Source organism: Bufo gargarizans, chromosome 4 (genome assembly GCF_014858855.1).
Source record: "Bufo gargarizans isolate SCDJY-AF-19 chromosome 4, ASM1485885v1, whole genome shotgun sequence".
NCBI lineage: Eukaryota > Metazoa > Chordata > Amphibia > Anura > Bufonidae > Bufo > Bufo gargarizans.
This window is the reverse complement of record NC_058083.1, coordinates 255,840,165-255,912,253: the sequence shown is the minus strand read 5'-3', so window position 1 is coordinate 255,912,253 and position 72,089 is coordinate 255,840,165. Positions and strand designations below refer to the sequence as shown.

At 43.2% G+C, this 72,089-nt stretch overlaps 1 protein-coding gene across 1 annotated transcript; it reads left to right on the top strand.

Annotated features, from left to right (window-relative positions):
- Positions 1 to 37,834: 37,834 nt before the first annotated feature.
- LOC122935926 (troponin C, slow skeletal and cardiac muscles-like) lies at positions 37,835 to 46,950 on the top strand. The gene is made up of 6 exons (XM_044291874.1): positions 37,835 to 37,964; positions 42,443 to 42,473; positions 42,585 to 42,731; positions 42,899 to 43,013; positions 44,521 to 44,657; positions 45,735 to 46,950. The coding sequence occupies exons 1-6, from the start codon at positions 37,941 to 37,943 to the stop codon at positions 45,764 to 45,766; spliced, it is 486 nt and encodes a 161-aa protein (XP_044147809.1). The 5' UTR covers positions 37,835 to 37,940; the 3' UTR covers positions 45,767 to 46,950.
- The last annotated feature ends 25,139 nt before the right edge of the window (positions 46,951 to 72,089 follow it).

Here is a 72,089-nt window from a genome sequence, read left to right as displayed (position 1 = left end):
AAGGCGCTCTATTGGATAGGAAGGGCAAAAGTGCAGAGGAATGCTACTCCTAAGATAAAATAGGTGCGCATTCACACTCGAAGATGTCACTCCCTCAAGGTTGCATCTACTTTATTAAGTGCATTATTACTTTATTTCTGTGATTTTTTTTTTGACCATGATACAGCTCCACAGATTGTTTCCATCTGCATCTTTCTAAGCAATCTTTAGCCTCAGTCTTTTATCCAGACTCTGTCATTGTGCCACTATGTGGCCTCCTTATGCTGCCATCTCCTCACCATGTCACCTTGCCACTAATTTTTATCACCATGCTGCTTCTGATGCAGCTTAAAAGGGCTTAAAGGGATCACCAGGCCCACAATCTAATTAAGGTTTTACGCACAAAGCCAAAGTAAAAAATCGATATTATAGCAAAAATGTATTGAAAACATTCTTTCCTGTATATTTACTTGTATATAAAGTGCAAGTCCTGCCAGAAATTACAATGAAGAGGCATTCTGATACAACCTGTATATCACATAAAGGAGGGCCTCATTCACATGGAGTGGCGGGCCTGCAGGTGAGCTGAGAAAGTAAAAGATTTTAGGTGTGAGCCTGCTGGTGAGCTGACCCTGTAAAATATTAGGGGCGAGGGCCTGCTGCTGAGCTGACCATGTAAAATATTAGGGGCGAGGGCCTGCTGCTGAGCTGACCCTCTAAAACATTATGGGCGAGGGCCTGCTGCTGAGCTGATCGTCTAAAACATTAGGGGCAAGGGCCTGCTGCTGAGCTGACGCTCTAAAACATTATATGCGAGGGCCTGCTGCTGAGATGACCCTCTAAAACATTAGGGGTGAGGGCGTGCTGCTGAACTGACCCTCTAAAACATTAGGGGTGAGGGCCTGCTGCTGAACTGACCCTCTAAAACATTAGGGGCAGGGGCCTGCTGTTGAGCTGACCCTCTAAAACATTAGGAGCGAGGGCCTGCTGCTTAGCTGACCCTCTAAAACATTAGGGGCGAGGGCCTACTGCTGAATTGACCCTCTAAAACATTAGGGGCGAGGGCCTGCTGGTGAGCTGACCCTGTAAAACATTATATTTAAGGGCTTGCTGCTGAGCTGACCCTCTAAAATATTAGGGGTGAGGGCCTGCTGGTGAGCTGACCTGTAAAAAATTATATGCAATGGCGTGCTGCTGAGCTGACCCTCTAAAACATTATGGGCGAGGGCCTGCTGCTGAGCTGACCCTGTAAAAAATTATATGCAATAGCCTGCTGATGAGCTGACCCTATAAAACATTATATGCAATGGCCTGCTGCTGAGCTGACCCTCTAAAACATTATGGGCGAGGGCCTGCTGTTGAGCTGACCCTCTAAAACATTAGGGGCAAGGGCATGCTGCTGAGCTGACGCTCTAAAACATTATATGCAATGGCCTGCTGCTTAGCTGACGTCCTAAAACATTAGGGGCGATGGCCTGCTGCTGAGATGACCCTCTAAAACATTAGGCGCTTGGGCCTGCTGCTGAGCCGACCCTCTAAAACATTAGGGGCAAGGGCCTGCTGCTGAACTGACCCTCTAAAACATTAGGGGCAAGGGCCTGCTGCTGAACTGACCCTCTAAAACATTAGGGGTGAGGGCCTGCTGGTGAGCTGACCCTTGAAAACATTATATTCGAGGGTTTGCTGCTGAGCTGACCCTCTAAAACATTATGGGCAAGGGCCTGCTGCTGAGCTGACGCTGTAAAACATTTTATGCGATGGCCTGCTGCTGAGCTGACGTCCTAAAACATTAGGGGCGAGGGCCTGCTGCTGAGATGGCCCTCTAAATCATTAGGCGCTTGGGTTTGCTGCTGAGCTGACCCTCTAAAACATTAGGGGCGAGGGCCTGCTGGTGAGCTGACCCTGTAAAACATTATATGAGATGGCCTGCTGCTGAGCTGACCCTCTAAAACATTAGGGGAGAGGGCCTGCTGCTGAGCTGATGCTCTAAAACATTATATGCGAGAGCCTGCTGCTGAGCTGACCTTCTAAAACATTTGGAGCGAGGACCTGCTGCTGAGCTGACCCTCTAAAACATTAGGGGCGAGGGCCTGCTACTGAGCTGACCATCTAAAACATTAGGGGCGAGGGCCTGCTGCTGAGCTGATGCTCTAAAACATTATATGCGAGAGCCTGCTGCTGAGCTGACCCTCTAAAACATTTGGAGTGAGGACCTGCTGCTGAGCTGACCCTCTAAAACATTAGGGGCGAGGGCCTGCTGGTGACCTGACCCTATAAAAAAATGTTAGTTGAGGGCCCGCAGTTGAGCTGACCCTATTAAAAAAAAATTGAGTTAGAATTAGAGTGGAGGAGGAGGAGGAGGAGGAGGAGAAAACAAGATTCAACCATATACTCTTTTTTTGTGGTGAGAAAGGTGCATGGGAATACACTACAGTAGATTGTGTGCATTATAAATGATAGATTGAAATTGCCTTTATGTTCATCATTAGCTCAGCTCTCCTCTGGTGGAGTTGAGAAGTCAGAGGCAATCCAGGCCTTATTCATTTTTTATCTGAGTCAACCTGTCAGCATTGCTAGTGGATAAGCAGATACGCTTATCTGTTATAATGCCACCAGCAGCACTAAATACACGCTCAGACAAAACGCTGGCGGCAGGGCAGGCCAACAGTGCCAAGGCGTAGAGCGCAAGTTCGTGCCACGTGTCCAGCTTGGGCACCTAGTAGTTGTAAGGCACTGAGGGATCATTTAGGACGCTGACACGGTCTGCTATGTATTCCTTCACCATCTTCCAAAACGTTTCCCTCCTTGTACCACTAGGCCGCGCTTCAGGGTGAGATTGCTGGCGGGGTGTCATGAAAGTATGGAATTTGCCCTAAAAAAAAAACGTTTTCGGATGCAGAACAGTATATGTCACAGAAACAAACAAAATATGTACACTAGGGCAAATCTCAAAAATCTGGGCCTAATCTAGTGTCCATATTCTGTGTGTTTCTGTGACATATACTGTCCTGCATCAGAAAACTGTTTCTGTAGGGTAAATTCCAAAAATCTGGGCCTAATCTAGTGTCCATATTCTGTGTGTTTCTGTGACATATACTGTCCTGCATCAGAAAACTGTGTCTTTAGGGCATGTACCCTGAGACATCGACATGGCACATTAATAAAAGAAACTATAATCTTTATTAATCCCAAAGGGATAGTAAACCAAAAACACAATGGTCCTCTCACTTCAGCAAATGGCATTTATCATGTAGAGAAAGTTATGTCAAAGTATTTACTAATGTATTATTATTATCCATATTGCATCCTTTGCTGTCTCGATTCACTTTTCCATCACATTATACACTGTCTGCTCATATCCAGGGGTTACGACCACCCTGCAATCCAGCAGCTTGCACACTATAGGAAAAGACGCTGGCCTTTCTAGTGGCTGGGACTGTGGAAGCACACGTAGGCCGGTGCTTTTTCCAATTGTGTGCAAGCATGGCCACCATGGCTAGATACGAGCAGAGTATAGTGCCATGGAAAAAATGAATCAAGCCAGTAAAGGAAGCAATATGAACAATCACAGTACATTAGTTAAGTATCAACTTTCTGTACATGATAAATGCCATTTGCTGAAGTGAGACAACCCCTTTAACTTTTAATATATTATCTATGTAGTCCTAAAACGTATATTTCAAGAAAAGCCTCTAGGCCCCTTTTGAACTATTTTATCAAGTTAACTAGTGCAACATCCTAATACAATTATGAAGAGTATTAAAACACAACAGGGGCGGACTGACCATTTGGGCACTCGGGCAAAGACCGCGGGCCTGCAGCCACTAGGGGGCCCTTCAGGAGCGTCTTCTGCACTCACATGTAATGGAGCACTCTGACGGGGCCTGGCATGAGGTACAGTGACCATGCCGGGCCCCGTCAAAGCACTCCTCAAACATGTATAATATGAGGCAAGAAAGGGGGGGAAGGGTGTTGGCGCATAGGCAAGGGGGGGGCGCGGGGGGCGCACTCATACACCGGCAGTTTTTGTCACTGCCGGGCTGTTGTTTCCATAGCGAAGCAGGAAGCGCTCTCCGTTCTCTGCTTCACTGTTCTTCTCTGCGCTCCGCCTGCTGGCCACACATCGCGCTGCTGGCTGTGCAATGTGAGTGTGGGAGCGCGATGTGGCACATTTCTGGCCATAACCACTGTGAGGTGGCGCATAATCTGGCATAACCACTGTGAGGTGGCACATATCTGGGCATATATACTGTGAGGGGCACATATCTGGGTATAACTACTGTAAGGGGGCACATAATCTGGCATAACCACGGTGAGGCGGTACATATCTGGGCATATCTACTGCGAGAGGCACATAATCTATCATATCTACTGTGAGGTGGCGCATATCTGGGCATAACTACTGTGAGGGGCACATATCTGGGCATATATACTGTGAGGGGCACATATCTGGGTATAACTACTGTAAGGGGGAACATAATCTGGCATAACCACTGTGAGGGGGCACATATCTGGGCATATCTACTGCAAGCGGCACATAATCTAGCATAACTAATGTGAAGAGGCACATAATTTGGCAGAACTACTGTGAGGGGCACATATTTTGGCATATCTACTGTGAGGGGCACATATCTGGGCATATCTATTGTGAGGGGCGCATATCTTGAATAACTACAGTGAGGGAGGCACATATCTGGGCATAACTACTGCGAGGGGCACATAATCTGGCATAACTACTGTGAGGAGGCACATAATCTGACATAACTACTGTGAGGGGGCACATATCTGGGCATATCTGCAGTGTCCCAGGGGGTCAGTAGTGTATGCTGGGCTTGGTAGTGCAGATTGACTCACTAACCTGGGATCCACTGTCGTCTTCAATTGGGGCAAATACTGGAACAGGCAGGTATTTAAAAGTTCGTGACGCCAGTGTCAATTAAACGGTGACACGCCGTGTAAAGTAGTGTAGAATAACGGAAGCAACCACAGGATAGCCAACACAAACTGGAACTTTACTGAATATCAGTGAGCATAGTACATGGACGCAGTTGGAAGCGCAGTTCCATGAAAGACAGTTGGTTTTCCATCAGAATACAGGTGGTTCTTGGGAGCACAGAGTAGCCGGTCTTAGCAATGTATAATACAGAGTGTTGATTACAGGAGATGCAGTACAGGCGGCTTGCACACTATTCCTGACTGGTCCTGCTACATGTGACTTTCTCTCCAAGGTCTAATGCCCTTTATCTGGCGTACCCTTGAAGCTGTCCTTATCTAGTACCTCCTCTGTTATCTTGAGTACCTCTTGCTTTATCTGATCGGCCTCTGTGGTATTCTGTGTCTTGGGTGGTGACTTGCTTATGCTGCTTCAGCTAAACGGATGATGACTCAGGAGGGGAACCTTTTCCTTGGATCCGGAACCCGGTTACAGGGCCTTTACTACCCTCTCCTAGTCGGCAGGCTTGGGGCCTGCTCTGTTCTCACAGGCCCATAGCCTGGCTTTCGCTCAGACACAGGATCATTTCTGACCTCTGCTCCCACTGTCTGTCTCCTGCTACTACTTCCTGACTGGGCCTTATATAACCTAGGGTTCCCTAGCTCCCTCTAGTGACTCAGAGCTGGAATGACACCCTAGCCGGCCTGCATATGCACGTTTCACAGTAACAGGAAAATACATAGCATGACATTATAAGATGTTTTATACCAACCTCCCCATAAATACAGGGGGAAACGACAATACCCAAGTGACCCTTCTGTAGTGACGGGGTATTACTCTCCCGTACACTACATACCCCGCTGCTTTAAGCTGAGTACGACCTCGTACTCCATCAGGGCCCGCCCAACTGGAATCATGACCTGAAATAGAGAAAGACACATGCATGCATACATATATGTCATTTACACTCTTATCAGACCCAATTGGCAAAGGTGCAGTCTGGTGACAAGGGGCGTCGTTCTCTTTTTCACAGGATAGTGAGTGGAACGGGGGCGCTGACCTGGCACAGCGGATGTTTAAAGAACCAGGATAGTCCATGACAATAAATAAGTCCATAATAAAATTAACCTCTCAGAGGCTTGCACATAGGAAGTCCATCTCTGGGCACATAGACATGAATAAAAACAAACCGGTTACTAAATACTGTCAGCAGCACATATATAAAATGACAATACAGGACTCTGACAATACCAGGGCCTTGTTATCCTGGCAAGTCCTGCTTACCCTTTAAAATAGTGCTGACATAAAAATGTCTTTTCAACCTGAAATGGGAGTAAAAAGGGGTAAAATGGTGCAACACTTTAAGGCACAACTGGGATTGTAGCAGCAAACCGGATGTCCCAAACATAACAAGGGCAGCTGGAAGCAGTGGTATACAGTGGCACATTATTCAACTAGGATGCCACCGGCCGTGTGTAACTGGCAGCGAGCTTCACCAGCTCTGCCAACTGGAGGGACGAAACGGCCATTAAGGAGACGGACATGAGGCAAGGATTACTCACAGGCGAGTGTCATATTCTTCCTCGGATGATGAGTCGACGTAGGGAACCTGCAGCAATTGTTCTGGCAAGGCCGGCCACATTTGGAAACCGTCTCCTCTTACAATCTTTAGAGGGGGAGGCTTGTCTTTCACGGCCTCCATTTCGGCCTCCGTCCTAGGAAACGGGAACCACCGCACGCCTCCAGCGCAGCCGAGGTCCGCCACCCAATACACCCTCTTACGTTGGGCCTCTAGTTCAGCTTTAGTGCAGGTGGTCGGAGCTACCGGAGGTTCAGGGACTGTGGCCGCTGGGGTAACGGTGGCAGCTGCTGCTTGACGCCGGGCCTCAGCACATTCCTCTGCCCGCCGGCAGCTGTCCTGCCGCTCCTTCTCTTCCTCACGTCTCACCGCATCCGGAGGGGGATATCGCTCCTCCAGCCCCTGCAGCACGATGGGCTCCCAGAAAACGTCGGGACTGAGGTACGCCTGGCTATGCAGATGGGTGGTTCGGGCCGGTTCCACTTGCACTCCCTCTGTCTCAACCGGATCTGTCCTCTCTTTCTCAGAGTCCCAGGTCTCAGCCGGCGCCTTCGGGCGAGTGACTGCGGTAGCGTAGGGGCCCCGTAGACTTTCGGCGGGGGTGTACTCCACGATCTCTCCCACAGTCAAATTATGGAGATGCTCCGGGAGGTAGTGCCGCTTCACCGACCGCCGGTTTACATAAAAGTCCCGGCCAGTCCCCAACTCCTGGATAAACCCGTAGCCTTTTTCTTTATCAAAGGACACCACGATCCCGCGGCGCCTTTCTAGCTGGGGCTTACCCGGAAAGGAGTCTCCTTGTATGGACTTGGCCATTTCTTCAAAGCGCTTTTTCCGGCTGGTGTTCTTTTTAGCCACCGCGGCTCTCAATTCTTCCATAATAGCCGGCCATTCTGCGTGCCGGCGACGGATCGGTGGGGACTGAGGACGAGTGATACTCAAGTCCATGGCCTGGGCCCAGGGGGTGGCCGTCCAGGCTAGAGGGTCCCACGGCCCCAACTCAGGAAAGTCCGGTGGAGTGGCGCCCCACTCGCACGAGGCATCGGCGCACGTGGTATCGAACTCCGGCTCTTCCGCGTACGACATCTCTTCACTCTCTGGGTGCAGAGTCGACACTGGCTCCTCCCACACACTGGGCCAGTCTATCTCCATCTGAGGCCCGCCTCCCAGGCGTGACTCTTCAGGGTAGTCAGTCGCGTCATCACTCCTCAAGGTGGGTGGCGCTCCAGGGCAATCGTCTCCTCCTTCTTCTTGGAAGGTTTCGGCGCCAAATATTCGCGCCTCTGCACATCCTGATGGCGCCGTAAAAAGCCTCATGGCGTCGGCGGCCATTTTAAGTGTCTTGATGCCGCAATTCACTGACAGCAAGCAGGATGATGAAAAGTCCAATAAAACACAGTCCACAAATGCGATTTTCTCTCTGGGGGTAGCGCAACACAGTACAGCGTCTCTGATTCCTCCCAGGCACAATTGTAATCCACAGATTTTAGAAATAAAGGTTACAGTCTTTGCAATATGGTGGTGGAATAGTTAAAGCACACAGTTCACACTTCTCTGCACTTCAGAAGTATGCGGATCCTGTTCGTGACGCCAAAAAGAGCGATGCAGTGTCCCAGGGGGTCAGTAGTGTATGCTGGGCTTGGTAGTGCAGATTGACTCACTAACCTGGGATCCACTGTCGTCTTCAATTGGGGCAAATACTGGAACAGGCAGGTATTTAAAAGTTCGTGACGCCAGTGTCAATTAAACGGTGACACGCCGTGTAAAGTAGTGTAGAATAACGGAAGCAACCACAGGATAGCCAACACAAACTGGAACTTTACTGAATATCAGTGAGCATAGTACATGGACGCAGTTGGAAGCGCAGTTCCATGAAAGACAGTTGGTTTTCCATCAGAATACAGGTGGTTCTTGGGAGCACAGAGTAGCCGGTCTTAGCAATGTATAATACAGAGTGTTGATTACAGGAGATGCAGTACAGGCGGCTTGCACACTATTCCTGACTGGTCCTGCTACATGTGACTTTCTCTCCAAGGTCTAATGCCCTTTATCTGGCGTACCCTTGAAGCTGTCCTTATCTAGTACCTCCTCTGTTATCTTGAGTACCTCTTGCTTTATCTGATCGGCCTCTGTGGTATTCTGTGTCTTGGGTGGTGACTTGCTTATGCTGCTTCAGCTAAACGGATGATGACTCAGGAGGGGAACCTTTTCCTTGGATCCGGAACCCGGTTACAGGGCCTTTACTACCCTCTCCTAGTCGGCAGGCTTGGGGCCTGCTCTGTTCTCACAGGCCCATAGCCTGGCTTTCGCTCAGACACAGGATCATTTCTGACCTCTGCTCCCACTGTCTGTCTCCTGCTACTACTTCCTGACTGGGCCTTATATAACCTAGGGTTCCCTAGCTCCCTCTAGTGACTCAGAGCTGGAATGACACCCTAGCCGGCCTGCATATGCACGTTTCACAGTAACAGGAAAATACATAGCATGACATTATAAGATGTTTTATACCAACCTCCCCATAAATACAGGGGGAAACGACAATACCCAAGTGACCCTTCTGTAGTGACGGGGTATTACTCTCCCGTACACTACATATCTACTGTGAGAGGCACATATCTGGCATAACTACTGTGAGGTAAGCACATATCTGGGCATAACTACTGTTAGGGGCACATAATCTGGCATACCTACTGTTAGTGGGCACATATCTGGGCATATCTACTGTGAGGGGCATATAATCTGGGCACTGAGAGGCATAATGGTGGCCTTGCTGAGAGGCATAATGGGGGCTAGGAGGCATAATGGGGGCTGAGAGGCACATAATGGGGCTGATAGGCATAATGGGGGCTGGTGAGAGGCATGGGGGTCTCATCTGTGGTCTGTTTGGGGGTAATTTACATTGGGGTCTAAGCTGAGATCTGATTTGAGGTCGTATTGGGGGTCTTATTTACATTGGGGGTCTGATTGGGGCTGTCAGCTGATGTCTGATTAACATTGGGGGTCTGATTGGTGGTCTGACTTGAGGTGTAATGAAAAATATATATTTTTTTATTCTCCCCCTCTAAAACCTCTTATAGGTCTCCTGAACTGCAGAGCGGTGCCCACTTCCAGCCCTGAGCCCAGCTGCCCCATGCCCAGAGCACTGATCCTGAGCCTGCTTGAGTCTTCAGAACTGTAAGTATTTAGAGTAATTCACTTTAAGCTATATTATTTATATGTATTATGTGAGTAAGAGTGGTAGGTGGTTGGAGAAGGTGGGGGGATGGTAAAGAGAAATTCTGCACAAGTGTAGGTGATGTGGGCGGTGCAATATGTGGGTGGGCCTGTGTGTGGGTGTGACTTGAGGGTGGGCAGGACACAGGGGCCCCATAATCTCCTATTGCCCGGGGGCCCCATGAGTTGTCAGTCTGCCCCTGAAACACAATGAGTTAGATTTCCAAATCCTATAGATGGTGTAAATTTAGACAGACTGCTAGACGTGCACCAAACTCACAGTGGCTCAGGCAGGATGATTAATTATGCTGCATGGCTAACTTTATGGCAACTATTGGCTGGCCTAGTTTGCTTCAGAATTTTACTCTAGAACTGTGGCCAATTTTGGTGCAACAGGTTTCATCTTAAGCCATGTCCCTTTTCCTGTGGCTCCACACCCTTTTCCTGCTAAACCATACCCCTTGTTAGGCTAGGCACAGTGGAGATGTCTAAACCTAGATGTATCAGTGTGCCACATATCAGCACAATTAACAACAAAGCTTAAATTCATTCACATTAGTAAATGTGGGCCAATGTGCCTCAGTTGGCAGGCAAGAGATTGGCTCATTCCTCTTTAATCCCTTCCTATCATTTGGCATTACTTACAAGTTTTAAGTGGGAGCCCCTTCCTGCTAAATGTTGTACATGTACACCACAGTGATCGTGAGGACACAGGAGATCTGCACGTAGGATTACCATGGGAGCCTGGATATGAAGACAGCTGGGCTTCTGCTGTAACAGCTGGGATCATAGATAACTCCGTTCCTGGCAGATTAACTCCTTAGATACTGTTGTCAATGGTGACCACAACATATAAGTAATTTATACAGGGAAGGGATTCTCTCCATCACTCCATTAACCTTCAACCAAAATGCATTTGTACAGTGTCCATGGTGGCTATATCAGATGGAGGCCTAACAATGGTCACTTGGTCCATTATCTTAGCACAACAATAGCTTATACTAAGCATTATGTTGACAGATACCGAAGTACTACATTTTGTATACAAACACTCTACCAATTGCATATTAAAGTCCCCTAATGGGAAAAGGGAAAAATAATTTTAACTAGAAAAGCTACAATTTCTGGGGAAATTGTGTGAAGTGTTCTTGCCTCCACCAGTAGCTTACAACTGGAGTGGGCGGAGTAACTGGGTGGAGTGGCTTGAGTAACTGTTGTGTGGTTGGATTGGCTGGAGTAACTGTGGAAAGGTTGCACCTAAAAGTCGGGGTGGTTGCACCTAAGGGTCGGGGTGGGTGCACCTAATCGTTGGAGTGGTTGCACCTAAGGGTCGGGGTGGGTGCACCTAAGGGTCGGGGTGGTTGCACCTAAAAGTCGGGGTGGTTGCACCTAAGGGTCGGGGTGGGTGCACCTAATCGTTGGAGTGGTTGCACCTAAGGGTCGGGGTGGGTGCACCTAAGGGTCGGGGTGGTTGCACCTAAAAGTCGGGGTGGTTGCACCTAAGGGTCGGGGTGGTTGCACCTAATCGTTGGGGTGGTTGCACCTAAGGGTCGGAGTGGGTGCACCTAAGGGTCGGGTGGGTGCACCTAATCGTTGGGGTGGGTGCACCTAATCGTTGGGGTGGGTGCACCTAATCGTTGGGGTGGGTGCACCTAATCATTGGGGTGGGTGCACCTAATCGTTGGGGTGGTTGCACCTAAGGGTCAGAGTGGGTGCACCTAAGGGGCGGGGTGGTTGCACCTAACAGTCGGGGTGGGTGCACCTAATCGTTGGGGTGGGTGCACCTAATGACTAGGGTGAGTGCACCTAAGGGTCGGAGTGGGTGCACCTAAGGGTCGGACCCCATGACTAAGTGACCCAAGTTTGGTGACTTTAGTTTCAAATCTGTGCGACTGGGAGCAATTTGAAAATTTTCCCTGTCAAAGTCAATGGGAAAAACTTGGATTGCTTAGCTGTGGACATTTTTAGTGGCAGCAGGGATAGCTGAGCATTTTGATATAAGATTTGTGTAGGTGGGCCTGAAAATGAGGGAGTGGTGGCAGTTTAGAAATCATGTCCTGATTTTTCAGCTTTTGCCAGCTCCCACTCTAGCTTTGCCATTCATTCCTATGGGACAACTTTCGCCACAAGAACCACGATATTCCGTGAACCATTCGGCGAAACGTTCCACAAAGTAATAGCAATCCGATCGGGAACAATCTGCACGTTTTGGTAAATTTTTGTCTATGTAGTGTAAAAACTGTGGGAGGAGTTAGGGTGGCAAATTTGGCTATAATAAGAATAATATATATGTGAGATAACAGTAAGTGGTTTTGCTATGCAAGAACACTTAATAAAATGAAAAAAACTTTCTGCCAGCTGTAATCTGGGCACATTTTAGCATGTATATGACATCTGCAAACAGAATCATAGGGATCTATAATGCTGTTAGCTTTGTACATTAGGCTCATGCTGGTATCCATTTTATTGTGCAAATGTTGAAGTAAGTGATAAAGTAATTTGTCACAAAGCAAATGTTTTTGTAAAATTTGGCGAAGCAGCTGAATCAAATTTGTGTTACGAAACTCTTTTACCCCGCTACAACCTGTTAAGAGCTTTAACTTTGTCATCTAATGTAATTTTACATAACATCCTCACAAATGTGCATTGAAAGCCTTGTTAGATGTATATTGCTGTAATTTCTATGTTCACCAGCAGGTGGCAGCAATGTGTTAGCAAGGAGTTAGAGTCAGTTTAGTGTTTCTGAGCTGGAATAGTTCATTCCAGTTTAGCTCCCCCATCTGTGAGCAAAGTGGGCTGTGCCCATATCCTGCCTCATGGGGAGGGAAGGAAGTTAAGTGAGTGTGCCAGCCACCCCGGCTAGGGGAAGGCTGTGCGAGTAGGAGCTCCCAGATATAGGGATCCAAAGCCAGGATCTTGTCTCAGCTAGTCAGTCCCCAGACAGCAGAAGATAGATCGCAGAAGCCAAATTCCTGCCACATTACAGAGCTATTAAGCAGACGTCCTTTCCTGCAAAGCTCCAGGTACATGATAGAGCAGAAGATAAATTCCTGCCACACATTGCCAATAACTGCTGGGACCAAAGACTATTGCTGTACCTTGCTTGGATGAAAGCTACAACCAGTAAAGACAAGTTTGAACTTTATCCAAGGTCTGGATCTCAATTACTGCTGCAAATTCCTCTATTACTCCTACTAGCACCACACTCAATTTATTGCAAGTGAGACAGGATCCAAGAGTCCAGATGTACCCAGGTAGGAGACACCATTGACACCATTACTACTACTATACAGAGACATTACACCACTCTGGCATTCCTAACCTGGGGCATAAATTATAACATCTTAGAGGGCCCTGTGACAGTACCCTGCGCACACTGCAATTGGCGTCACTAACAAAACTATAGGTTCCTTTTAATCCGCAACATGTGTAGGTGGCCTAATGCAGTAAAATCAGTCATTTATGTTAGCTCCCAACCCAACTGAGCACTTCTGACTAATAAAGTGAATGTCATACACACTCAAGAAACACACTAAATGGGTTTTCTGAGATTCAGATGTTGATCTATCCTCAGGATAGGTCATCAGTAACAGATCAGCTGGATAGTGACATTATGGCGTAGGAAGAGGTTGTGGTGCTCACTTCAGTGCCATGGTCTCTTCAGGCAGCTGATCTGTGTTGGGTGTTGGGTAGGCCATCCATATCAAAATATTGGACTACCCCTTTGACAAGTGCAATAAATCCACACAAATTATAATTAGCTAAGATGATTATGATTATATATCATATATATGATTAGAAAACACTTCTAGCAATTTGTATAAAATCTGTTTAAGGCCTCATGCGCGCAAACGTATTTTCATTCTGTGTCTGTTCAGGTTTTTTTGCGGACCATATGCGGAATCATTCACTGCAATGGGTCCACATAAAAAACGGAAGTTGCTCCGTTTTGCATTCAATTTCCATATGTCTATATTTCCATTCCGCAAAAAAATAGAACATGTCCTATTATTGTCCTCATTACAGACAAGACCACAAAATACATATAGTCATGTGCATGAGGCCTAACGCTGGCTTCACGTCACATTTTTGCCCTAAGTTTAACACATATGCTTGAGGGGGAAAATTAAACAATACCATAGTATACTTTTGTTTATAATGGAACTCTATGATGACAGGTGACACTGTATGGCATCCGTCAGAGGCATCCGTTTAACCGCCTCCGGACCGCCTAACGCAGATGTGCGGTCCGGAGGCGGCAGCCCTGTGCACGACGACGCATATACGCGTCATCTCGCGAGGGCCGGGATTTCCTGTGAACACGCGCACACAGGCGCGCGCGCTCACAGGAACGGAAGGTAAGCGAGTGGATCTCCAGCCTGCCAGCGGCGATCGCTCGCTGGCAGGCTGGAGATCCGAATTTTTTAACCCCTAACAGGTATATTAGACGCTGTTTTCATAACAGCGTCTAATATACCTCCTACCTGGTCCTCTGGTGGTCCCTTTTGTTAGGATCGACCACCAGAGGACTCAGGTAGCTCAGTACAGTCGCACCAAACACCACACTACACTACACCCCCCCCGTCACTTATTAACCCCTTATAAACCCCTGATCACCCATGATCACCCCATATAAACTCCCTGATCACCCCCCTGTCATTGATCACCGCCCTGTCATTGATCACCCCCCTGTCAGGCTCCGTTCAGACGTCCGTATGATTTTTACGGATCCACGGATACATGGATCGGATCCGCAAAACGCATACGGACGTCTGAATGGAGCCTTACAGGGGGGTGATCAATGACAGGCGGGTGATCACCCACATACACTCCCTGATCACCCCCTGTCATTGATCACCCCCCTGTCATTGATCACCCCCCTGTAAGGCTCCATTCAGACGTCCGCATGTGTTTTGTGGATCCGATCCATGTATCCATGGATCCGTAAAAATCATGCGGACGTCTGAATGGAGCCTTACAGGGGGGTGATCAATGACAGGCGGGTGATCACCCATATACACTCCCTGATCACCCCCTGTCATTGATCACCCCCTTGTCATTGATCACCCCCCTGTAAGGCTCCATTCAGACATCCGCATGATTTTTACGGATCCATGGATACATGGATCGGATCCGCAAAACACATGCGGACGTCTGAATGGAGCCTTACAGGGGGTGATCAATGACAGGCGGGTGATCACCCATATACACTCCCTGATCACCCCCTGTCATTGATCACCCCCCTGTAAGGCTCCATTCAGACGTCCGCATGATTTTTACGGATCCATGGATACATGGATCGGATCCGCAAAACACATGCGGATGTCTGAATGGAGCCTTACAGGGGGTGATCAATGACAGGCGGGTGATCACCCATATACACTCCCTGATCACCCCCTGTCATTGATCACCCCCCTGAAAGGCTCCATTCAGACGTCCGCATGTGTTTTCCGGATCCGATCCATGTATCCATGGATCCGTAAAAATCATGCGGACGTCTGAATGGAGCCTTACAGGGGGGTGATCAGTGACAGGGGGGTGATCACCCTGATCACCCCCTGTCATTGATAACCCCCCTGTAAGGCTCCATTCAGACGTCCGCATGTGTTTTGCGGATCCGATCCATGTATCCATGGATCCGTAAAAATCATGCGGACGTCTGAATGGAGCCTTACAGGGGGGGTGATCAGTGACAGGGGGGTGATCACCCTGATCACCCCCTGTCATTGATAACCCCCCTGTAAGGCTCCATTCAGACGTCCGCATGTGTTTTGCGGATCCGATCCATGGATCCGTAAAAATTATACGGACGTCTGAATGGAGCCTTACCAGGGGGGTGATCAATGACAGGGGGGTGATCAGGGAGTCTATATGGGTGATCACCCCCCTGTCATTGATCACCCCCCTGTCATTGATCACCCCCCTGTCATTGATCACCCCCCTGTAAGGCTCCATTCAGACATTTTTTTTGGCACAAGTTAGCGGAAATTTTTTGTTTGTTTTTGTTTTTTCTTACAAAGTCTCATATTCCACTAACTTGTGTCAAAAAATAAAATCTCACATGAACTCGCCATACCCCTCACGGAATCCAAATGCGTAAACATTTTTAGACATTTATATTCCAGACTTCTTCTCACGCTTTAGGGCCCCTAAAAATCCAGGGCAGTATAAATACCCCACATGTGACCCCATTTCGGAAAGAAGACACCCCAAGGTATTCCGTGAGGGGCATATTGAGTCCATGAAAGATTGAAATTTTTGTCCTAAGTTAGCGGAAAGTGAGACTTTGTGAGAAAAAAACAAAAAAAATCAATATCCGCTAACTTATGCAAAAAAAAAAAATTTTCTAGGAACTCGCCATGCCCCTCATTGAATACCTTGGGGTGTCTTCTTTCCAAAGTGGGGTCACATGTGGGGTATTTATACTGTCCTGGCTTTTTAGGGGCCCGAAAGTGTGAGAAGAAGTCTGGGATCCAAATGTCTAAAAATGCCCTCCTAAAAGGAATTTGGGCCCCTTTGCGCATCTAGGCTGCAAAAAAGTGTCACACATCTGGTATCGCCGTACTCAGGAGAAGTTGGGGAATGTGTTTTGGGGTGTCATTTTACATATACCCATGCTGGGTGAGAAAAATATCTTGGTCAAATGCCAACTTTGTATAAAAAAATGGGAAAAGTTATCTTTTGCCAAGATATTTCTCTCACCCAGCATGGGTATATGTAAAATGACACCCCAAAACACATTGCCCAACTTCTCCTGAGTACGGCGATACCACATGTGTGACACTTTTTTGCAGCCAAGGTGGGCAAAGGGGCACATATTCCAAAGAGCACCTTTCGGATTTCGCAGGCCATTTTTTACACATTTTGATTGCAAGGTACTTCTTACACATTTGGGCCCCTAAATTGCCAGGGCAGTATAACTACGCCACAAGTGACCCCATTTTGGAAAGAAGACACCCCAAGGTATTCCGTGAGGGGCACGGCGAGTTCCTAGAATATTTTTTTTTTGTCACAAGTTAGCGGAAAATGATGATTTTTCTTTTTTTTTCTTTTTTCCTTACAAAGTCTCATATTCCACTAACTTGCGACAAAAAATAAAAAATTCTAGGAATTCGCCATGCCCCTCACGGAATACCTTGGGGTGTCTTCTTTCCAAAATGGGGTCACTTGTGGCGTAGTTATACTGCCCTGGCAATTTAGGGGCCCAAATGTGTAAGAAGTACCTTGCAATCAAAATGTGTAAAAAATGGCCTGCGAAATCCGAAAGGTGCACTTTGGAATATGTGCCCCTTTGCCCACCTTGGCTGCAAAAAAGTGTCACACATGTGGTATCGCCGTACTCAGGAGAAGTTGGGCAATGTGTTTTGGGGTGTCATTTTACATATACCCATGCTGGGTGAGAAAAATATCTTGGTCAAATGCCAACTTTGTATAAAATAATTGGAAAAGTTGTCTTTTGCCAAGATATTTCTCTCACCCAGCATGGGTATATGTAAAATGACACCCCAAAACACATTCCCCAACTTCTCCTGAGTACGGCGATACCAGATGTGTGACACTTTTTTGCAGCCAAGGTGGGCAAAGGGGCACATATTCCAAAGTGCACCTTTCGGATTTCACTGGTCATTTTTTACACATTTCGATTGCAAAGTTCTTCTCACACATTTGGGCCCCTAAATTGCCAGGGCAGTATAACTACCCCACAAGTGACCCCATTTTGGAAAGAAGACACCCCAAGGTATTCCGTGAGGGGCATGGCGAGTTCCTAGAATTTTTTATTTTTTGTCGCAAGTTAGTGGAATATGAAACTTTGTAAGAAAAAAATAAAAATAAAAAATCATCATCATTTTCCGCTAACTTGTGACAAAAAATAAAAAGTTCTATGAACTCACTATGCCCATCAGCGAATACCTTAGGGTGTCTACTTTCCGAAATGGGGTCATTTGTGGGGGTTTTCTACTGTTTGGGCATTGTAGAACCTCAGGAATCATGACAGGTGCTCAGAAAGTCAGAGCTGCTTCAAAAAGCGGAAATTCACATTTTTGTACCATAGTTTGTAAACGCTATAACTTTTACCCAAACCATTTTTTTTTGCCCAAACATTTTTTTTTATCAAAGACATGTAGAACTATAAATTTTGCGAAAAATTTATATATGGATGTCGTTTTTTTTGCAAAATTTTACAGCTGAAAGTGAAAAATGTCATTTTTTTGCAAAAAAATCGTTACATTTCGATTAATAACAAAAAAAGTAAAAATGTCAGCAGCAATGAAATACCACCAAATGAAAGCTCCATTAGTGAGAAGAAAAGGAGGTAAAATTCATTTGGGTGGTAAGTTGCATGACCGAGCGATAAACGGTGAAAGGAGTGTAGTGCCGAAGTGTAAAAAGTGCTCTGGTCATGAAGGGGGTTTCAGCTAGCGGGGCTGAAGTGGTTAAAGGGATTCTGTCACCTCCCCTAACCCAAAAAACGATTTTAAAGCAGCCATGAAGCACAGCTTACCTTGATTAGGCTGTGCTCTTTTATCTTGTAATCCGTCCAGCAGTTTCTGCAAAAAACGACTTTTATTGATATGCAAATGTGTCCTGAAGGTGCCCAGAGGGGCGTTTTGTTCCTCTTAGAGAGCCCAGTACCGCCCCTCTTACAGTGCCCAGCCCGCCTTCCTTGCACTGTCTAACCGCCCCCAGCCTGCCACAGCCTCTCCTCCCCCTCCCTCACGCCGAACGAACTCTCGCACAGGCGCAGTGCCCACTGAGGGCTGCGCCTGTGCGATCAGCAGGAGACTGAGGGCAGGAGCTTCATCCTCGTCACTGGGCATGCGCCGAGCCCAGTGACGTCCGATGTTCGCTCTTCCCTGCTGACTGAGGGAAGAGCGAGCATCGGACGTCACTGGGCTCGGCGCATGCCCAGTGACGAGGATGAAGCTCCTGCCCTCAGTCTCCTGCTGATCGCACAGGCGCAGCCCTCAGTGGGTACTGCGCCTGTGCCAGAGTTCGTTCGGCGTGAGGGAGGGGGAGGAGAGGGAGGAGAGGCTGTGGCAGGCTGGGGGTGGTTAGACAGTGCAAGGAAGGCGGGCTGGGCACTGTAAGAGGGGCGGTACTGGGCTCTCTAAGAGGAACAAAATGCCCCTCTGGGCACCTTCAGGACACATTTGCATATCAATAAAAGTCGTTTTTTGCAGAAACTGCTGGACGGATTACAAGATAAAAGAGCACAGCCTAATCAAGGTAAGCTGTGCTTCATGGCTGCTTTAAAATCGTTTTTTGGGTTAGGGGAGGTGACAGAATCCCTTTAACGTATACGTTTTTTGTAAGACAAATCCTTGATGTGAACACACGCAATAGGTCCTGCTCACTGCTGCTCCACCAATCAGCATAACCCCACAGTTCGGGTGACCACTTTCATAACATCAAAAATAGGAGCATCATATCGAGAACAGTGGGGCACGATAATACAGAGAATGAAAGCCATAATCTACATACATACAAATTACACTAGAAATCTACAACACAGATCACTGCTTTACTCACCAGACTTGGCACCTACTTGTGAATAGTGATGAGCGGCAGGGGTCATATTCGAATTCGCGATATTTTGCGAATATTTTTTAGAATATTAGTCGAATATTCGAAAATTCACGATTTTTTTCTTGAAAAAAATCGGCAAGGTAATGATTGTGTAATATGCGAATTTTCGGATTCGAATTTTTATTGCGAATTTTGCAACTTACAACTATTAGACAAAGAAGATTATAGCACTATATTAGCTAAATTGCTCTATATTCGATTTTTCGAATATTCGCTATATTGCTTTAACAGTTTTTTCGAATATTCGTAATATATAGCAATATAGCGAATATTCGAAAAAACTAATATAGAGCAATTTAGCTAATATAGTGCTATAATCTTTTTTTTTATAGTTGTCATTTTTTTCCAATCTGAAGTGCAGATGAGAAAAAAATTACAACTATTAGACAAAGAAGATTATAGCACTATATTAGCTAAATTGCTCTATATTCGATTTTTCGAATATTCGCTATATTGCTATAACTTTGTTTTTTCGAATATTTGTAATATTCTAAAACAAGAATATATAGCAATATAGCGAATATTCGAAAAAAACGAATATAGAGCAATTTAGCTAATATAGTGCTATAATCTTCTTTGTCTAAAAGTTGAAAAATTTGCAATAAAAATTTGAATGCGAATATTCGAATTACGAAAATTCGCATATTACACAATCATTACCTTGCCGATTTAAAAAAAGAAATAAAATCGTGCATTTTCGAATATGACCCCTGCCACTCATCGCTAATCCTAAAGTCAAGTATATTGCAGCCTTCTTATTGGCCCACAAGCTAGAAGCAGGAAGGGATCATGTGTACTGATTCAAAAAAAAATAAAAAATCGAAATTACGAATATATATATATAACTATATTCAAAATGTTTTCGAATTTTCGAAGTACCTATATTCGCGATAAAAATTCGAAATTCGAATATTCGTGATCAACACTATATGTTAAATGTAATGCTTTTCGACACTGCCTCCAAGAGTTTGGTATCGAACATTACAGGCAGGGGGTATAAGTGGTGTGAACTACAATTCCAAGCATGTCCAACCTGTTATGTGATATCAGAGGACATTACAGTGAGGAGGTATAAAAGGAGAGAACTACAACTCCCAGCATGCCCAGACTGTCATGTGATACCAGAGAACATTACAGGGAGGTGGCCTAAGAGGAGAGGGCTATCCAGCATATCCAGACTGTTATCAAGTAATATCTGAGGACAATACACAGAGGAGATATTAAAGAGGACTACAACTCCCAGCATGCCCAGGCCATTATTAGGTGATATCAGAGGGCATTACAGGGAGGAGTTGAAGCTGGAAACCACAGTAACAAGTCAAGTGCCTGATATAGCAGGAGCCAAGCCCAACAACTGGCCCTTCTGCTAGAACAAGGAGATGTGAGTACCAGCCTGTTTGTTATGGTTATACAGTAGGCCTAGGAATAAAAATTATCATTTAGATATCTGTACTATCCAATGATATGTTTGCTCCCCTTTCTCTGCCACCATTGTAGCACAGCTACAGTATCTTTCTATATCTCTGCCTGAGGAGGTGGTGATGGTGAGGTCACTAAAAGACTTCAAGAGGGGCCTGGATGTATTTCTGGAGCGTAATAATATTACAGGTTATAGCTACTAGAGAGGGGTCGTTGATCCATGGAGTTATTCTGATTGCCTGATTGAAGGAATTTTTTATTCCCCTAAAGTGAGGAAAATTGGCTTCTACCTCAGTTTTTTTTTTGCCTTCCTCTGGATCAACTTGCAGGATGACAGGCCGAACTGGATGGACAAATGTCTTTTTTTCGGCCTTATATACTATTACTATGTTAATGCACAGGAAACACTGAACATAATGGGGCAAATGTATCAATATATTTATCCCAATTTGTTGGTTAATAAATTAGACAATCCAATCCCTACATTTTTTTTTATACAAATAAATGTTTTAGAAATAGTTGAACCTACTGTATTTATGAGCATTTCTGACACTTTCTATATAGATGATTGTCAGAAAACACCATGTCCAACTACTGTAGACTTGTGATGGCCGACTTCCGGCACTCCAGCTGTGGTAAACCTACGGCTCCCAGGATGTACACTTTCTTGGCTGTTCTCAGAACTCCATAGAAATGAATGGAGCATGTTGGGAGTTGTAGTTTCACCACAGCCAGAGTGCCATCGCTGATTACTAGGTAAATAAATCTCCCTTGAATTTGTATGTAGGCAAAACAATGTCTTTCCATGCACATGAATGCCTCTCTTAATGCCTAACATGACTTTCTTCGTCTTGGCAAAAGCTAATAATGTTCAATTTACGGCCCACCAATATACCCAAGTCCTCTTTCTTACACAGCTTATTTGCTGTCATTAAAAGGGGTTGTGCAGTGCAAAGATATTGATGACCAATCCTCATCACTGACGATCAGCTGTTTAAAGAAGTAGTGGCACTTGTGGGAGCATTGCTTCCTCTTAAGATCGGCATGGGTCTAGCTCCAGCCCTCCACCCCCTGCTGATCAACCGTTTGAAGGGATAGTGGCACTTGTGTGAGTGATGTTTTCCTCTTCAAAATTACTTGCGTGACATCTCACAACACAGTATAATTAGGACTGCTCTTCCCATTCACTTGAATGGGTCAAGCAGTTGTAATTACACTGAGCTGCCTCTACAAGCGAGATGATGTGCAGGTAATTCGCAGGAGGGCCACTACTTCTTCAAACAGCTGATCAGCAGGCATTCCAGAAGTCGAACCCCCACTAATCAATATCAATATCTTTGCACCATACAACCCCTTTAACCACTGATGTTTCAGAACTAACAGGAAGTGTCACGAGGGTGTCAAGAGCCACGTCTGACTCCGTTATACCCGGGGTCAGGAAGTCGCAGCGGGTGGCTGCGCGCTCTATGTCTAAAGATCACGGTGTTTCTTAGTGTTTGTTTTCTGTGTTTGCATTGCTATCCTTTTTGTCTCACTCAGGGATCCGTAGCTTCTCCTCCTCAGCTGTTTCTTGTCTGCCACTCCCAAACTCCTTATATTCTCCTCTCACACTTCTCTTGTTGCCAGTTATAGAGCTTCCTGCCTGGACATCTATGCTGACCCACTGGAGCTGAGAATCTGGTTGTTGTTCCAGAGTGCTACCCTCCGGATCCCTGTTGGGCTTTTGTTGTCCCCTGTTGTTGCCCTCCTGGGATTATATGTTTAGTTTGTATTGTCTGTCCTCCCCTTGGTGTTTTCCTTTAGAGCTAGTGGTGCGGACTAGTGTTCCCACCGCCCTGTTCACTATCTAGGGCTCATCCTAGGGAAAGCCAGGGTTTTAGGCACGTGATCGGCGTACGGGTGAGGAACCCGTCTAGGGACGACAGGGCAGCCAGGCGCCAGTCGCAAGGTGAGTCAGGGGTCACCACCTTCCCTCTCACTAGGGCAGGGCCTCCCTCTTTTCCTCCCTCCGTGTCACGTATGTGACAGTTACGCCGATCGTGATAGGAAGCCAGGACAATCACATTACACCATTAGGACCAATGTACCTCCATGCCAAAACAGGGGACTGCCAAAGGACTTGAAGTATGTGAGGACTTCACTTTTGAGGAAATATTTGGCGCTCACTATTAAAGGGGTTGTCTTACTTCAGCAAATAGCATTAATCATGTAGAGAAAGTTAATGAAAGGCACTTACTAATGTATTGTGATTGTCCATATTGCCTCCTTTGCTGGCTTTATTCATTTTTCCATCACATTATACACTGCTCGTTTCCATGGTTACGTCCACCCTGCAATCCATCAGTGGTGGTCGTGATTGCACACTATAGGAAAAAGCTATAGCCTATGTGAGGTCCCACAGTCCCGGTCACCAGAGAGGCTGGTGCTTTTTTCTATAGTGTGGAAGCATGGCCACTGCTGATGTATTGCTACGTGGTCATAGCCATGGAAACAAGCAGTGTGTGTAATGTGATGAAAAAATGAATCCAGCCAGCGAAGTAAGCAATATGGACAATCATAATACATTAGGAAGTGCCTTGTATTGACTTGACTTTCTCTACATAAATGCCACTTGCTGAAGTGAGACAACCCCTTTAAGGGGAATGTGAATTGTGTTTGATGCTTGCTATATCTGTCAAAGGTAATGTATTGTGTAATTCTTTTAGTCAGCACATCCTATAAAATTAAATAAATGTGCAGGTGCGCATCGCTGTGGCTAGATTCGCTATATAAATGAATACGAAATGCTTAGCATATACAGTACAGACCAAAAGTTTGGACACACCTTCTCATTCAAAGAGTTTTCTTTATTTTCATGATTATGAAAATTGTAGATTCACACTGAAGGCATCAAAACTATGAATTAACACATGTGGAATTATATACATAACAAAAAAGTGTGAAACAACAGAAAATATGTCATATTCTAGGTTCTTCAAAGTAGCCACCTTTTGCCTTGATTACTGCTTTGCACACTCTTGGCATTCTCTTGATGAGCTTTAAGAGGTAGTTACCTGAAATGGTCTTCCAACAGTCTTGAAGGAGTTCCCATAGATGCTTAGCACTTGTTGGCCCTTTTGCCTTCACTCTGCGGTCCAGCTCACCCCAAACCATCTCAATTGGGTTCAGGTCCGGTGACTGTGGAGGCCAGGTCATCTGGCGCAGCACCCCATCACTCTCCTTTATGGTCAAATAGCCCTTACACAGCCTGGAGGTGTGTTTGGGGTCATTGTCCTGCTGAAAAATAAATGATGGTCCAACTAAACGCAAATCGGATGGAACAGCATGCCGTTGCAAGATGCTGTGGTAGCCATGCTGGTTCAGTATGCCTTCAATTTTGAATAAATCCCCAACAGTGTCACCAGCAAAGCACCCCCACAACATCACACCTCCTCCTCCATGCTTTACGGTGGGAACCAGGCATGTAGAGTCCATCCATTCACCTTTTCTGCGTCGCACAAAGACACGGTGGTTGGAACAAAAGATCTCAAATTTGGACTCATCAGACCAAAGCACAGATTTCCACTGGTCTAATGTCCATTCCTTGTGTTCTTTAGCCCAAACAAGTCTCTTCTGCTTGTTGCCTGTCCTTAGCAGTGGTTTCCTAGCAGATATTCTACCATCAAGGCCTGATTCACACAGTCTCCTCTTAACAGTTGTTCTAGAGATGTGTCTGCTGCTAGAACTCTGTGTGGCATTGACCTGATCTCTAATCTGAGCTGCTGTTAATCTGCGATTTCTGAGGCTGGTGACTCGGATGAACTTATTCTCCGCTGCAGAGGTGACTCTTGGTCTTCCTTTCCTGGGGCAGTCCGCATGTGAGCCAGTTTCTTTGTAGCGCATGATGGTTTTTGTGACTACACTTGGGGACACTTTCAACGTTTTCCCAATTTTTCGGACTGACTGACCTTCATTTCTTAAAGTAATGATGGCCACTTGTTTTTCTTTACTTAGCTGCTTTTTTCTTGCCATAATGCAAATTCTAACAGTCTATTTAGTAGGACTATCAGCTGTGTATCCACCTGACTTCTCCACAATGCAACTGATGGTCCCAACCCCATTTATAAGGCAAGAAATCCCACTTATTAAACCTGACAGGGCACACCTGTGAAGTGAAAACCATTTCAGGTGACTACCTCTTGAGGCTCATCAAGAGATTGCCAAGAGTGTGCAAAGCAGTAATCAAAGCAAAAGGTGGCTACTTTGAAGAACCTAGAATATGACATATTTTCAGTTGTTTCACACTTTTTTGTTATGTATATAATTTCACATGTGTTAATTCATAGTTTTGATGCCTTCGGTGTGAATCTACAATTTTCATAGTTATGAAAATAAAGAAAACTCTTTGAATGAGAAGGTGTGTCCAAACTTTTGGTCTGTACTGTATAATTTGATCAAAATCATTTGTGCCCACTCACTACAGCAAGGTGACCTCTTTTAGATGAGAACCTACTTTATAATAAGTCCTCTTCTTATGCCAGCAGGCTTCAAATGAATTCAGGAAAAGTAGAATCTAGCTGTAATTTGTAATAAACTTACCTGTACTGGGAGTGACACGCTGCTGAGCCATGCTTCCCGGTGATGCGGCTGCTTCCTTAGCAGCCTTGTGCAATGCTCTGTTTCTCCCTGCAGCACCCGTGCGTTTGGAGAGAGAGGCAGTGGACTGACTGACAGCCGATCTGTTCAGTACATTTTTACTTTTGTGTCTGACCTATTGGAGTGCCGGGCCCGCGGACAAATCGTACTCTGGTGCAAAGACCTAGGGCTTTATTTTAATACCGCCCTGTCTATACGCCATTTCCAGTGTTTTCCCTTGTTCCATATTGCTTCCCAGTGTTTCTGCCCTCGTCTCGTCTTTTGACTATTCTCTGGCTCATGTTTGGTACTTTTATAGCCCGTTTGGTTTCGACCCATTTACTGTCGACTCTGCTTTATTGTCTTAGTTTGTCTGCGCGTCTGTTTGTCTATCTGTGCACCTCAGTAGCATAGGGACTGTCAACCAGTTGTGGTCCAGCCATTTAGGACTGCAAGTAGGTAGGGATAGTGGGGTGGTTTGAAATCAGGGCTTCACTGTCTCACAGTCCTTAGTATGTGACAGTCATTGCATTCATCAAATAACAAACTTTGGGAAATATTTATTTAGGAATGCATGACCATAAAGGAGGCAGCCATACCTCCACATGAATACTGTGTAGGGTCTCATCTGAAAAAGTTCTCCTTGTTTTAGTGGATGGGCACAAAATATTTTGATCAAAATATATTTACTAAGTATTGCATGTTCATCTGTATAGTGAATATAGCATTAGTAAAAATTAAAATCTATAGTGTTGTTGAGTTGTTCACTAACTTTTATGTTTGCAGTATGCATTTAACAATGTGGCTGCCTCTATTTTGGCCTTGCACCAGTAACCATCCATCTTTCCTAAGGCTGCTTTTAATTAGTGCAGCATATTGTTGGATCCTACCTTCTCTGAATTCATTCATGAGGCCTATTGCAACAAACAGAGGAGTCATTATAGAGTACAGTGTAATCTAAAAGTGGTCACTTTGCTGTGGTGGATGGGCGCATATGATTTTAATGTAAATATATTTGTTAAGTACCTCATATGTTATTAATATCATTTTTATTAATCATTTAGATTTAGATTAGGGAGGTCATTATCACCTACTGACTCCAATTAGGATAATGGAATCAAGACCTTTGACCCCCCATGCTGGGTATAATTACCAGATGTTGATTCAGGTACATATTTATTCCCATTTATTCCCAGTCACTCAGAATTGAGAAAGCTCGTTGGAAGAACGAGTGAAACGTTTTCAAGAAATCTACAGTAATTCCAGTTGCCTTGATTTATTACTTATAGACATTTAGATTTAAGGTTGCAAAAGAAAAATAATATGTCCTCAGGACAGGTCATCAATGTCGGAAGGGGGCACTCCTGGCACCTCCGCCGATCAGCTATTCACTTAAACAGGACGGAGTTGTCCTATAGAAATGAATGGGGACACCATAGTTGTAATTACACCCAGAGCCTTCTTTAATATTGATTGGACCCTGGGCAATAATTTACTTGGGCCCCCTGGATCCCACCTTTCCACACCCTAGCATGCAATCACGCCCTCCACCACAACACACACGCAAAAAAAAGAAAATAAATCCACACACCTCGTAGAGTAGTAAACTTTAATAATGTGAACATGAACTGCTACAAGAGGACATAGTTTTAAATTAGAGGGGCAAAGGTTTAAAAGTAATATCAGGGAGTATTAAGGCTGTTTCACACGAGCGGATGCTGTGCGTGACATCCGCTCCGTGAAAGAGTGCCAAGACCCGATGCAGACTGATGCAATCACTTTATCTCACTGTGATTTCGTAGTAAAGAGATCACAGAGAGGCACGGAGCATTATCAATCATGTTAATGCTCCGTGCCTCTGCAGTCTGCATCGGGTCTTGGCACTCTTTCACGGAGTGGATGTCACGCACGGTATCCGCTCGTGTGAAACAGCCCTTACTTTGATGAGAGAGTAGTGGATGCATGGAATAGCTATCCTACAGTGAAGGAGTTTAAGCATGCATGGGATAGGCATAAGGCCATCCTTCATATAAGATAGGGCCAGGGGCTATCCATAGTATACAGTATATTGGGCAGACTAGATGGGCCAAATGGTTCTCATCTGCCGACACATTCTATGTTTCTTTGTTTCCTGCAGAAGTGGTAGCTGAAAATACAGTAAAGGATTTTAAGCATGCATGGGATAGGCATAAGGCCATCCTTCATATAAGATAGGGCCAAGGGCTTGTTTCGATAAGCTTCTGCAATGTCACAAGATTTATTTCCATCCAGTGTTGCATTAATTTTTCACCAAGATCTTGCATTTATGATGGTAGAGTCTGACTTCTGCGCAAAGCCTTCTCCAGCACATCCCAAAGGTCTGGACAATGTGGTGGCCAATCCCTGTGTGAAAATGATGTCTCATGCTCCCTGAACCACTCTTTCACAATTTGAGCCCAATGAATCCTGGCATTGTCATCTTGGAATATGCCCATGCTATCAAGGAAGAAAAAAATCCATTGATGGAATAACCTGGTCAATCAGTATGTTCAGGTAGTCAGCTGACCTCATTCTTGGAGCACATACTGTTGCTGAACCTAGACCTGACCAACTGCAGCAACCCCAGATCATAGCACTGCCCCCACAGGCTTATACAGTAGGCACTAGGCACAGGGGCGGACATAAGCTGGTGCAGCCGGTTCAGCTGCACAGGGGCCCGGCATGTGCGGGGCACATTCATACTAGTGAGCGCTTCTGAAAGTGCTCACTAGTATCATACTAGTAAGCGCATCCAGAAGCGTTCACTAGTATGCAAGAGATCGGCGCTTACTTACCCCTCTGGCTCCACTTCCTCCCTGGTCTACTCCAGCCTGACTGCGTATAGTGTTGATCACGAATATTCGAATTTAGAATTTTTATCGCGAATATAGGTACTTCGAAAATTCACAAATATTTAGAATATAGTTATATATATTCGTAATTTCGAATATTCAATTTTTTTTTTCCCCTTTTTTTTTTTTTTTATCAGTACACATGATCCCTCCCTGCTTCTAGCTTGTGGGACAATAAGAAGGCTGCAATATACTTGACTTTAGGAGTAGTAGTGTCTGTAAATTTTGCTCTATATTCGTTTTTTCGAATATTCGCTATATTGATATATATTCTTGTTTTACAATATTACAAATATTCGAAAAAACAAAGTTATAGCAATATAGCAAATATTCGAAAAAAACGAATATAGAGCAATTTAGCTAATATACTGCTATAATCTTTTTTTTTATAGTTGTAATTTTTTTCCAATCTGAACTTCAGATGAGAAAAAAATTACAACTATTAGACAAAGAAGATTATGGCACTATATTAGCTAAAATGCTCTATATTCGTTTTTTTTTTTTTTTATATTCGCTATATTGCTATATATTCTTGTTTTAGAATATTACGAATATTTGAAAAAACAAAGTTATAGCAATATAGCGAATATTCGAAAAAATCGAATATAGAGCAATTTAGCTAATATAGTGCTATAATCTTCTTTGTCTAATAGTTGTAAGTTGAAAAATTTGCAATAAATCAGAAAATTCGAATTACAAAAAATTGCATATTACACAATCATTACCTTGCCGATTCTTCAAGTAAAAAAAAAAAATCGTGAATTTTCAAATATTCGACGAATATTCTAAAAAAATATTCGCGAAATATTGCAAATTCGAATATGACCCCTGCCGCTCATCACTAACTGCGTACAGCGCGCACTATGACCTGACGCTGTACGCAGTCAGGTCATGTGACTGTGTAGCGCCGGCTGTTGGAGACCAGCAGGGCAGGCACTCACATCAGTTACACGGAGAGCAGCGGAGCAGGAGAGGTAAGTTTTAATTATTTATTTTTAGTGTGATCTGAGTCTGATGGGGCGCTGGGGGTATGGCACATCGACACGGATAAATTTGAGTCTCCCACAGGCCTAGTAACAGAAGGGAAAAGACCATATGCAGCAACTGAATGGAAGGTAAGTACACAGTGTGACAACAGAATACTACCAACAACCAACACTTACCTGCCACAGCAGAGATGGAAAGACGGTGCCAAACATCTACCCGGACTTCCATGCGAACACCAGATGCATGGAAGCTCTAGGCAGCGCTGCATACAGGCATATGGTACAACAATAGGCTGGGGAAAATATAAAACATTCATGCAGATCACAACACCAAACAGACCTGACATGGAACACCAGACATGACATAAACAACTAAACCCCAACATGAAACACACCAAACAACATAACAGGTGAGGGAGGGAAGACATCGCTGGAGACCTCGATGTCCCACTAGGAGGCCCTAACTCTGGGAGATGGAGCATGAAGACCAGGAGCATAACTCCAACACACACCATGGCTGGAGTACTACAGACTCCTGGCCTCTAGCCACAGGTAAGATGCAAGGCAACAACATGCAAGGCAACCATGTCACGGCACACACCACAAAGGCCATGACGTTGCCCCCGCATGCTGAAACAGCAACACATTGCCACAGGCAGCAGCAAGTGTGGCATAAGTGTCAGTGCACAACAAAGGCCATGACATTCTGGCAGGCTGTTCCAGCAGAGAACAGCCTGCTGGAATTCACTGGATCCAGCATACCCTGTATGTTTTGTATTGCTATAAGTAATGTTAGGACGGAATAGGTTAGGTTGCGAATTTGGCTTTTGGGGGGGGGGGCAGGCACATTCATTCTTTGCACAGAGGCCCTCTGCTGTCTGTGTTCACCCCTGATTAGGCATGATGGGTGCATCGCTTAATCTGCCTCTTTTCTTACTCTAATGCACCCATCACTCTGGAACAGGGTAAATCTGGACTCATCAGACCACATGACCTTCTTCCATTGCTCCATTGTCCAATATTTATGCTCCCTAGCAAATGTAAGCCTTTTTTCTGGTTTGCCTCACTGATTAGTGGTTTTCTTATGGCAACACAGCTGTTTAGTCCCAATCCCTTGAGTTCCCTTCGCATTGTGTGTGTGAAAATGCTCTTACTTTCACTATTAAACATAGCCCTGAGTTCTACTGTTGTTTTTCTTCTATTTGATTTCACCAAACATTTAAGTGATCACCGATCACGATCATTCATGGATTTTTTTCTCGCCACATTTATTTTTCGAATACGATGGGTCCCCACTATCCTTTCAGTTTTTAATAATGCGTTGGACAGTTCTCAACCCAATTTTAGTAGTTTCTGCAGTCTCCTTAGATGTTTTCTCTGCTTGATGCATGCCAATGATTTGACCCTTCTCAAGCAGACTAACATCTTTTCCACGACCACGAGATGTGTCTTTTGACATGGTTGTTTAAGAAATGAGAAGCAACTCATTGCACCAGTTGGGGGTCAATAACTTATTGCCAGCTGAAAGATAATCGCCCATGCAGTAATTATCCAATAGGAGGCTCATAACTATTTGCTTAGTTAAATCCAAATGACAACTTTGGGGACAGGCAGTGTATATATATATATATATATATATATATATATATATATACATATATACAATCAGGTCCAAAATATTGGGGCATCGACACAATTCAAAACATTTTGGCTCTATACACCACCATAATGGATTTGAAATGAAACAAACAAGATGCGCGTTAACTGCAGACTGTCAGCTTTAATTTGTGGGTATTTACATCCAAATCAGGTGAACGGTGTAGGAATTACAACAGTTTGCATATGTCCCTCCCACTTGTTAAGGGACCAAAAGTAATGGGGCAATTGGCTTCTCAGCTGTTCCAGGTGTGTGTTATTCCCTCATTATCCCAATTACAATGAGCAGATAAAAGGTCCAGAGTTCATTTCAAGTGTGCCATTTGCATTTGAAATAATATTTTTTTTTAAATAGACAAATTGCATTTAATAAACAATTCTGATGCGTATGAACAAATCCCTTGTCTCTTCCATTGAGAAAGTGGCCTTTGTCTGATGAATTGACCCATTTAGTACTGTAAATATCGTGGTAAAAAATTTGATCTCCAAATTCACGTCACTATAATTAGGTTTGTCTGTTTATCATGCTGCTCCTGTTAATTATATTATAATGCTAGACAATTTATTTCTGCTGTGTTCCAAAGATAATTGCCTGTCTTGCTGTTAAATGAACTATACCTGTCACTGAATTGTTATACTGTAATAAATTAATTATTTCCTGAACTTTACTTAGTCACCCAAGCAAAAAAAACATTTTAACAATAATTTATTGAGATTTGATGGCAGCTATCTACTAGGGAGCAGTCAGTACATCATATAGTATTCACTGTAAATAAGGCATCCTCAAACTGCGGCCCTCCAGCTGTTGCAAAACTACAACTCCCAGCATGCACGAACAGCCTAGAGGTATTAGCCTACAGAAGGGCATTGTGGGAGTTGTAGTTTTACAACAGCTGGAGGGCCGTAGTTTGAGGATGCCTGCTGTAAATAGACATGAGCGAATCAAAGTTGGAATTAGATCCCAATTTCAGGAAAAATTAGATTCACACCGAATCCGAATTTCCTCACGCTTCGTAGTAACAAATCGCATTTTTTTCTAAAATGGCTGCTACATGTGTTAGGACATGGAGCAAGAAACTCTGGGAAGGCGGGATCACCCACAATGCCATGCATGCAGCCAATCAGCAGCCAGCCATGTGATGTCACAGCCCTATAAATAGCCTCAGCCATCTTGGATTCAGACATTTTCCAGTGTACTAAGTGGCAAAAAAATATATATTTTTTGCCATTCAGTGGTACAGTTATATGTTCTAAAGCCTTAAGTGGAGTGTATAAGTGGAAAAAAGTAACGACCTACTTGTCATTCAGCAGTGCAGTTATATGTTCCAAATCCCTTTTTTGCATGTATTAGTGGCAAAAAAATATATACTATTTGCCGTGAAGCAGTGCAGTTATATGTTCTAATACCTTTTGTGGCGTGTAGAAGTGGGAAAAAATAAGGGCCTATTTGCCATTAAGCGGTGCAGTTATATGTTTTAAAGACCTTTTGGCGTGTACTAGTGGGAAAAAGAAGGGGCTTATTAGCCGTTGTGTGGTGAAGTTAGAAAATTACAGACCTTGTTTCAGGTGTTTTAATTTCCTTTTTATTTATTTATTTGATCTAACAGTTTGTCAGACAGAGAAGTGCCAGGTACCGCACAGGAGAATGGCAGAGGCCTAAATGTTTCTGGCACAGGCACAGGTCGCAGCAGAGTAAGGGGGTGTGGCAGCAGGAGTCACATCGGGAGGCCTGAGCTCCCGGTGTCATCTAGCGGTTGTGTCTTGACCAGCAACCCAGCTGTTCTTGAATGGTTGACTCAGTCATCAACTTCATCCCAAGTGACATCATACACCCCCAGCCAAGAGTCGGTGGGTTCGTCAGACACAACCCTTAGTTGGCATGGTCCGGGAGCAGGCCCTGTGCCCTCACCTGTACCCAACCTGCCTCTGTCCTTTTCTGTTGCCTCAGCCAGAGAAGTATTATATGCTGTGGGCTCAGCTACATTATACAGCGAGGACGAGCTAATAGAATGGCTACTGGCCAGTCAATATGTGAAGGAGACATCCGCTGCTTGCTCCGGTAGTCATGCAAGTAGTGATGAGGAGAGTGGCGTGAGAGCTGGTCTTGCAAGCAGTCAGGCTCCTGACCCAGAGACCATTGAGGAGGACATCAGTGACGTGCAGACAGTACTCGATGATGATGATGTAGCTGATCGCACTTTGGAGATGGGTGAATTAGAGGCTTCATTATCATCAGGATAAGAGGGTGGCAGCTTGCCCGTGAGCAGCGGCGGAGCCAGAAAGTCGCTAGTGTGGCCGGGAGTCAGCAGGGTGGCAGCAGTGTGGTAGTTTTTTTTATTAAGCTGCCAGAGGAGGTAAACATAGCCATATGTAGAATCTGTAGGCAGAAGGTAAAGCATGGCCAGGGTGCCAATGTTTGCACCACGGCCCTGCGTCAACATCTGGAGCGTCACCATATAGAGTCATGGGGGAACCGTGGCTCCTATGTGGTGGTTCAGCCTGCCGCAGCAACCACTGCATCACCCAATGGCACGCACCCGATTTCAGGCAGTCAAGGCTCCACCACCTCAGCCGAAGAAAGCTGTCTGTCCTTTCCATCATCTGCTGGTCCTGATGCTCCTGCTCCTCACCCTCCTACTCCTTGTCATTAATTTTGTCAGCAATTGATCACCAAAGCGATTGCCAAGAGACAACAGTATGCATGCATTCATCCAACGGCGCAGAAGCTGAATGTGCTCCTGTCCAAGTTGCTGTTGCTGCAGTCCCTCCCTTTCCAAGTGGTGGACTCTGCACCTTTCAGAGAACTAATGGCTTCTGCCCAGCCGAGGTGGAGAGTCCCAAGCCGTCATTTAATTGCCAAAAAAGCAGTACCAGCCCTGCACACACATGTAGAACAGAAGGTGGGTCAGTCCTGGAGCCTGTTGGTGTCTGCCAAAGTGCATGGCAGCGCTGACGTGTGGAGCTATAACTACCGTCAGGGACAATACATGTCCTTTACGGCACACTGGGTGAATGTTCCAGCACAGCCACACCAGCAACTTGGCCAGGCGACGCCGCTTACGCCTCCACGTTCTCACGTCATTGGTCCTGTGACAATGTCCACCTTTGTCTACTCATCCTCCACCGTGTCCTCTGCCTCCACTGCAGGGACAAATCACAGCACCCCTCCAGCATACCACATGTGCAGGGCACAGCAGTGTTACACTGTTCTGCACCTAGTTTGCCTGGGCGAACGGAGTCACACAGGTGAGGATCTGCCCCATGTCCTTCATCAAGAAATCGAATCCTGTCTTTCTCCGCAACAACTTAAAATCGGAACCATGGTAACCGACAACTGGAAGAACATGGTGTCGGTGCTGCGCCAAGGAGGGCTGAGCCATGTGCCCTGCATGGCACACGTGTTCAATCTGGTTGTCAGTGGTTCCTGAAGTCTTCCACCCATCTACAAGACATCCCAAAAATGGCCAGGAAACTTTGCATGCACTTCAGCCACTCATACACAGCAAAGCACACCCTCCTTGAGCTGCAGCAGCAGAATGGCATCCCCCAACATAGGTTTATATGTGACCTTTTCACCCGTTGGAATTCCACTCTCCATATGTTGGACCTACTATTGAATGTCACATTCGGGTGTGGGAGGGAAACACCACACCGAACATAGGAGGGAAAGGGGTAAGGGAAACAGCACACTCTGTCATTGTGCCACCCTGTGGCCTCCTCCTGATATTGCTGCCATCTCCACACCCTGTCATTGTGCCACTCTGTGGTCTCCTCATGCTGCTACCACCTCCACACTGTCATTGTGCCACCCGTTGGCCTCCTCCTGATGCTGCTGCTGCAACCTCCACACTGTCATTGTCCCACCCTGTGGCCTCCTGATGCTGCCATCTCCACACTGTCATTGTGTCACCCTATGGCCTCCTCCTGATGCTGCTGCTGTCGCCACCTCTATACTCGTTATGCCACTCTGTGGCCTCCTGATGCTGCTGCCGCCAACTCCACGCTGTCATTGGGCCACTCTGTGGTCTTCTCATGCTGCTTCCGCCTCACTACTATGTCATAGGGCCACTCCGTGGACTTTTCATGCTGTTTCTACTCTTTCCACTTCTCAACTGGGCCACTATTTTTCCTTTCGGCCTGGCTGACATCATCATTTATTTGACCCTTCTGCTCTGTCAGTAGGAAGGAAAAATGAGATGCACAACTGATCCTGTCTATGTAACAGCTGTAAGGCCTGCCTGACACGGTCCCTATTTTGCATCAGAATTGGTTTATGATTTGGTAGCCAAAAGCAGGAGTGGGTACAAAACACAGAAGACATAAAATTTTCCATTCACGTGTCATCTCTGCTTTGGATCCACTCCTGTTTTTTTGGAGGGGCTTTAGCAATACTGATGGATTAGTGACCAAATGCTGACCAAATCTCCACAGACAGGATCCATTTTTTTGGGTTTTTTGTTTTGACGGATCAGAGTCAGGGCAGAATAACCAGTGACATCAACACAAACTTACTGCTGACACCCTCTCCACTCTCCAATAAATTGAGGCTGTCGAGGGGCTCTACTTGTATAAGTTTTTAATATAACAGGTTCTGTTATATGTGGACATCTATGTGGAATCAGCTGCCAACAGTAGCGTTGATCGAGCACCAAAGTGCTCGGGTGCTCTGGTGCTCGAGTAGAACACTTTGTGATGCTCAGGTGCTCTACAGAAGGAAGTCAATAGGAGAACCCGAGCATTAAACCACCCCCTGCTCTGAAGAATCGGGTTCCACTGAGGTCTATGCAGAAGATCACTGTACAGAGAGGGAATCCCCCAGTGTGAATCCACGGCTTAGGAGTTCCTGCTCTGACTCCATATATGGAGTCAGTGCTTGGGGACACCCAGTGTAGTTAAATCTCATTTAGCCTCTATTTCTGAAAAGTTTCTGCTGGGATTTGAACTCACAACCTTCTACATTAGAGGCAGGACTTTAACCACTCAGCTATAACGCTGAATGATAAACTATGTCAGAAAAACCTCATAGTAGTTTGTCATGTAGTAAGTATTCCTATACAGTAGAAGTATCTTTTTATATTTTAGTGCAGGTTAACATGTAGCTATATAGCGTAATGCTTAAAGTTCTTGGCTGCAATGTAGAAGGTTCTGAGTTCAAATAGTGGGAGAATAGAGGCAAAATAAAAAAATTTCATGCGATACATCGAGAATGAATTCATATCGAACCAAATTTTTTCGAACAATTTGGCGAACAGGCCGAATCTAATTTTTGAGAAATTCACTTATCTTGAACTGTAAATATAGTAATGCCAATAAAACTGCAGGAGTGCATTTCTTGTTCACTTTATCCGAAAATTCCTCTTCCAGAGGTCATATATCTTCAGTTTATCAAGGTTACATTTAAGACACTAAAAGAGTTAGACTACTTTGCTGAATTATGTTCTGAAAGACCAGTCTCTACTCTGATATTTTTTATCTCTTACATTGAGCAATTTGTTAGCTTCCTTTGTGCAGCATCCGACAGCGTGATGCCAGTTGCAGTGAAGCAACAACGGGACAGAGTCACTTTAAGAAATGATGTTTGTGGTTGGTGGTACCCAGGTGTAGGAATGGCCGAGTGGTATAAGGTGGCTTGCAATGTCCATTAAAGTAATGTTGTGTCACGTTGCTCCTACCTGGATAAGCTGGACCCCAGGCATTGTCTTCAGAAGTAATAAAAGGGGAAAAGTTAACTTGCGGATGAAGAATAAATTGAGTCCAGAACTTGTGATGAAGTTGAAAAGCATACTTTGCATTAACGTTTCACCAAACGGTTTACAGACTTTATCTTGGTTCCAGCATGCTTTAGTATTAAAACTCTGGCATGCAAACTCGTCTCTGCTACATCTGTTGCTCTTCTGACTTTGATGTACTAACAGGGTAGCTGTATAACTTAGCTTCGTCTGGATGCTGCAACTTCTCACGGTAGTCTGTCTCTTAAGTTATACCAGCGAAGTCTACTTCCTGGCTTCTGAGGCTTCAGGCTGTGGCCTCCATATCCAGCAGAGTTGAAGGTGCTTTAGCCGGCTTTCTTCGCTTAGCTGGGGCACGTCCAACTGCGACGTGCCCAGCCCTTGCTTTCTTCCCCTAGCTGGGGGTAAGCTAGACTGACCTCTAACTAACTAGTCCCCTCCCCTCCTTAGAGGGAGAGTTAGAATGAAAATAAGGGTTCCATTCTCGTTAACTGTAGCTCTGCCATGCTTGCTGCCACCTTCTGGTGAACAAGGTAAATTTCACTTGAACATAACAGTAGCAATGTACAATGTGAAGGACCTGCAATAAATACATAAGATGACATGATGTTAACCAATAAAGACAGTAGCGGGGTGCAGAAGGGGTAATGCCACTCTGGGGCGTTACATTTGTTCTTACCTATGAGATGATACATAATGTATGCATTATTTTGCATGAACAGCATCTTATTGAGCGTTTCCTCAAGAAAACCTTTATAAATATATGTCAACAAGAAACATTCTTTGTTTTATGCTGGAATCACACAAGCACTTTTGATTTAGATTTATTTTTAGCCAAAAAACTAGTTTCGATCCAAAAGAGAAATATAGAAGTCATTAATTTATAAAGTACTCCTGGCTTTGGCAAAACAAAATTGCAGCAAAAACTACACGTGTGAAGGTGGGCTTATAAATGTAGCCATTGCAGCTTCTCTTTAAAAATAAAATAAAAAAAATAATATCATGATACCACATTGATGAGAATACATACTTAAAATTCCCTGATCAATTAGAAATGAAAACAGATATGAACTTTATCCACTTTAGAAAAGAGGTTGGGTTTACTATACACCTCTGAAGAAGGAATAAAACATCTTTGCTGTCCCTGCTTCTCTCAAGTATATAAATACATGCATTTGTGAGTATGTAGTACATACAAGTCTTATACTCCCAAGGGGATGGAACAGAAACTGTTAAATGATAGTTCAGGAGGGAGTGACCAGTGAGTGCACTTTAAGAGTCAATGTGTGCCCTATATATAAGCTCAGCACTCAATTGTCATTCACTGTGCACAGTGTCACCTCTGCTGGGCTCTTTACCAATCCTTACTCCATCATGGATGATATCTACAAGGCAGCGGTATGTGAGATTATTCCTAAATGAACTTGTGATTTTGAAACTTTTGGGTTTCTGCTACTAACAAATATGTTTATAATTAAATTAGCATATGGTGTACATTCATTTTCTTTTGTTTATTAGCTATATTTTATATTGACAATATATAGATGAACAGGACTGAGTTTGTCATAGATTGTGATTTATTAATTAAGCTTGATGGCATGATGTGGTTTCTTTGGTTTTGCAAAGGTAAACCCGTTGCAATGGTTGATGTGGACACACCAATATTATTATTTTTGGGCAGCAGATTATGCTGTGTAAACAGTGACATGGTGCCCAGAAACAATGACTATGGGGGACAAGCGATGGCAGCAGAGGATCGCATACAGAGGAGGTGATGTGCTGCATATTCTCACCTCCTTTGATAAGCAGGCAATGAATGGTTCATTTCTAAAGTTGACAGTTGACTAAAACCATGTAAAAGGGCCTTTAAAAATAAATGATACCAGTTTTTCATGTCTAGTAGGTTTCAATATGGTCTTATGTGTTGCTTAAAAGCAGCCACTTCCAGACCATGGAAAACATTTCCTACGTAAAGACAGTAAATGTGCTAATGTTTATAGAAATGGCTGATAGCAGTAGAAGGAGAAAGATAAAAAAAAGAAAAGCTTCACATGGTGTGATATAGTGTATCAATGGCAGAGCGGAATGTAAGTGATTTCAGCCTGTTGGCTCTTTTATTCTTTTTAATTCTGCCCTATGTACAGACAAGTGACAAACGAGCTGTCACTGTATGCTGACGACCACAGCGGCAGGGGCTGAAAAGCCTATACATAAACACACAGCTAAAAGCATGCCAGGCACTCAATCAGGGCACTGACCTTCAAATCTGTCTTTGACTGTGACTTACGTAAAACACAAGTGTGAGGGCTGCACATACACATTCTATATACAGGACAAATGTCTTCCATCAGCGTCTACCCAATCAGAATTCAAAGTGTAGGAGTTAGCAGAAGATTCATTTTTTCCTGAAGTCTCTATGTCATTAAACAGAAGCACTTTACACAAGGACAATGTCCACAAAAGGTTAAATTACTTGGGGCTGAAAGGTGTCACTAGGCAGCACAGAAATAGATTATATTGCACATCTCGCTGAAAAAGACTTTTGTACGTAATATGGTAAAATGTTCTCAGCTATTCAGGAGCACTTCCTAATGCCCGAGAGGGTTGCTAAAACAAAATCGTAAGATGAAATGAACAACATTTATTAACCTGTTTTGTGGCGTAAATAAGTCATAAATTATGAGGCGTGCCATGTGTGCGCAATAAATTACAACTATTTAAGCTTCTCACCCCTTTGATGAAGTGTCAGGGCTTAGCAGGAGGCAATGGGCCTTCACACGGCCCAGCAGATTTACAATAACTTACACCAGAAACTGGTGTAAGTTATAGCTGAAGTATACTCCAGCCAATGGATGGCATAGATTTCTATTTTTGGCGCACGGACTGCCAGAGATGCACCTAATTTATTAAGAGGCATCTGCTTCTTAATAAATTTGGCGCATCTCACTCCAGCTCAGAGGGATCAAGACTGGCTTATGGAAACGCCAGTCTTGATAAATGTCCCTCATTGTGTTTAAATTAGATCACTTTTATGCCAGTCTTCCTCTAGTCAAATAATCTGCTGGACAATTGATGCAACCGTTTTTAAGTATGAAGTGTAAAAAGCTGGATGAAAAATGCTGGATGAACGTCAGGAAAAAATGCAGCCTGAGCTACTTAAGTCTATCATTTGTCCACTCTGCTCAGGCCAGGACAAAAGAATGCTGGTGTTAACGTGTGACATTTTCGTAAATAAGCAAAATATGTTAAAATTCCATATTGTTATTCATTATTTAAAAGCTCCAATGCCTTTAGAAAATTCACGTATTAATATGTATTTTTGATAAATGACAGGAATAAACTATTCATGAATTTGGTGATGGATGATTCAGTTCTGAGAGATGCATTTTATTCTAACTCAAGCATATAAATATCCTAGCTATAGATAGTAACCTAAGCTTGAACAATGGAACAATGGGCTGTCATCCATGCCCAGCTGTTTCATCTGAGGTGGCAAGCATTTGCACTGATGCAGGGTTGGCACGACTTCTAAATAAAGCACATTTATTGGATTATTTTCTATGCTTTCCCTGTATGACTGAACGGTTTTATCCACAGTCTTTGGAACAAAAACTTCCTATAAAGAGATTTCTGTTCAATTTTTATGCTTCACAATTGCTATTGTTTGCAGGTTTAGCAATCTATGGAATTCTGTTCGAACTACTGTAAATGTTATGACATCCAGTCCTGTAATATTACAACTCTGTAAAATGTCTGCACTGCACAGAGCCATATTACAGAACCCATAGCAGTCTACAGGGGGCCCTAGTGTGCTTGTGTATGTAGATTTTACTTTTCAGCCAAATGAAAGGGATTTTTCCATCTCATCATTTGTGTCTTATCGCTATTTCTGGAAGTCCTGTAGTGGTGAATGGATAAGTGACAGCCCTTGCATGGCTTTCCATTTACTGCTGTGGGACTTCCAAAAATAGTAGTGAATGAAGAGAATGCCACACATGCAAGGTGTGCTCTCCTTCATTTTGCAGGTCCAGTTTTGGACATAGGAGCAAGTCTCAGAGGTGGGGCTCACACCAATCTGATATTTGTGACATATCCTAGCAATGAGAAGCAAAAACTCCTTAAAGTATGAAGAATTTTACATGCAGCATTTGATACCATATTACTGAGGTGTTCTCCTTTAGAATACCTTTATAATATGGTGCCTATTTAAGCATTTCATAAGGATTACCCATGGCTCTATAGTATAGAGTCAACGGTACTCCATGCATTCTCATACTCATTCTGCTATCTTGGAAGTGCAGTGTAATGACGAGTACTTGCTCCATTCACTTAAATGGAGCAAGTATTTGTAAGTATACTACACTAATGCTCCACAGGAGACAAAGAGTAGTGTAAAGACCAGGAAATGGAGCTCAATTGGAACGCAGACAACAACTGATCAGCGGGGGCGCCAGGTGTCGGCCCCCCAACAATCAGATATTGATGACCTATCCTGAGGATAGGTCATCAATATATATCACTGCACAACCCCTTCAACTACAACAGAAATCTGAACATATTTTAGGATGTTCTTCCATGTTCTTGCTCTCCAATTAAGCAACTAGGTCCATAAATAAAATATACTAATTATATTCTATGATACCCAAAAGATTATCAATAAGTGTCCACATGAGTCAACCTGAAACAAAAGTTCCAATAGGTGTGCAAGGCATTATGTATATATAAGTTTGCTTATATGTACAAGTATGTATATATTGCATTATATGTGCTGAATTTTATATTATGTGGCGCAAATCAAAGTACATTATAAAACTTATTGTAATAGTTCAAGCTTAAGTATGGCCTTAATACTGAGCAATTAAGGAAAGAAATCTGTGTGTTAAGTACCTGTACCACCATGTCTACATAAGGTATGGCAAATGTTGAGCTAAATTTGGTTCACATTTAAGTACATGGAGCAGATAACGGGCCTAAGGTTAAATACCATTGTAGCTGAGCTACTTCTAACAATCAAATGTTTTATCTTTCTCTCCCTGAATGTCCAAGCCAGAAATAGGACACATGCACTGAGGATTAGGTTTCTTTAACTAGTGACAAGCTTATAACTAGAGAAGGTCTGTGTCTGCAGGCATCTGCCTGGAAGGGTAGGACAATAAAATCAGTGCTGTGCAGCTGATATTTCTTATCTGAAGAGTGATGACACATGGCACTCACATTACACTCCCAAATTCTGTTGCTCTCAATTGTCTCTGGAACAGCAGCAGCTCTGAGTAAAGCTAAGGAGTGCATTTCCCTGTACAATTTACTTACCTAAGGTGGCACATTAGTGTAAAGTTGATCAAACAGAGAGTTTTAACCAAAATGATCATTCATCGAGCAAAATTTCACAAAAGCAAGAATACTTCTGCCAACTCATGACAAGCTATCATCATCTGAAAAAGAAGTGTCTTGTTCGAAATCTTCTTGTTAAAAAAAAAGACTGTTCATTGACAAAAGATTTTCCTTTGATAGAATGTTCCCAGAAAGATGGTTTGTCCTTCACCCAGTGTCATTGAACATGCATGACGGGTATAAATGACTTTAATGACTAATATAGTCTAAAATGTCGTTGACAAGATGATCATTCATTCCACGGTTATTAAACTATCGACCAACTTCTATCTAATGTGTGTGGCAAACTTAAGGTCTGAGGAGCATGGCTGCCCCAGCAATCATACACAGAATGGGATGCATGGTCATTAGTTTATTTTTTTGATGTGGTACATTAAATGTATTCACCATTATACACCAGTAATTGTGATTGTTACTTTACCCCACATTTAAAAAAACAATTTCCAATTCTACATCTTTAACATTATTTGCACTTTCTGTTTTAGGTTGAGCAGCTAACAGAAGAGCAAAAAAATGGTAAATACTTGAAACACTAGCACTAGTGTGTATAAATATATATATATATATATATATATACAATAAGAGCAGCTATTAATAAATCATTTAACACAATAATATTTTCTCTAGAATTCAGAGCAGCTTTTGACATTTTTGTACAAGACGCAGAGGATGGATGCATCAGCACAAAAGAACTAGGAAAAGTTATGAGAATGCTGGGTCAGAGTCCAACCCCTGAAGAGCTGCAAGAGATGATAGATGAGGTGGATGAAGATGGTCAGTTTTACACTATATTGGATTATATATTAATTTAATATGAACTTATTAACTAATTACTCTTTGATACAGAAATAGATGAAAACATAAGTTACAGGAGGTGTTGTATGTTGCCCAATGAAGCAGAAAAGGATAAAAGAACCTATTCTTGTATGTGAATTTAATAGGAAGTGGTACTGTAGACTTTGATGAGTTCTTGGTCATGATGGTCCGATGTATGAAAGATGACAGCAAAGGAAAATCAGAAGAGGAATTAGGAGACATTTTCCGCATGTTTGACAAGTAAGTGATGAAAAGTAACACCATCACACAATTAAAGGATGATTCTGGTTAGAGAAAGTTATTCCCTATCCATAGTATAGGGGATGACTATTAGATCTGTGGAGGTCCTACCGCTGGGACCCCCACCGGTCACGAGAATGGGGGCGCCGTACACTGTGGAGCCCCCATAAAATGGACGGAGCAGTTGGTTAGAAATGCTCACTCAATTAATTTCTATGGGGGTGCCGGAGATAGCCGAGCACTGCACTCACTTCCAGCCTTCCTATACAAATAAATGGAGCCATGACATGCATTTCAAACCAGCCGTTCCATCCATTTCAGCAGTGCCTCATAAGGTACAGGGCCCTTGTCCTCATGATCAATAGGGGTCCCAGAAAAATGTAAAAGATATAATATGTATCCCCTATCCTACGCATAGGGAATATCTTTCTCTAACAAGAATACCCCTTATAAGAATGAGAATGCCAGCATATTATCTTCATCCATGGAAGCACAAGATTAAAGCAGCTCCATATTACAATGTTTACTTTAAAGGGAACCTGTCACCGGGATTTTGTGTATAGAGCTGAGGACATGGGCTGCTAGATGGCCGCTAGCACATCCGCAATACCCAGTCCCCATAGCTCTGTGTGCTTTTATTGTGTAAAAAAACGATTTGATACATATGCAAATTACCTGAGATGAGTCAGAGAAATATGACTCTTCTCTGGTCACACAAGTAAGATATGACTCTTATGTTAATTTGCATGAAAGGCGGGAAGTACAAAAACGCATAAAACTTATTGAATTTGTCTGCAAATGAAAATGAAAGTGTAATTTATATGTTTAGGGTAATACAATGAACATTTAGAAACGCTCAGTGAGGGTAGCATAGTAGAGGTGACAGGTTCCCTTTAAGGACTCATGCACATGAATGTAAGCTATTTGCAGTCCGCAATGTCACAAGCACCGGCCATGTGCACTCTGTGCTGCAGATTCTGACCCATTGACTTGAATGGGTCTGTGATCCGCAAGATACAGCAAAAGATAGGACATGTACGGAGGCACGGACCCCAAAGACCATGGAAGCACTTCATAGTATTTCCGTGGGCTTCCAATCCGTTCCTCCGCTTCAACAAAAAATAGGATAGGTCATATCTTGGGTGTATCTTGCGGATCACAGACTCTTTCAAGTCACTGGTTCTGCATCTGCAGCACGAAATGCACACAGACTTAGAAATGTGAACGAGGCCCAAATAAGAGTTTTTAGCTTCTTTACTCATACTTTAAATGAAAATACAAAGACGGTATGTAAGTCAGTAAAAGGCAAAACATTTTTTTACAATAGCAAACCTAAGCATACGGCTAATTTTAATAGGGGATATAGCAGTCGTAAGAATACATAAAAATATACTTTTTAAATCATGGAGTAAATAAATCTGAATACAAATATATTTGGAATTGTACAAAATATAAAATTGTATACATTGGGGAAATATGATTACCTTTATACAAACTTCCTTCACAGAAATGCTGATGGGTACATTGACCTTGAAGAGTTAAAGGCCATGCTAGAAGCAACAGGTGAAACCATAACAGAGGATGACATTGAGGAGCTAATGAGAGATGGGGATAAAAATAACGATGACAGAATTGATTATGATGGTGGGTATCTAGTTCAATATTACACACATATTTGGGGCTGCAAGCTTATTCAAATTAATTGAGAAACAGAACACTTACACTCTCCTCTTCTGCCATTCAAGATGGCCATACCGCTTCTCAGACATACTGTGCCTTTGGTAGTCGAAGACTCTTCCTGCTGCCCTCAGGTGAGTGGGCCAAGTGCTGGCCAACCCGAGGGCAGGGACGGACAAGCAGAAACATCTTGGACTCCCAAATGCACAGCATGCATCAGATAGCCTGAGAAGCAGTGTGGTCATCTAGGATGACAGAAGGGGAGCCCATAAATCTACAGCTGAAACCATGAAAAGTGGGTCACCAGGTAAGTGTTCTGTTCGTCCCCCAGGTTAAGTGAATGTAAAAAAAAAAGCGGGGCAGTGTTAAGTGTCTTCATGTCTCACCAAAAATTCTTAATCATATTTTTAACATAAAATCTTTATTTAAACATTAGGTCATTTCCTAATCACACCTTCCTTATAAATACAGCCATGTGCATTGGGCCTAGCGAGGAAAGTCACATTTTGAAATAAAATAAAGAAGCATTATAATCTGCTTGTCTCAGACTAGTTTCAATACAGCGCGGTATAAAACGACATACAGTATGGCTTTGAATACCATGTAGTTAGACTACTTCTATATGCGTTTACAGCCTTTCACATAACATTACTCTCACTGATTAGCCCAGGACCGTGCTGTATATGATTAACGTCAAGTTAGACTGTTTCTTTTTCAAGTTTCCTTTTTGTATTCATAATTATCATATTTCCCAAATCACAAAGTAGCGAGTCGCCATTTACACAACTAAGTTGCTAAGCAACTGTTTTGTCCTCATTGTATCCGTAAGAAATTTTGCTTCTTATGAGCCGCACAGCAGAAAATGGAACGCTAAAGAGCGTGGGTGCATAGTACATAACAAGAAAACATTCAATATTAAAGGATCTTTTTATTCCATATGCATGTTATATTGAAACTTACAAATAATGCAATATCAATGCAATACACTTGTTTCCTCTATTCATTTCCATGATTCTTATTATATTTTAATGGTTTGTATTGCAGAATTCCTGGAATTTATGAAAGGAGTGGAATAAACTGAAGAAAGCAGCTCATCATTTTTCTTTAATTAATAATTTAATAAAACTTTAGACTTGAAAACTTTTCGTCTTTAAAGCATTGGTTCACTTTCACTGTGGTTGGCCAGTTGCAATTAGTTGCAAATAGTTTGCCAGTTACTCCTAAGCAGAAAAACAAGTATTTTTATTAGGCTGTGCTCACGCATTTTATTTTTTTATCATACAAAACAGGTATAGGATCTAGGGAACTATGTATATGACTGTATCACATATGTGTATTGTATGGATTCATAAAGTGGGACCATAGAAAATATTTTGCCATATTATACCTTCATATGATATCATGGCATGCTCCACTGCATGCTGTATTGCTGAGGTATTCTGCCCTACAGTAGATACACTGGATTTAAGAGAGAAAAGGAGGAATACCACATATTGTATGGTTCCACACCATACAATAGTACACAGACAATACACATTGCATTAATACACATTTATCTTTAGTAGTATCTGATGCCTACCCTGTGCCTCTGACTGTCCTGGAGACCCCGTACAGTAGCCTGGCTGTTGCCTTGAACACATATCCATAGAGCTGCAAAGATGACCTATTATGGGGTATGGGGGCCGACTTAGCAACTCAGGTACCTTGGGAAAAAGGATACTGGCTGGTCTGCCTCTAGGAGTCTTCTCCACCACCCAATGCATCTACAATAATAAACTGGGTAGATTGTTAACGGAATTATATAGTTTTTATATTGATGCATAGACTGGTTGTGATGCTGTACACAGAATATCTTTATATAGTGCAGTCAGTGTACTGTGCCACTTGTGCTTAGGCTGGGAGGACTAGGGGCCCCCCTTTCTCAGGGGCCCACCAGGAGATTCACCTGTTCCCCTGTGGGCCAGTCCAAGCTGTTTTAAGCTTCCCATTATACTTCTCCTACATGTAGGACCCTCTTCTGCTTTTAGATGTAGAACAAATCTTGCAACTAAGGAGCAAATGATCATTTTAAATCACAAGTGAACCTAAACCCTTGTAACTACTTTGAATGCCATAAAATGGTCACTCACCTAAATTCTTTGTCATGATGTATCTAATTGGATCATTTCTACAGTGGCATACCTGCCATACAAATCTGTACTTCTGTTTCCCATATACTGAATTGTACAGGATAGCATTAAATAAAAAAAATTAAAAAAAATGTTCTTTTTTTCATTTCTGAAGATTGATATACTATTTTATCTGTCCATCATCTACTTAAAAACTTCATTGATTTTACATTAAGCTACAGTATGTTAGAGGGATTATTCAGCCTTTTAAAACAGATAATCTTATAATATTAGATCCATGGAGTACAACTCTCAGCATCTCTCTGATCAGCAGTTTAAAGGGTCCATAGCGCTCGGGTGAGTATTATAGCTTCTTCACTGTTTTTCATTGGTGCAGACAATTTGCATTCTCAGAATGCCATACTTTTAGCGTTTGCTGTTCTAGCAATTGTACATAGCTCTGTCCTATTGAGTACAAACAGTACATGGACTGATATAATCAATAAAGAGGTAGCAGTGCTCACTCGAGGATAGGTTATCAATTTAAAAAAATTGGGTGTCACATTTAATTGTTAAAGGAAGTCTGTCACCTCCAAAATCTGTTTCCAAGTAAGCATACATCTAAATTAGGTGCCCTTAAACATAGCTATACCTTTCTTGTGAAAATCTGGTCCTCTTATCCTTAGAGATGCTTCATTTTATGTAAATAAGGTTTTGGGTGTACCGTGAGTGAGGCTGCTACAACAGATGCACCTGCTTTCCCAGGTATCATCGCTATCAGCTCTGAAGTCTCAACGTCAGTCGATGAAACAAGAGGAGGAGGCCTGGACAGTGTTACTAGTGGTGTGATGGTGCATCAAACGAGGGAAACGTTCTCAGGATTAGTGCCCTGGATTTTAAGATATGGTTATTCTTTTTGGGCCCCAGCCCTATGCTTGCTTTAACACTAACTGACAGAAGGGGACAAACTCCTTTTAGCTTTAAAACGTCTAATAACTTCTAATGCTGAAAATAAATTATTTTATGCATGGTAAGTAGTTACAGGCTCTGTCTATGCCACAATGGATGGAGCGGCATTCTTTCAGTTCCAAGTTTCAGTTTATAGTGGTAATATAACACAGTTTATAAGGTTCAGCCTGTTATCCAGCAAAGTTGATCCAGAGGAAGGCAAAAAGCCCTGTGATGTAGAAGCCAAATTTCCTCAGTTTAGAAGAAAAAATTTCCTTCAGTCCTGACTACAAACAGGCAATCATAATTAGGCTAGGTTCACATCACCATTTTGTTTTGCGTTTTTCTGATCCCTCAAAAGAACAGAAAAATAAAATAATAAAAAATATCTCATTTTGAGCATCCATTATGCTCATTTTGCATCCGTTTTTGCAATTCCATCAGAGATTTGTTATTTCAGAAGGGAGAAAAAGTCCTGAGTAAAGGACAATTTTTTTGTTGTGCACTGGTTCCCAGAACTGTATACAGTACTCCATGTGCGGTCTGATGCAACCAAATAATCTTATCAGCCTTGGCAGTAGCTGCCTGACACTGGCTGCTACGGTTAACCCTTTCCTCTGCCCCCAGAGGGTTTTTTTGGGTTTTGGTTTTCACTCCCTGCCTTTCCGGGGAAACTTTTTAATTTTTCCACTCGTATAGCCATATGAAGGCTTGCCTTTGTAAGACAAATGGTACTTTCTAATGGCACCATTTAACTGCATACAATTTAGTTGGGAACTTGGAAAAATTTTCCAAAAGGGGTGGAATAAAAAAAAAAAATGCTATTCCACAACAGTTCTATGGGTTTTGTTTTTACAGTGTTCCCTATACGGTAGAACCGACGTGTTACTTTCATTCTCCCAGTCAGTATGATTATGATGATACCACATTTGTATATTTTTTCTTGCATTGTAATTCTGAAAAAAAGATAAACCTGGAAAAAAAATGTGTATTCTTTTCTTTCCCATATTCTAACCCCTACAACTTTTTTGAAGTTATGTATACACAGCTGTGTGGGGGCTCATTTTTTGCAGGTAAATCTGAACTTTTCATTGATATCATTGTGGTGTTTATGACGTTTTGATCAATTTTTATTAATTTTTTTGTGGGAGGTGAAGTAAATCGCCCATTTTGACTTTTTTTCTGTTTTTGTCATTTGCCAAATTGGATAATTATTTTTTATATTTCAATAGTAGTTTTTTTTTTCACACAGTGAAATTCATGATGTTTACTATTTCACAGTTTTTGTTTAGTTTTAGGTTTTTTTTGGAGAAAAGAGGGGTGATTAGAATTGTGATTTTTATTTTTTATTTTTAAACTTATGATTGTTTGCATACATTAGTCCCTGGTATCATCTATTCAAAACAGCAGGCATCCATTAGCTATGGCTCCCCCTGCCCCCTGTGCACACAAGCAGGTGTCATCTTTAAATAACCACTCTATTGCGTACATATACGACGCAGGGCGGGAAGAGGTTAAAGGGTTTGTCTCACTTCAGCAAATGGCCTTTATCATGTAGAGAAAGTTAATACAAGGCACTTACTAATGTATTGTGATTGTGCATATTGCCTCCTTTGCTGGATTGATTCACTTTCCTCAGTTTAGAATAAAAAATTCCCTCCAGTCCTGACTACAAACAGGCAATCAGAATTAGGCTAGGTTCACATCACCATTTTGTTTTCCGTTCTTCTAATCCCTCTATATTTTATTTATATATATATATATATATATATATATATATATATATTTCGCTGAAAATTCAGTGAAAAATAAAACATTAAAAACTGGAATTTGTCTCTTTCATATTATAGGCTCCCCGTATATATAGGTTACTTATTATTATTATTATTATTATTATATATTATTAAAGCGCCATTCATTCCATAGCGCTGTACATATGATAAGGGGTGCACATACATAATACAGACGGTTAATCATAAACAAAACGAGTTACAGACTGGTACAGAAGGAGAGAGGGCCCTGCCAGTGAGGGCTTACAATCTGCATGATATCGTAGAAGGACACAGTAGGTGCGGGTGAAGTTGGTCATGGTGGTATAGAGGCAGCAGCGTCACTAGTTGTAAGGTTGTCTGAAGAGGTGGGTTTTCAAGTTTCTTTTGAAGGATTCCACTGTAGGTGAGAGTCTGATATGTTAGAGTAGCGAGTTCCAGAATATGGGGATGCGCGGGAGAAATCTTGGAGGCGATTGTGGGAAGAGGTGATAAGAGGAGAGGAGAGAAGGAGGTCTTGTGAGGATTGGAGAGTGCGTGTGGGGATGTATCGGGAAAGTAGCTCATAGATGTAGGGAGGGGACAGGTTATGGACTGCCTTGTATGTATTTGTTAGAACTTTAAAGTGACTTCGCTGGGCAATGGGGATCCAGTGAAGGAATTGGCAGAGGGGAGAGGCAGAGGAGTAATAGGGTGAGAGGTGGATTAATCGGGCAGCAGAGTTGAGGATAGATTGGAGGGGTGCGAGAGTGCTAGATGGAAGGCCACAGAGGAGAGTGTTGCAGTAGTCTAGGCGGGAGATGATGAGGGCATGTACAAGCATTTTCGCAGATTCAAAGTTAAGCGCGGATGTGGGAGATATTTTTGAGTTGGAGGCAGCAGGTGGTGGAAAGGGCTTGGATGTGCGGTCGGAAGGAAAGGGCAAAATCCAAGGTCACTCCAAGGCAGCGGACTTGGTTGACCAGGGATAGTGTGCAGCCATTGATCATGATAGATAGGTCTGTTGGGGGGAAGTTGAGCAAGATGGGGGAAAGATTATGAATTCTGTTTTATCCATGTTAAGTTTTAGAAAGCGAAAGGCGAAGAAGGATGATATAGAAGATAGACATTGTGGGATTCTTGATAGTAAGGTGGTGATGTCTGGACCAGAGAGGTAGATTTGTGTGTCATCAGCATAGGAGTGATACTGAAATCCATGGGACTCTATGAGCTGTCCCAGGCCAAAAGTGTAGATAGAGAAGAGCAGGGGTCCTAGGACAGAGCCTTGCGTGACACCAACAGAGAGGGAATGAGACAAGGAGGTGGTGCGGGAGTGGGAGACACAAAATGTCCGTTCTGTGAGGTATGATGTGATCCAGGAGAGGGCCAGGTCAGTGATGCCAAGAGATGAGAGAGTTTTCAACAGTAGGGAGTGGTCAACAGTGTTTAAGGCAGAGGACAGGTCAAGGAGAAGGAGGACAGACTATTGTTTCTTGGTTTTGGCTGTTAGTAGGTCATTGGTGACTTTGATAAGGACAGTCTCAGTCAAGTGGTCGGGTCGGAAGCCAGATTGTAGGCGGTCAAAGCGGGAGCAGGAGGAGAGGTGAGAGGACAGTTCTGAATGGACATGTTGTTCAAATAGCTTTGAGGAATACAGAAGAAGTGATATGGGGCGATAACTGAACAAAGCAGATGGTTTTTTGAGGATGGGTGTAATGGTAGCATGTTTAAAAGCAGAGGGGAAGACACCAGAGGTTAGTGATAGGTTGAAGACATGAGGATGGAGAAGGGAGTTAAAAGTTTTCAAAGTTGTTTAGGGCTGTGAGCCAGGGAAGATATGCGAGATGAGAAGTATGCCTGTTTTGCATCAGTGAGTGAGGATTTGAATATAAGGAGGGATTGCTTGTATGCGGTCAAATGATCTTTAGAATGGGATTTCTACCATCGCCGCTCAGCAGCCCTGGAAGCTTGTTTGAGTTTTTTGTCAGGTTGGTGTGCCAGGGTTGTGTGTTAATTTTTCAGGTTTTGTTGTGTGTGAGGGGGGCAACAGTGTCCAGAGCTGTACTCATTGTGGTGTATTACAGGGAGTGCAGAATTATTAGGTAAGTTGTATTTTTGAGGATTAATTTTATTATTGGACAACAACCATGTTCTCAATGAACCCAAAAAAACTCATTAATATCAAAGCTGAATATTTTTGGAAGTAGTTTTTAGTTTGTTTTTAGTTTTAGCTATTTTAGGGGGATATCTGTGTGTGCAGGTGACTATTACTGTGCATAATTATTAGGCAACTTAACAAAAAACAAATATATACCCATTTCAATTATTTATTTTTACCAGTGAAACCAATATAACATCTCAACATTCACAAATATACATTTCTGACATTCAAAAACAAAACAAAAACAAATCAGTGACCAATATAGCCACCTTTCTTTGCAAGGACACTCAAAAGCCTGCCATCCATGGATTCTGTCAGTGTTTTGATCTGTTCACCATCAACATTGCGTGCAGCAGCAACCACAGCCTCCCAGACACTGTTCAGAGAGGTGTACTGTTTTCCCTCCTTGTAAATCTCACATTTGATGATGGACCACAGGTTCTCAATGGGGTTCAGATCAGGTGAACAAGGAGGCCGTGTCATTAGATTTTCTTCTTTTATACCCTTTCTTGCCAGCCACGCTGTGGAGTACTTGGACGCGTGTGATGGAGCATTGTCCTGCATGAAAATCATGTTTTTCTTGAAGGATGCAGACTTCTTCCTGTACCACTGCTTGAAGAAGGTGTCTTCCAGAAACTGGCAGTAGGACTTGAAGTTGAGCTTGACTCCATCCTCAACCCAAAAAGGCCCCACAAGCTCATCTTTGATGATACCAGCCCAAACCAGTACTCCACCTCCACCTTGCTGGCGTCTGAGTTGGACTGGAGCTCTCTGCCCTTTACCAATCCAGCCACGGGCCCATCCATCTGGCCCATCAAGACTCACTCTCATTTCATCAGTCCATAAAACCTTAGAAAAATCAGTCTTGAGATATCTCTTGGCCCAGTCTTAACGTTTCAGCTTGTGTGTCTTGTTCAGTGGTGGTCGTCTTTCAGCCTTTCTTACCTTGGCCATGTCTCTGAGTATTGCACACCTTGTGCTTTTGGGCACTCCAGTGATGTTGCAGCTCTGAAATATGGCCAAACTGGTGGCAAGTGGCATCTTGGCAGCTGCACGCTTGACTTTTCTCAGTTCATGGGCAGTTATTTTGCGCCTTGGTTTTTCCACACGCTTCTTGCGACCCTGTTGACTATTTTGAATGAAACGCTTGATTGTTCGATGATCACGCTTCAGAAGCTTTGCAATTTTAAGAGTGCTGCATCCCTCTGCAAGATATCTCACTATTTTTGACTTTTCTAAGCCTGTCAAGTCCTTCTTTGACCCATTTTGCCAAAGGAAAGGAAGTTGCCTAATAATTATGCACACCTGATATAGGGTGTTGATGTCATTAGACCACACCCCTTCTCATTACAGAGATGCACATCACCTAATATGCTTAATTGGTAGTAGGCTTTCGAGCCTATACAGCTTGGAGTAAGACAACATGCATAAAGAGGATGATGTGGTCAAAATACTAATTTGCCTAATAATTCTGCGCTCCCTGTATAGGGTGGTGGCAGCATCTGGGTCTTGGAGGGAACAGATGCTAGAGAGTGGGAGAAGAGAGTCAAAAATGCAAGCCAAAGTCGAGATGTTTAAGGTTCCTGCGGAGGTGTGCTAGTGTGTGGACCAGGGGAGCAGCAGACAAGACCAGTGAAGAGAAGGTGAGTAGGTTGTGGTTGGATAGGGGGAGAGGCAAATTAGAAAGGTTAGATAGGGAGCAGAGGCGGGTAAAGATAAGATCCAGAGTGTGACCATCTCTGTGGGTGGGAGCGGAAGACCACTGTGATAGACCGAAGGAGGAAGAGAGTGACAGGAGTTTAGAGGCGGCCGAGTGGCAGGCGTCAATAGGGATGTTAATGTCTCCCATGATGATAGTGGGGATGTCGGCAGAAAGAAAGTGTAGTAGCCTGGTGTTAAAGTGGTCAAGAAAGATGGTGGCTGGGCCTGGGGGGCAGTAAATTACGGCTACTTGAAGGTTGTAGATGCGAACAGAGTGTACTTCAAATTATGTGAGCGTAATGGAGGGTGGCAGTTGGGCTGTAGGAGCAGGTGTCTGATAGGAGAAGACCAACTCCTCCACCATGTTTGCAGACGGGGCAGGGGGTGTGAGTGAATTGAAATCCACTATACGAGAGTGCAGCAGGGCAGGAGGTGTCAGAGGGTGTCAGCCATGTTTCTGTAAGACCCAGAAAGGAACGTTTTTGAAAGATAAAAAGTTCATGAATGTAGGACAGTTTGTTACAGACAGAGCGTGCATTTCATAATGCTCCTGCAAGAGGATCCAAAGGAGCAGGGGTCAGAGGAATGGTTATTAGGTTTAAGGGGTTGCAGAAATTTGTAGAAGGAGATTTGTAGTGGGACATGGAGGTGATAGTGGGGATTTGCTGAGGGGGCCTGGATTTGAAGATATATCACCAGCAATAAGGAGAAGCAAAGAAAGTGTTACTAGGTGAGAATAAGAGAGGGCATGAGGTATCTGTGTGTGTTTGGGAAGGAAGTATTTTATGTTGTCAAATAGGGTTGTGCAAGCTGTCAGATGAGAAGGTAAGATGGAGTGAGAGATGGATAGTTCCTTGCTGGGTGAATAGATGTGGGGGTATTTCAGGAGACTGTGGAAAAGTGGGAAGAGTAAGATGAAAAATTGAAACACTGTTTGCAATAACTATGTCTGTAATTACCTATATTACTTTTAGTTCTGAAGACTCAGGGTTGCTGACAGGCTTGGCCTCAGGGGTGCTGGCTGGCTTGGCCAGGCAGAAGGAGTGTGTGAGGCCTTTTTTCTTCAAGCTTCTCCGGAAAAAAATATTTTTTTCATTACACCTCAGGTCTGACCACCAATCAGACCCCCAATGTTAATCAGACCTTAGCTAACAGCCCCAATATTAATGACCCCCAATCAGACCTCAGATAAGAGCCCCATGCCTCATAGCAGCCCCCAGGAGCCTCTCAATCAGCCCCCAGTGCCTCTCCATCAGCCCCCAGTACCTTTTCCATCAGCCCCCATTGCCTCTCACCAGCGCCCAGTACCCTCTCCATCAGTCCCCAGTGCCTCTCACCAGCCCCAAATACCCTCTCCATCAGCCCCCAGTGCCTCTTCATCAGCCCACAGTGCACCCTCCCCGGTATTAAAATCATTGGTGGGCAGTGCTCCCTCCTCCCCAGTATTAAAATCATTGGTGGAAAGTGCGCCCTCCCCCCTATCCCCGGTATTAAAATCATTGGTGGGCAGTGCACCCTCCCCGGTATTAAAATCATTGGTGGGAAGTGCACACTTCCTAGTATTAAAATCATTGGTGGGCAGTGCCCCCCCCCCATCATTGGTGGCAGCGACAGTTCCGATCAGAGTCCCAGCAGTGTAATGCTGGGGCTCCGATCGGTTACCATGGCAGCCAGGACGCTACTGAAGTCCTGTCTGGCTGCCATGGTCAGTTAGTCAGCAGCATACATGCGCTGTGACCGCCAAGCACTCCTTCTTCTTGTAACTCACAGGTCTGTGCGGCGCATTGCTTATGCTTATAGCAATGCGTCGCACAGACCTGTGAGTTACAAGAAGAAGGAGCAACCGGACGGCCACAGTGCATCTAAGCATAATGCTGCAGAGTAACTGGCCATGGTAGACACGACTTCAGTAGCATCCTGGCTGCCATGGTAACCGATCTGAGCCCCAGCATTACACTGCTGGGACTCCGATCGGAACTTCCACTGCCACTGCCACCAATGATGGGGGGGAGGGGGGAGGGCGCACTGCCCACCAATGACTTTAATACTGGGGAGGGTGCACTGCCCACAAATGATTTTAATACTGGGGAGGGGGGGCGCACTGCCCACCTATGATTTTAATACTGGGAAGGGTGGGGGGAGGGGGCACAGCCCACCAATGATTTTAATACCGGAGAGGGGGGACGCACTGCCCACCAATGATGCAGCGCCCAAATCACCATGGGAACGCCTCAGATTTAGAATATACCGTCGGATCAGAGTTTTCTCCAATCCGATGGTATATTTTAACTTCAAGTGTCACCTACAGAGGACCAGGAAGCGGTGAGTACCGCTTCCTGGTCCTTTTGCCCGGCGTTAAAGACGTGAAAGGGAACGGCGTTCCTGCTATGAAAAAGTGCAGGAACGCCGTTCCCACATGTTCCCGCAGGATTCGAGCCCTGAGCACACCCGGTAATTATCACGTCTGAAATGGTAGTAAACATGCAGCGCAGAGGGGAGGGAAGAGAAGTACCCTTCCACTAGTGAGAGGGAGGAGTGGTGACCCTTAGCTCACCTGGCACTGGCACCTTTCTGCCCTTATGTCCCTAGATGGGCTGCTAACCTGTACGCCGATCACGTGCCTTGTCCCTGGCTTACCCTAAAATAAGCCCTAGGTAGTAAATAGGGCTGTTGGAGCACTAGTCCTCACCACTGACACCTAGGGTAACAACAGGGAAAGGACAAACACCACAAACAATCCTGGAAGGGAGACAACAACAACACGAGTGAACCAGAGATCCAACAGCTCCAGTTCCAATGGCTCCACAGCAACAGCTGTCCACCTGAGGTCAGAATAGAAGATCTGGAAGGAAGGTCTATATCTGGCAACAAGGGAAGCAGAAAGGGAGAATATATAATAGCTGAAAGTGGCTGAAAGAGAACAGTGGAAAGGAAAAGCTACAGATTCCAAAAATGGGACAAAAAGAATGGCAAACCTAAGCAGGAAAACCTGGACCGGAATTTATTGTCACCATTAGGTCATGGAGCGATCCCTTGATGAACCGAGCGTGCAGCCACCCGCTGCGACCTTGGCCCCAGGCTCAACAGGGTCAGAGATAGGTCATGACACCCTTGTGATATTAATATATTCTTTGAGGGGCTAAGTTTCCAAAATTGGGTCACTTTTTGAGAGTTTCTACTGTAGGGGTATGTCAGGGTCTCTTCAAATACAAAATGTTTCCCAAAAACCATTCTAGCAAAATCTGCCAACAAAAACCATATGGTCCTCCTTTACTTCTGACCACTGCCATGTGTTGCAAGAAAAAATGGATTAACATAAAAAAAAAGTTTTGACATTTTACCTCCATTTTCCGTTAATTCTTGTGTAACACGTCAAGGGTTAACTAAGTTTATATCATCAGTATTGAATAATTTGAGGGTGTAATTTTTAAAATGGGGTAATTTATGGATGGTTTCTATTACGTAAGCCCTCAAAATCACTTTATGGCTACTTTCAAGTTAGCGGCACCCTTTTACGGCAGGCTGTTCCGGCGGATGAACAGCCTTGTCGGACTCGTGCTGATGCTAGTGCATGCGTGCCGCTGGAAGTCCAGAGATGGTCGAAACCTCGCTATCTTTATGCTGCTGATACAAATAAAGCAACCAGATTTTTCCCATAAATTGACGAGTGCTGTGGACTTCTACATTTTTGCTTTGTAATGTATATGACATTATCGGTTTGACCAAATCAAATGTGTAATTTTTAATACTTTTTTTTAATGCTTTCTCTATTGAAGAATGGAGGACAACCTGGAGGAAGAGAGTGACCAAGCTAGCCAGCAGCATTCTTCCGCAGCTGAGGACGAGAATCCCCCTTCCCACACTATGGAAGATATGGCCGAAGCAGGACCATCTACCATCTCCAGGCCCCACATCCCTCCTGCAGTGGAGTCGGCACCTTCACTTCAGCTGCCGGCACGTCGGAAACGGTCGTTGCCATCAGCTGAAGTGGAGGTGAATAGTCGGGTGCTCGACTACCTGTCACGAGCTGCCAGGAGGACCATTATGAAATGTATGGTCGGAGTCTGGGCCCTCTTTTGAGGAGCATGCCGGAGGATCTATAGCTGTGTACACAAGGGGCACTTGGAATGGTTCTGGAGGTAGCCACTCCTCCAATTGACCGCACAGATGTATTTTGTGCCCTCAAAAACCGGCAAACACACTGGAACATCAATGGGCCACCACCTAGGGCTCCTCCACATATACCCATCAGGTCTCCCCACTACCCTCCTCCTCACCAAACATTTGCCCCTTCACCCCAACAATATGGGCACCAGTACATTGCTGACACATCATATGTGCAACAAGCTCCCTCCGCAGCTCAGGCTGCTCCACCCCGGCACTTCAAACCCTCTTCTCAGGGCACTTACCAGCCCCCACAATGTGAGGTTCCCCCGGCCACACCCTCAAGTTATTATAATTTTTAACTATGTTTGGTATATTGTAAAATATTTTCTTTACCTTGTCAGATCCGACTATAGTTTTTTAATTGACTATATTTCAATTAAAATAATAATACTGACAAAAAAGGACTTTGTTTTATTTTTTATTTGAAGTAATATACACTGTGATTTTATTTAACTAAAGTTGTAAAGAGGACTTATTATATTGTAATAATGAGGGCTTAGTTCATATTTCACACACATTTTAACTTACATTATGCATGCAAAATATGTAAGCTCGCAACCCACGTCCAAGGTCCTCATTGTTTTGGGAGTCCCTAACTAGAAAAAAATAATAAAAATGGACTAAAAAAATTATCCATCCAGGATACATACACTGTATGGTCAGCCTGAGGGTAATGAAACAAAATTATGTTGCTCCACATGAAGAAATGAACCAGCCAGAGAAAATAATTCACTCACTCTCAGTCCTGCTGAACCAGCTCTTCCAAGTTGAGAGGGATCTCCATGGGCAGCTGCAGTAAAGACTTCTGCATATTCATCAGGGGTGGCCTCATACATGCGAATGTAGTTATGGAGAACTACACAAGCGTTGATAACATTATTCACATTTTCCGGGGCAAGCTGAGTGGCCGAAAGAAATATACACCATTTGCTGGCTAAGATCCCGAAGGCACACTCCACAAACCTTCTGGCCCTGCTTAACCTATAGTTGAATAATCGCCTTTTATCATCCAATCCTCGCCTGGGGAAAGGACGCATTAGGTTTGGTGATAGGGCAAACTTCTTATCACCAACTATTATATATGGTGCAGGTGGGCCAGAGGAGCCAGGAGGAGGAGCTGGCTGGGGAATGTCCAGTTGGTTGGACTGAAGCCACGACCCATTCTAGAAGCCAGGAAGAAGCAAGCATCAGCCAAACTTTCACAGGCCCCGAAATCTACAATTATAAACCTTTAGTTTGTGTCAGCCAAGGCCAACAAAACTACAGAGAAAAACTGTTTATAATTATAGAATCAGGACCCTGAGTTCGGTGGCTTCTTTACCCGTATGTGCTTCCCGTCAAGGGCACCAATACAGTTGAGGAATTGTGCCCTCTCCAGGGAGCCCGGGGCAATCTGAAGCCAAAGCTGCCTTGTTGGTTGTGGCAGCACTGCAGCTCGCAGTTGCAACCAAATGATGGCACAAGTTGCCCTCACTATCCCAGCAATTGTGGAGGTCCCCATTCAAAATTCGAAATGTAAGGACAAAAAGGACTTTCCTGTGGCCAAAAATCTGTGAACACAAAAAAAAATACATCAGGGAATGCTCAAAACACTATCACCATCCACTTTATCTTTTTAATATGCAACTTCAAATCATCTATATATCGGAACTAAATTACATTTATTTGTTTATAACTGCACAAATATTTACATACCTCAGAGTTATAATTAGCTGTTCCTTAGCTGAAACACAATGCTGCATGTTTGTGTCCATAAAGGTCAAGCCAGGCCTCAACTCTGCCAAAAGCCGATTAAAAGTAGGGATCTACATTCGACAATGATTATAATATTTTGCAGGGTGCTCGCATAGGCCTGCATACAGACTCGTAAACTGACCTTTGCAAGCCCTTTGCAAAATAATAGGATGAACCCACATCCTCTTCCTCCACGGTTCCTCCTCAAGCATTTCTCTCTGCTCTCCAAAGCATCAGTACACCAGCCAGTACAAAATCACAGGGTCCGGATTTGATAAGGGGAAAGTGGACATCCTGCTATAAGGAACAAATTCAAACACTCCACACACTATATTAGATCCACACAAAATGTAGCTTTCTCAAACAGAAGAGCATGCTGTGTTTCAAATGAACATGTGACTATAGAAGATGGCTGCGTTTTTTTCAAGCGCATAAAAAATGCATGCCATCCGGATGTCATCCACGCGGAAAAAATGCCGAATGCAATCAAAACAGACTTATTTTGCCTGCCAAATTGCGCGTTTTGAAATGAACGCATCCGGACCTAATACGTCACGCGCGTGTGAAAAAGGGCTTATATTAGGCGGGGCCAAAGCGGACTTACGGCGGCACGTGTGCACTAGCGGCAGCACGAATCCGGCAGGCTGTTCACCCGCCAGAACAGCCTGCCGAAGAAGGCTGCCCTTAATGTGAAAGTAACCTATAACTGAAAAAATGGTTTTGAAATTTTTCTTGAAAATTTGAAAAATTGCTTCTAAATTTTTTTATGACATTTACAAAATGATGCCAACATAAAGTAGAAATATGGAAAATGTGAAGTATAAACTACTTTGTAAGGTATCACTATCTGCCATAAAAGCAGATAAATTCATATTTAGAAAATAGTGAATTTTTCAAAAATGTCTCTAATTTTAGAATTTTTTTAATAAATAAAGGTGAAACATATTGACTCAAATTTATCACTAACATGAAGTACAATGTGTCACGAGAAAACAATCTCAGAATGGCTTGGATAAGAAAAAGCATTCCAAAGTTATTATCACAAAAACATGTCAGATTTGCAAAGGGGCTCGTTAATGAAGGCTCGTTAATGAAGGGGTTAATGGATACTGTAGGAAAAGTCCAAACGCTGTTCTGACACAGGTCATCAACAGAAAGAGTATCTTGAATATCTTCTATAGAACATGATGGGGTTTTGTTGCCTCTTCTTAGGAAAAACAGAAGGCATCAGACTAAGAGGGAGGCGTGAAGACTGAGAAAAGATACAACTGAAAGGCTTCTCTGTGGTTGCAAGGAGGAGGATCAGGAGGAATATTGTGTCCCCTGGTTTAGAGGTGAACTCATCCTGCTGTGACTAAGAGGAGTGAGCCATCCAGTCCACACTCTCATCGACTATGCCCTCAATAATAATCTGGTAATTACGAAAAGCCAGGACCTTTGGCCTACTATGACTACTACTGGCAGGATTCTTGGTGTTGATACTGCTTCTGCTACCCACATTCTGACTATAGGATAATGATTTTAATTATGAGGCCTATAAATGAAAACTCATGGATTTCCTATAAATAGAAAGTCATGGGGCACAAATAAATGTTTCTTCCCTTCTACAACCACAATGCACACTAGTATTGACAATTTGCTATATTGACAGAGGATAAGTCATCAGTATATAGGTCTTGCAAAGCCTTTTTAATACATCTGCTGACATCACTTTAAGGAAACAACATCATGTGAATATATTCCTAACTAGTCTACTGACATTTAATAACTGATTTGATAAAAAAAGAAGTTGATTTTAATGTTTACCACAATCAATAAGCCAGAAACCTTAATTACATTAATAACTAATGTTGAGCAAATCAAAGTTAACAAAGTGGAAATCAATCTGAATATATGGAAAAATGTATTTCACCACAAACCTAAATTTCTTAGCGCTTTGTGGTAATGAACCAATGATGGTATCACTGTCGCAAACCACTGTGGACTGACTCTAAGCTACTGATTCCGATCCCAGCCCCCTCATCCCCTTCCCATTCCCCCTCTCCTACTCCCCCCTTCTCCCCCTACTTCCCAAGTTGTATTATATCCTTTGTTTATGGATACGTACAGGATACCTACAGTACAGACCAAAAGTTTGGACACACCTTCTCATTCAAAGAGTTTTCTTTATTTTCATGACTATGAAAATTGTAGATTCACACTGAAGGCATCAAGACTATGAATAAACACATGTGGAATTATATAAATAACAAAAAAGTGTGAAACAACTGAAAATATGTCATATTCTAGGTTCTTCAAAGTAGCCACCTTTTTCTTTGATTACTGCTTTGCACACTCTTGGCATTCTCTTGTTGAGCTTCAAGAGGTAGTCACCTGAAATGGTTTTCACTTCATAGGTGTGCCCTGTCAGGTTTAATAAGTGGGATGTCTTGCCTTATAAATGGGGTTGGGACCATCAGTTGCCTTGTGGAGAAGTCAGGTGGATACACAGCTGATAGGCCTACTGAATAGACAGTTAGAATTTGTATTATGGCAAGAAAAAAGCATCTAAGTAAAGAAAAACTAGTGGCCTTCATTACTTTAAGAAATGAAGGTCAGTCAGTCTGGAAAATTGGGAAAACTTTGAAAGTGTCCCCAGGTGCAGTCACAAAAACCATCAAGCGCTACAAAGAAACTGGCTCACATGCGGACCACCCCAGGAAAGGAAGACCAAGAGTCACCTCTGCTGTGGAGGATAAGTTCATCCGAGTCACCAGCCTCAGAAATCGCATCTTAACAGCAGCTCAGATTAGAGACCAGGTCAATGCCACACAGAGTTCTAGCAGCAGACACATCTCTAGAACATACTGTTAAGAGGAAACTGTGTGAATCAGGCCTTCATGGTAGAATATCTGCTAGGAAACCACTGCTAAGGACAGGCAACAAGCAGAAGAGACTTGTTTGGGCTAAAGTACACAAGGAATGGATATTAGACCAGTGGAAATCTGTGCTTTGGTCTGATGAGTCCAAATTTGAGATCTTTGGTTCCAACCACCGTGTCTTTGTGTGACGCAGAAAAGGTGAACGGATGGACTCTACATGCCTGGTTCCCACCGTGAAGCATGGAGGAGGAGGTGTGATGGTGTGGGGGTGCTTTGCTGGTGACACTGTTGGGGATTTATTCAAAATTGAAGGCATACTGAAACAGCATGGCTACCACAGCATCTTGCAGCGGCATGCTATTCCATCCAGTTTGTGTTTAGTTGGACCATCATTTATTTTTCAACAGGACAATGACCCCAAACACACCTCCAGGCTATTTGACCATGAAGGAGAGTGATGGGGTGCTGCGCCATATGACCTGGCCTCCACAGTCACCGGACCTGAACCCAATCGAGATGGTTTGGGGTGAGCTGGACCGCAGAGTGAAGGCAAAAGGGCCAACAAGTGCTAAGCATCTCTGGGAACTCCTTCAAGACTGTTGGAAGACCATTTCAGGTGACTACCTCTTGAAGCTCATCAAGAGAATGCCAAGAGTGTGCAAAGCAGTAATCAAAGCAAAAGGTGGCTACTTTGAAGAACCTAGAATATGACATATTTTCAGTTGTTTCACACTTTTTTGTTATGTATATAATTCCACATGTTTTAATTCATGGTTTTGATGCCTTCAGAGAAAACTCTTTGAATGAGAAGATGTGTCCAAACTTTTGGTCTTTACTGTATATATAATGTATCAGATTTAGGCGCAACTATCCAACTATGGCTCGGTTGTTATATCACCATAAATCTAGAGTGATGGGCACCGGTCTGCTCACAGCTCTATCATAGTTTGCGTTTTGTTGTTGCGTCATCACATTATTTGTGGGCGTTGCTACTGAGCGATCCTTGAGCTTGTCCAACCTATACCCAGGGTTGAATGGTTGTGCCGTCCAGGAGATAGGCATTTCCATGTTCACTGAGCCTGTCTTTATATACTTTGATACTGTAACACCATGTCACCTTATTGACTATGTATCTTGTAACTCAAATGTTTATATGTTCTCTTTAAATTCCGTACTTACAACGGAAATTATATAAAATTAATAAACAGAAAATAAAAAAAATAAAAAAAAGAATGAACCAATGATGGTAAAAAACAAAAAATTACATACTCACCTCATCTATTTAATCGCAGAGAGGCCATTGCGGCCATCTTGATTGAAGAAAATGCTCCAATTCACGCGCCCACTGACATTTGACGTTACCACATCATCACGCTGGGTGGACACAGTGACGTCATCAATGATGACATCATCATGTCAGTGCCCACGAAAATTGCCACGTTTTCTTCAATCAAGATGACCATCACGGGCTCTCCGTGATCAAGTGGATAAGGCATGTATTTTTTTGTTTTAACACATGATTTACCCCCGATAAATGTGACTCTCAGATGCCACAATCAGTGTTGAACGTGGAATCTGAGGGGTTAAATGATGGGGACAGCACAATCACTATTCCTCATTATTGTGCCCGCTCCATATAATTGGAATGCAATTCCTTACAAAGTAGTTCGCTACAAATAAAATTTCTTGTCAAAGTTCGGCGAAGCAGCCAAATCGAATTTTGAAAAACTTTGTTCATCACTATTAATAACAATAAAAAACCATTTTATTGTTCCAACAGAGTGAATGAGATTTAAAAAAATATCATCCACATACTGTGTAAATTGACCTCTGGTGTGGATTTTATTCACAATTAGGTTTTTCCTAGCACCTTCTCACGTCTGTCCCTGCACTCTGAATGCTGGAAAATGCCTGACTCTAAGGCTACATGCACACGACAGTGAATAATAGCCGTGTGAAGGCCATTTAAGTAACGGACATCACATGGCCATTTTTAGCACCAATAAAAGTCTATGGGGCTATTCACATGGCCGTTCTTTTAACAGCCAGTGAATAGCGTTCGTCCAAACATAGGACATGTCCTATTTTGGTCCGTTTCGACGGCCAGATGGACCCCATTGAATTCAATGGGACTGTTTACAACGGCCGATTGACAGGAGTGCACCTGTCTAACGGCAGTTAAAAACGGGTACACTTTATCTAAATGGCCATTTAGTGGTTAAAAAAACTCACCTTATTCACTTGCTCGCGGTATAACCTGTGATATGCGTGGTGACGTAACCACGTGGGAGAGCTCAGTGACGTCATTGTGCAGATCACAGGTCTTTCAGCAGGTCCTGTTCAGTCAAGAGAGAAGAGACTGCCTGAGCGTGAGCAAGTGGATAAGGTGAGTTGTTTTGTTTTTGTAAAATCAACACACAAAAAAATAAACAGCGGTGGTTCATTATGGGGGCATTATTTAAACCATAGGGGAAGTTATTTAAGATGGGGCCCTACATTGGGGGCTTTATTAAAGCTGGGGACAGTAACAAAAAAAAAATCCTAAACTATGGGGGACATTATTTTACCAGGGGCCTACATGGTGGCATTATTAAAGCTGGGGGCAGCAAAAAAAACCACAACAAATTCCTACACTATGGGGGACATTATTTTAGCTGGGGGCCTACCATACAGTGGGTGTTCTCAGAAGAGTGGGAGTAGACATAACTAATCAAATTCATCAATTTTTCATGTCTGTTTTTAACTGACATGTTTAACTAAAACAAAATGGATGCAAAACGGACATAAAAAATGGACACACGGCCAGAAAATGGATGCACGCATTGATGCAAAATAGCCAGGAAAAACTGACACTGTGTCCTTAGGCTACATGTACACAACAGTAAAAAAAAAAAAAGTCTGTTAAAAAAAGACACACTGTCAGTTTTTTATGGCCATTTTGCATCAGTGTGTGCATCCATTTTCTGGGTGTGTGTCCGTTTTTAATCTCTGTTGAAAATGGACATGAAAAATTGATGAATTTGATTGGCAGTTATTTCTAGACCCACCCTTCTGAGAACACCCACAGGATGGTAGGCCCCCAGCTAAAATAATGTCCCCCATAGTGTAGAATTTTTTTTTGTTGCTTCCCCCAGCTTTAATAATGCCCCGATGTAGGCCTAAGAAAAAATATTTTCCCCATAGTGTAAGATTTTTTTTACTGCCCCCAGCTTTAATAATGCCCCCTATTTTGGCCCCAGCTAAAATAATGTCTTCCAAGGTGTAAATAATTTTTTTGTAGTGCCCCCAGTTTTAATAATACCCCCATGTAGACCCCCAGCTAAAATAATGTCCCCCGTAGTGTAGGAATTTTCTTTTCTTTCCCCAGCTTTAATAATGTCCCCCATGTAGGCCTCCTGGTAAAATAATGTCCCCAAATGTGTATGATTTTATTTTACCACCCCCAGCTTTAATAATGCCCCCAATGTAGTCCCCCATCTTAAATAATGCCCCCATAGTGTAGGAATTATTTTTTTGAATGTCCCCAGCTTTAGCAATGCCCCTAATGTAGGGCCAAATCATAAATAATTTCCCCCATGGTTTAAATAATGCCCCCATAAAGGCCCACCACAGTTTTTTTGTTTTGTTCGTTTTTTAACTCTTTACATGCTGCATGCGGACATAAAAAACATAATATAAATAAAAATTACCTATAACATTCTTATTACTCAATAATCCCTTTTCTTGGGGCATGCAACAGGGTTTTCAGTTTTGCTATGAGGCCCCAAGATTTCTATCTACACCCCTGGGTTAAACTGTAAAGTTGCAGTGCTATTTTACTTTACTTTTGTATTTTCCACAAAGATTTTTCTTTCTTCATTTCTTTGCGCTCATTTAAAAATAATCATAAAACCCCTAGCAATCATCTTCAAATTCTAATTTCATGAAGACTCTGCTAAAATAGAGTAAGTTTTAGGAAACTTCTACTCATCAAATTGATTACCCTACTGCAGTGGTGGTGAACCTATGGCGTGTGTGGCAGAGGGGGCACTCAGAGCCTTCTCTGTGGCACCCAGCTTTGTGTGGGACGGCCATTTGAGCATGGAACCCTTGCTGCTCACTGGATTTGCAGAACAGGACCTGCGCTCCAGCGTCATGACGTTTTGCAGCATTGACTGGAAGCAGCAGGACCTGTGAATGGTCATCACGCTGGAGCGCAGGTCTTGTCCTGCGCATCCAGTGAGCAACGAGTGTTCATGGTCCAATAGATGAGGTGAGTATGATTTATTTTTTATTTTTTGCACAGTAAAGTGAGGAAGGGGGCATTAATAATACTGTGGCCTCTAATTGGGTCATTATTAATACTGGGAGACACCAATGGAGGAAAAATAATACTGGGGGCACTAATGAGGGCATTAAATTTTACTGGGGCATTATTAATACTGAGGGCCATTAAGGCGGGCCTTATTAATACTGGGGGCCACTAATGGGGGCCTTATTAATACTGGGGGTCACTAATGCGGCATTTCTAATACTGGGGCCCACTAATGGGGCATTATTAATACTGGGGGCCATTAATTGGGCATAATTAATACTGGGGGACACTAATAGGGCATTATTAATACTTGGGGCTACTAATGGGGGCATTATTCATACTTAGGGCCACTAATGGGGCATTATTAATACTAGGGGCCACTAATGGGACATTTTACTAGTGGGGTCCAATGGGGGCATTTATTTTACTGGGGCCTGTGTTAAGCCATGCCCCCACAGCTTAACATGGCCGGTATTTTTCAGTATTCAGGTTAAATTGCCATGTTGGCACTTTGAGATAAATAAGTGTATTTTGGGTTGCTAAAAGGTTCGCCATAACTGGTTTAGGAGCTGCAGATTATCCACAACACATATCAGCCATCCCCATACACAATAGAAGCAGCTGAATGTGACACAACGTTACCTCTACCAGCGTCTATCAAATAACATGTGTGAGGAAATGCTATTCTACATAAGAAGGCGGTTTTACACACTCAATAAACCGGTAGAAGAAGAATTTGGGTGTCTATTTTTGTGAGGTTAATTTTGTTAGTTTTTTGGCACTTTATTACCTCAGTAAAAATAGCAGGATGCCCTAAAATGATCTCTGAAGTAAAAGGCCTCCAAAAGCCATAAAGGACTTCTTCTATGTTATGCCATGTCATGGGTCCATATAGTAGGTAAGACAAACATATTTGCTGTCATTGTATACAAGAGATGTAGCAGAATGTGAAATGGTTTCAGTTTTACCACTATGTCATCCAGTGTTTCAAAAAGGCTTGGAAAAGTTACATATTTGTGGAAAAATCACACTATTCAGGCCTATCTTTTCCAGGTCCCAAAAGCAAGAACCAGCTCACTAATTTGGTGCAGTGTCAAGTGATCATGCGTTGAAGCTAGGATGCCTCTTTGCTGACTTCCGCTGCTGCAATCTAACCCATTCACCACAATGCTGATTCATTTGATAGGTATATCTCTTCAACTGCTAATCAAAGTGGCAGCCTCTATAACGTCAGAATGGCAGTCCACAGTGACAGAACACTGTGCATATCACAATGGGGCCGCTCAGTATCCAGGGATGTTGGCATCACAAAGTGTCCCAGCTGCTAGCTTCCCTGGCAGCAGCCATGACAGCTTCATTTGTCAACCAGACGTACAACCGTGAACATCAGTAGGTCAGTGCCCATGTGTGTTTGTGTCTGTGTGTTGGCCAAGGATGTATGTGGATAGGTGGAGGGACATGGTCCAAAATTTCACTTTTGTGCAGATTGGAAAACTACCACAGCATATTTCATCAAGAAAATGTACATCCAATTAAAAAGGGTATGGCCCTCTGGACTTGGAGTTTTGACCAATGCACCCCCTTCCTCCCTTACTGAAGGTTGCTTTTGTGCCCTGTATTGCAAGTTGTCTCCAGTTTAGGAAAGTCCCCCCCCCCCCCCTCCCCTCATACCCTCTCCATGAATATATCTGCCAGGGAGACAAAGATTGAGCCTGTCTGCCTAATATATTTAATGTGCTGGTACCACATTTCCCGAGAACTGCAGAACCCATCCTACCTGGTCCATGTATCTAAAAGCAGGATCCAACTAAGTTCTATGGTAAATCTGCAAGCAGTCATGCATGGAGGCTAGGGTGCCCTCTTGCTGGCTTCTGCTGTTGAAAACCAATCCATTCACCACAACGCAAATCCATTGGTCTGTCCAACCGGAAATTGCCAAAGTGGCAGCTTCAGTATAGTAGCCCCTATGAAAATCTGAACACTGGGCATGTCACAAAGATGCCCCTCAGTATCTAGGAATAATGACATCACAAAAGCTGCAGCTAATGTATGATGGCTTTATTTGTATGGCCATAGTGCAACTGTGCACATCAGCAGGTGAGGGCATGTGTGTAAAGGAGTCCTAAAGCAGTTGCAAGGAAAATAGGGCCCGAAATTCACAAAATGTAAATTAACCAACCTTACACTTAAATGCTATCAGCAGCTAATTCTATATTTTTTTTATTTAATTTGGTCTTTTTAAAAAAATAAAACACTAATTCCGCATTTGCTTTATAATAATAATAATAATGCTCAACTTGAAAGGGGGATTCCTGAAAAAGGACAAAACTCCCTCTAAGAATTTACTAATAAATGAAAAGGTTAAACTTACATGGTTTACTCGGCTAATACTAACTTATTCTATATTTCAAATTTATTTGGTTTCCTGTTGTCATCTTTCCCTTAAATAAACTGCTAATGTAACATACAGGGAGTGCAGAATTATTAGGCAAGTTGTGTTTTTGAGGATTAATTTTATTATTGAACAACAACCATGTTCTCAATGAACCCAAACAACTCATTAATATCAAAGCTGAATATTTTTGGAAGTAGTTATTAGTTTGTTTTTAGTTTTAGCTATTTTAGGGGGATATCTGTGTGTGCAGGTGACTATTACTGTGCATAATTATTAGGCAACTTAACAAAAAACAAATATATACCCATTTCAATTATTTATTTTTACCAGTGAAACCAATATAACATCTCAACATTCACAAATATACATTTCTGACATTCAAAAACAAAACAAAAACAAATCAGTGACCAATATAGCCACCTTTCTTTGCAAGGACACTAAAAAGCCTGCTATCCATGGATTCTGTCAGTGTTTTGATCTGTTCACCATCAACATTGCGTGCAGCAGCAACCACAGCCTCCCAGACACTGTTCAGAGAGGTGTACTGTTTTCCCTCCTTGTAAATCTCACATTTGATGATGGACCACAGGTTCTCAATGGGGTTCAGATCAGGTGAACAAGGAGGCCATGTCATTAGATTTTCTTCTTTTATACCCTTTCTTGACAGCCACGCTGTGGAGTACTTGGACGCGTGTGATGGAGCATTGTCCTGCATGAAAATCATGTTTTTCTTGAAGGATGCAGACTTCTTCCTGTACCACTGCTTGAAGAAGGTGTCTTCCAGAAACTGGCAGTAGGACTGGGAGTTGAGCTTGACTCCATCCTCAATCCGAAAAGGCCCCACAAGCTCATCTTTGATGATACCAGTACTCCACCTCCACCTTGCTGGCGTCTGAGTTGGACTGGAGCTCTCTGCCCTTTACCAATCCAGCCACGGGCCCATCCATCTGGCCCATCAAGACTCACTCTCATTTCATCAGTCCATAAAACCTTAGAAAAATCAGTCTTGAGATATTTATTGGCCCAGTCTTGACGTTTCAGCTTGTGTGTCTTGTTCAGTGGTGGTCGTCTTTCAGCCTTTCTTACCTTGGCCATGTCTCTGAGTATTGCACACCTTGTGCTTTTGGGCACTCCAGTGATGTTGCAGCTCTGAAATATGGCCAAACTGGTGGCAAGTGGCATCTTGGCAGCTGCACGCTTGACTTTTCTCAGTTCATGGGCAGTTATTTTGCGCCTTGGTTTTTCCACACGCTTCTTGCGACCCTGTTGACTATTTTGAATGAAACGCTTGATTGTTCGATGATCACGCTTCAGAAGCTTTGCAATTTTAAGAGTGCTGCATCCCTCTGCAAGATATCTCACTATTTTAGACTTTTCTGAGCCTGTCAAGTCCTTCTTTTGACCCATTTTGCCAAAGGAAAGGAAGTTGCCTAATAATTATGCACACCTGATATAGGGTGTTGATGTCATTAGACCACACCCCTTCTCATTACAGATATGCACATCACCTAATATGCTTAATTGGTAGTAGGCTTTCGAGCCTATACAGCTTGGAGTAAGACAACATGCATAAAGAGGATGATGTGGTCAAAATACTCATTTGCCTAATAATTCTGCACTCCCTGTAGTAATAGGCTGAAAAAAGACGTTAATCCATCCAGTTCAGCCTCTTATCCTGAAAAGTTGATCCAGAATCTCCAGAAATCTATTGATCCAAAATCTCTAGAAATCTATCAACTATAATTTGTAATATTATTTCACTCCAGAAATACATCCAGGCCCCTCTCAAGCTCTTTTAGTGAACTCACTATCACCACCTCCTCAGGCAGAGATTTCCATAGTCTCACTGCTCTTACCGTAAAGAATCCTCTTTTGTGTACAAACCTTCTTTCCTCTAGACATAGAGGATGTCTCGTCGTCAAGGTCACAGTCCTGAGTATTTCAAAAAATCGTCTTGTTTCTAAAGTGAATAACCCTAATTTTGATCATCCTTTAGGGTACTGTAGTCCATCCATCCCAGCTATTACTTTAGTTGCCTACCTTTGGACCCTTTCAAGCTCTGCTATGTCTTTCTTTCTTACCCAGTACTGTACATTTGTGGTCTAATTTAAAGTGGTAAAACTATGTTCTCATCACGTGCATTTATTCCCCATTTTGATGCATTTCATAATCTTGTCGGCCTTGGCAGCAGCTGCTTGATACTAGTTTGTACAGTTAATGTTTCCTCATTTGCTGCATAATATATTTCAACATGACAGAATATGTCTGAATACGAGTGGAAACCGTGGTAAAATGAATAAGATATATCTTGCGTAAAAAGTTGGCTAAAAGTAAGTGGCGTACCTTCCATGGAGGCAGATCATGCAACTGCTATCGGTCCCGTTGTAGGGGCCCAGTGCTATACTGCTTCTTCCTGTCCCAGACATAAAGGGGAAGCTCAGTGGAAAAAGATCGTATAACTTTCGTTGCAGTCAATGATAATTATATACATTCTTATGCAGTAAGCTTACCCTATTGGCGTCCTCAGGCATCCATTTTTGTAATATATAATTTAAGAGAGAGCCGCAATTTTAGCTATAATGGGTTTTATCAATGTTGTGTAACTGCATTGAGCATTATAGTGTTCAGAATGAGCTCCATATTTATGAAGCACCTGTTACACTTTTTCCAACATAGAAGTTGGCTAAAGTGGGTAAGGCAGAAGGTGACTTCTTATTACAATTTTTAATTTAAAATGTATTTTGAATAAAAACTGTAAATCTGTCAGAAATCTGGGGAGTCATATTTGTGTTTCCAATTGCCTGGGCATAATGGTCGCACATGCAGTGGGAAACACATAATAACCAATACAATACATTTGCAGTTTTCACAATATGGCAATCTCTTACGATAAAATCTCTTACGATAAAAAAAAAATAGAGCCAATGCTTTCCAAACAATAATACATGTAATTTATAGACGTTTCATTTCCAGTACATACTTAATAACAATACCTATTCTGCCTCCCAAGGACAATGAACAGGCATTGAATTAAGATGTCAATCTTTAAGCCATTCCCTCCTTCCCCCCTCCCCACTTTATGTATGTATTTTAAGTTTGTCTTCACTAGTCATTCTAGATAACTTATATTATCAGATGAAAGAGGGGTTTTACACCCTGAAACATTTACAAACGCAGCATCTGACAGGTACAATAATGGGGAGCGGAGCAATCACCACTCCCTGTCATTGCACCCACTACTTGTGCACTTCGTGATGAAGTAATTTGTCACAAAGCAGATTT

What these genes read in the sequence shown, in the direction of transcription:
- LOC122935926 (XM_044291874.1), top strand. Translation starts at nt 37,941, where the DNA reads ATGGATGATATCTACAAGGCAGCG. An exon ending in AACAGAAGAGCAAAAAAATG is followed by an intron (nt 42,474 to 42,584) that starts GTAAATACTTGA and finishes TATTTTCTCTAG; the next exon opens with AATTCAGAGCAGCTTTTGAC. An exon ending in ATTTTCCGCATGTTTGACAA is followed by an intron (nt 43,014 to 44,520) that starts GTAAGTGATGAA and finishes CTTCCTTCACAG; the next exon opens with AAATGCTGATGGGTACATTG.